The sequence below is a fragment of the Solanum lycopersicum genome, chromosome 10 (assembly GCF_036512215.1).
Source record: "Solanum lycopersicum chromosome 10, SLM_r2.1".
NCBI classification, from domain to species: domain Eukaryota; kingdom Viridiplantae; phylum Streptophyta; class Magnoliopsida; order Solanales; family Solanaceae; genus Solanum; species Solanum lycopersicum.
In genome coordinates this window covers 57,480,779-57,550,349 of record NC_090809.1, presented here as the reverse complement: position 1 = coordinate 57,550,349, position 69,571 = coordinate 57,480,779, and the positions used below count along the sequence as shown (strand labels likewise).

General features: G+C 31.6%; 4 protein-coding genes and 2 long non-coding RNA genes across 7 annotated transcripts; 1 reads left to right on the top strand and 5 right to left on the bottom strand.

The window, feature by feature from the left end:
* The first annotated feature begins 2,295 nt into the window (after positions 1 to 2,295).
* LOC101263655 (uncharacterized) lies at positions 2,296 to 4,227 on the top strand. The gene is made up of 3 exons (XR_003244102.2): positions 2,296 to 3,297; positions 3,475 to 3,560; positions 3,723 to 4,227. It is a non-coding gene; the product is annotated as an uncharacterized lncRNA (long non-coding RNA).
* A 5,403-nt stretch (positions 4,228 to 9,630) lies between these two features.
* LOC101259093 (uncharacterized) lies at positions 9,631 to 11,802 on the bottom strand. Its single transcript, XM_010314076.4, has one exon. The coding sequence runs from the start codon at positions 10,892 to 10,894 to the stop codon at positions 9,944 to 9,946; it is 951 nt and encodes a 316-aa protein (XP_010312378.2). The 5' UTR covers positions 10,895 to 11,802; the 3' UTR covers positions 9,631 to 9,943.
* Positions 11,803 to 12,375: 573 nt separating this feature from the next.
* Positions 12,376 to 19,845, bottom strand: LOC101258505 (uncharacterized). Its single transcript, XM_004248975.5, has 9 exons — positions 19,465 to 19,845; positions 18,700 to 19,367; positions 17,841 to 17,917; positions 17,515 to 17,683; positions 17,306 to 17,394; positions 17,002 to 17,166; positions 16,754 to 16,831; positions 13,759 to 13,862; positions 12,376 to 12,920 (listed from the first exon to the last, which is right to left on the bottom strand). Exons 2-9 carry the CDS (start codon positions 19,343 to 19,345, stop codon positions 12,815 to 12,817), a joined length of 1,434 nt encoding a protein of 477 aa, XP_004249023.1. The 5' UTR covers positions 19,346 to 19,367; positions 19,465 to 19,845; the 3' UTR covers positions 12,376 to 12,814.
* Positions 19,846 to 22,789: 2,944 nt separating this feature from the next.
* LOC101258800 (uncharacterized) lies at positions 22,790 to 25,651 on the bottom strand. The gene is made up of 5 exons (XM_004248976.5): positions 25,322 to 25,651; positions 25,072 to 25,164; positions 24,419 to 24,544; positions 23,963 to 24,127; positions 22,790 to 23,319 (listed from the first exon to the last, which is right to left on the bottom strand). The coding sequence occupies exons 1-5, from the start codon at positions 25,556 to 25,558 to the stop codon at positions 22,960 to 22,962; spliced, it is 981 nt and encodes a 326-aa protein (XP_004249024.1). The 5' UTR covers positions 25,559 to 25,651; the 3' UTR covers positions 22,790 to 22,959.
* Positions 25,652 to 26,376: 725 nt separating this feature from the next.
* On the bottom strand, positions 26,377 to 31,738 carry LOC101257817 (protein PIN-LIKES 6). The gene is made up of 11 exons (XM_004248972.5): positions 31,490 to 31,738; positions 30,508 to 30,920; positions 30,149 to 30,228; positions 29,939 to 30,063; positions 29,402 to 29,523; positions 28,825 to 29,034; positions 28,621 to 28,695; positions 27,875 to 27,975; positions 27,261 to 27,313; positions 26,934 to 27,128; positions 26,377 to 26,796 (listed from the first exon to the last, which is right to left on the bottom strand). The coding sequence occupies exons 2-11, from the start codon at positions 30,697 to 30,699 to the stop codon at positions 26,675 to 26,677; spliced, it is 1,275 nt and encodes a 424-aa protein (XP_004249020.1). The 5' UTR covers positions 30,700 to 30,920; positions 31,490 to 31,738; the 3' UTR covers positions 26,377 to 26,674.
* Positions 31,739 to 53,967: 22,229 nt separating this feature from the next.
* On the bottom strand, positions 53,968 to 55,671 carry LOC104649825 (uncharacterized). 2 transcript variants are annotated; one of them, XR_743653.4, is made up of 3 exons: positions 55,190 to 55,671; positions 54,769 to 54,852; positions 53,968 to 54,212 (listed from the first exon to the last, which is right to left on the bottom strand). It is a non-coding gene; the product is annotated as an uncharacterized lncRNA (long non-coding RNA). The 2 variants fall into 2 exon arrangements; XR_743652.4 differs by having other exon boundaries at positions 54,778 to 54,852.
* Between the last annotated feature and the right edge of the window lie 13,900 nt (positions 55,672 to 69,571).

Below are 69,571 nucleotides of genomic sequence, written 5' to 3'. Positions count from 1 at the left end.
TGTATGTTTAGCTAGAGGACATACAGTACAATGTGAATGACTAGTGCTTCTGAGATTCTTAAGAGATTCATGCTTCCTTATAATATCAATAGGAGCATGACCTAAACGTTTGTGCCAAACATCAAGACCAACAGATTGAGACACAGAATTAACAACAGTTTTATTGAACTTGGACTGATCAAGACCTCTATTACTATTGACCAGCTCCTTTGGAATAGAATGGCTTGGTCCTTCCTGAAGTATGTAGAGTCCATTTTCTTATTTACCCATCCCCTTCACCTGACCAGTGGAGAGGTCCTGAAATATACAAAAATCAGGAAAGAAGCCAACCATACAATGTAACTCTTTAGTGATCTTGGATACTGACAGTAGATTAAACTTGAAGTCAGGCAAGAACAATACATTGGATATAGAATGATTGTCTAACACACTGGTTGTTCCAACATGAGACACAGGAATCACTTTACCATCAGGTAGATGAACACTACTATCTGTATGAGTATGCACTTGCTTAGCATTAATAAGAGTTTGCAACTTAGAAGTGATATGATGAGTGGCTCCAGTGTCAATTATCCACCTATTACCTTCATATGCACATAGAAATGCTTTAAGAGAACTACCTGCATCATTAACAGCAGCTACATTGACTGAAGACTGAGCTGTAGAATCATGACCATGAGTAGTTAACATCTTCAAAATTTGCTTATACTGATCTGGAGTAAAGAAGGCTCCTGATTGTGAATTTGCATTTGTAACTCCTGCACTTTGAGTAGTACTTCCTCTAACTTCAGAATCATTTGAATATACATGTTCAGCTTGGTTTGCAAACACTCCAGACTTAAGAGGTTTTCTTTTAGACTTAAAATCAGCAGGGTAACCAACAATTTTGTAGCACTGATCCTTTATGTGACCTCTGCAACCACAATGTTCACACTGCAAGAGAAATTTCTTACTCTTGTTACCAAAAGATGAAGAACTTGCACCACCACTATAACCTTCACTTTGTGAACTATATCCATGTGTAGCATTGCCTGAATAGGAATTGCTTGTAGAACCTGAATACAAGCTGCCTGTAGAACTTTTAGATGTACTTGCTCCATTTCTGTTAGAGTACAATGTTGTTCCTTCGATTACACCAGATGAGCTAGAACCTACACTCAGATTTCTTTGAATTTCCTGATCAACTAAGAGTGCATAAGCTTTATTAAGTGTAGGATTAGGGCTCATCATTAGAATCTGACTTCTAGGTTGAGAATAGGACTCATTTAATCCCATCAGAAACTGCAATAATCTCTGATATTTACAATGCTCTCCAAATTTCTTAGACTCAGGACAAGGACAACTAGGACATGGCATTAGAGAGTCATACTCATCCCAAAGATCCCTTAACCTAGAATGATAGTCAGCAATAGACAAAGTGCCTTGAATCAGAGTGTGAATTTCTCTATGTAAGTGAAAAATCCTAGATCCATTAACAGTATCAAAGCGTTCCTTCAAATCCATCCATACTTTCCTTGCATCTGATGCATATACGGCAGAACTAATCAAACCAGGTCTGACAGCATTCATTATCCAGCTTAGTACTACTGCATTACATTTCTCCCACAAATCATGTAATTCAGGTTCAAATCTAGATTTAGGAAATCTTCCATCAACAAATCCTAACTTGCTTCCACCTATCAGCCCAATTCTGAAGGATCTACTCCATAAGGCATAATTTTCAGAACCAGTGAGCTGTAAGGAAATTAAAGAATTACCTGCAGTATCAGTATGTTGAAGATAGAGTGGATGATTATGATCAATTGCTGGGAATGAAGCTGTATTTGTAGTACCACTACCAGCTCCACCATTACCGGCTATTTCTCTTTCACTTGAGCTATTAACTGCCATTTTTTTTTTACCAAAAAACGACTTTGAATGTTGTTCTTCTTCGAAATCACCTGGATCTGTTGGTGAATCTAAACATCTGAAGTTGATTTTAGCAGAAGCTAGCTACGATCATAGCTTTGATACCATGATAACTCCATTGATGGAGTTTGAATTATGGAAGTTTTACAGAGAAAAGGAAGAAGAAGTATATTCAAAGAGAAGAGTTTTTGTTACATTGAATCTGGACTACATTCTAATTATATTTATACAATTACTAATCTATTGATTTATTTGTAACTAACTAACTAACTCACACTAAACTTGTTTCTAACTAACTTTTAACAGATTCTTCACACCATAAGTTTGTTGATATCATTCACTGATCAACATTTCCTCTTATAAACATCAAATGGGCTTTGGTGAGTCTCTCTCTTTTCCATCTATTGCCATTATTGAAGTTGTATTTTCTACTTCCAATTTTATTGACATGGTATTGGAATGAAATCATATAACCCCAATTAGTATGAATTAAGGGCATAGTTGATTGATATTGATTGGAATTAGAATTGAAATTTTATTTAAATAGAAGTGAGTTCATAAAGCTAATATTTTGGAAAAATTTGAACTTTCTTATTCAGCAACCTTACTCCTTGAATGATGTTCAGTTTCCTCCACTCCTAAAGCTAAGTAATGAGCGAGAAAAACGAATGCTAAAAGAAACTACTTACGTAGTAATAGTAAGTAGTAGCGAGAAAATGAAAGGTATAATTGCATCAGTCCTTCCAATCAAGCAAGCGACCAATCATTGCCATAAAAGCAAGTTGTATAGACTGTAGACTTGCAGGATCAGGTGATATATATATATATATATATATATATATATATATATGTTTGTGTGAACACAATTTTGATATAACAAGGTTTGAAAATGTTCCAGTAATAAAATATGTTATCCTGTTCATTAGGGTTCTTCTAAAGCTTAAATTCCATTCATTTCTAATTTATGTATTCGACAATTTTTGATTTCACATTCTTCCTGAACAACTGGGTGCCTGTGGACTTGACCTATTTTCCTTTAGCTGAATGTTAGACACAATAGGGGCTTTGGTGAAAAAGTCCTTTAAACAAATTTGATGAGTTCTTTTTAAAACTTGTTTTTTTTTTGCTTTTTGCCTATTGCTTCTGTTTTTCTGTTTGTACGCATGTACATATTTGTTGTGGAAGCAAGTGTTTTCTTTTGTTTTCTCATCTTGCTTCTTTGAGTAGTGCAGCAATTCTGGGGAGAAGTTCCAGTACCGACTGATATTTCATGAGTTGATTGAACAATAAAATCAAACCCATTAAGCTGCATCCGTATGAAGATATATCACTTGATTTGCTAGTATCAACTGTGAGGTTGATACAGTTGCTGCGTCCTGATTTGACCATGTGAGTGAGAGAGTTAGGAATGATCTACTATCGCTAACTTGTATATCTCTGGTCTTCACCAGTTTTTTTTTTTCATTTTCGCTCCGCTTCCGCTTGTTCAGGTTAAGCGTGCGCTGTCAGGTAGCTAAGAATTTGATTTGCAGTTTAATTTTTAGTAGTTCTGGTCCTTTGTTGCAGGCTTACATGTTGGTATAGCAATGTTCACTGGCTATCTGATGGGATATTTTGCATTCAGGGCCTTATTTTATCATAGTCCAGCAATGGTAAGTTCTTAATTTGATTTCCTCGTGATTCTATTCGATACAACATCTATACATGGAGCAACAACAACTATATAACCGACCTCTTCTCCTTTGCTTTTGTCTACTGTATCTACTTCCTCTGGTTCACTACTCTGTATTGAAGTTTCGTTACCCTTTCTTCAGAGCGCTGCTGGAGGCATTCTTGGATTGGTCATTATCATGCTTGTCGAGACACTTCGAGTCTAGATAAAAAACCTGCTAGAAAATCTACTTCGTTCACAACAACGCAGAAGAAGAATCAGTAGGTTGATTCTTTCTATGTTTCGTTAGAATAGGAATAAATATTTTGATATTGAGCATCTTATTTATTTCTCCTCCTGTAAATTTTTATGCTGTAAAAATATGTGTTCTTTGATTGGTATAGCTCACCATAGGTTCATTATAAGAGAACTATTGCTCTGGCAATGCAACATTATTTCTAATGGGGAAGTTTGTCTTTGGCACTTGCAATACAAGTTAATTTTATTGTTTTCACAGAAGACCATGGGTTTGTTTAGTACTCTCCGCTCACTTTTATCTGTTTACTATTAAAAATAAATGTTCGCTTTTACTTGTTCGAAAATTAAGATATAATTTGTCACTTAGTTTCTCCTTCCTCTATTTCAGATTTACTGAATTTTTTAGGCTTTTTCATTGTTCAAAAATAATTGAATAGTTCCCAGTTCAAGAATTTTATCCATACTTGTTCTTTCATTTATTGAAGTCTACTTATATAAAATTGTATTTATGATTTCATAAAAAAAGGGAATAGTTAAAATTATAGTTAAACGTATGCCCTTGAATGTTTTTCTGAATATGTGTGCACTGCTTCACAAGTTCACTTAAAAGGAAGTAATTTACTTTTATTATTATATTTAAGAGTTATTAGATGTGGACAAGTAAAATCGAACGCTTAAGTTCACTCAAAGAAAGTAATTTACTCTTATTATATTTAAGAGGTGATATTACTTATTAGACGTGAACAAGTAAAATCGAACGCTTAAATGCAAAGGTAAAATAAATCCAACATGCACATGGAATGCTTGAATTACTACTTAATTATGCCTTCAAATTGTGTGAAAGGTAACTCGAATCTTAATTAAAGTTTGTTACATTTGAATTTGGTGATATGACTTTTACCTTAGTAGAGAGCAAAGGTAAGTCAAATTGAGAAACCAAGAAGGAGAAAAAAAAGAATTCAATTTGAGCAACGATGAAAGCTGTAAAATCAAAGCACAACGCAGAAATTTGAATGAAAAATCAACAGAAGCTGAGAACTTGGTTAAAAGTTGACATGCAAATATTATTAAAAATTTATTACATCTGTATTTGTCAAATACACAATCCCCCGTCCATACATTCTCTAAAATCAAATCAATTATTGCATCTAGTTATTTAAACAAAGGAGAAAGAAAGGAGAACAACTCACCAAAAACAAAGAAAATCTAACCACAAAACTTATCAAAGTAAAACAAGAAGTAAAAGAGATAGGAAAAAGGAGGGGAAAAACTGCTAGAGTCTAAAGATATAGTATCCGGCTCCTCTGCATTTCTCTTCTCTTTTTCTTTTTTTCCAAGTTCTAGGTTGGAGGAGATTTATTTGGGATTTAGTATGAAAATTTGTAGGAAAACTCATTTTTCTGCGAATTTTTATACTAATTCTCAAATAAATCTCCATATAATTCACAGTTTTCTTGTAGTGTAAGAGACACATGTATATTTACTTCAATATATTTGCTTCTTAAATATTTTTACGTAAAATGATTACAATAAAATATATTAAATTGCAAAAATATTTAAAAGCAAATATATGGAAGTAAATAACTATAGTTTGAACTTAACTTTAAAAATTACATCCCAACCATTAATTCTAAACTATGACACGTTGTACGCATTGACATATTATTGATAAATTCGTATTAAATTTGAATTAAATCTTAAATCATCATACGTTAACCAAGTCAAATTACTGGTTGATAAAGTTGGATTAATATCTAAGTCAAAATTGTATGACTTAAATCAAGTCCAAATCACTTGGGCCAGTCCATTAAATTGACAAACTCATATTCGGTACAGCGATAAAAAATTGCTCAGACTAAAATACCCCTAAAATCCTAAATTATGCATATATAAAAAGGTTTTCTTCTGATCAAAAGACACACAAATACATACATACAAAAATATATAGTTACTTTTCAGCGGTGATCTGCAAGTCTTTCGCATAGAAAGAAGTTTTCTCTAAGTATTGAGCCGCAAGTATTCCATCAAATCATTGTGAAGAGAAAAATCAGAGGATTACATCTTTTATTAAAGATTTCATAAAGATTGTAACCTCGCATGAATTCAAATTCAAATATTATTGTTTGCTTGCTATTTTTTCTTTCCTATTTGCTGTTTTTCATGAACGAAATTTTAAACGCATACACACTTGTTTCCAATTCAAGCTAGAACTTATGAAAAATGAAGAGAAGAGAAATATAAAAGAAACGATCCGAAATACAGATTCTTGAAAGAATTGAGAAGAGCTTGGTGTGAGTGCACTTCCACGTAGTTAATAGGCAATCAAATAGCAACATTGAGAGTTATAAATTGAAAAGCTTTATCTATATTTTGTGTTGCATTCCGTATAAACAGTTGATGTTAGGTTCGTTCAATACAAGTCCCACTACTAAATAAGGGTAAATATATATACCGTAGGATAATGGTACTCAAGAATCTCTTTTCGACATATATGTATCATTTACTCCATTAGATTACTTTTCATAAAATTATATATAAAAATATATTCATTTTACTAATAAAAAATATTTAGATCTAGTTGATAGGGAAATTATGTTGTGTGGAGCAGAAAGTTGACAAGTCATGAATTCACATGTTCAGGAAATGGAAGTTATGAAAATGAGAATGTTGGTGTGGGAATACCAAGACAAATAGAATAAAAAATACAGATATTCGAGACAAGATTGAAATTGTATTAGTGAAGAACAAGAAGGCAGAAGCGGAATGTTAAGTTGGAATAGTTCCTACATATGAGTAGGACATATGCATAATGTCATAAATATAAAGGCAAATACCGATAAATGTGGAAAATATATTAAAGGGAGATCAGGATTTTTACATACAGTATCGATGGCTAGTTCTAACGGAGAAATCAAAATTTTTATTGAGAAATTTAAAATAAGAAAAAGTCATAAAAGAGATTATCAAATTTATCGATTTAAAGTGAAAAAGTGATGAATTTCTAAATTTATAAATTGCGTAAAAAAAAATGATGAAATAATCATAGTAATCTCAGCTATCAAAGGACTTCTGCTATCATTTCTAGAATGGAGTGAGTCAATCATCCATATCATATTGAAAAAAAAATGGTAATATTCTCTCTATTAATAAAAATTTTTAATTTTTAAGAGAAAATCTCATTTAAGAAGATTTCAGTAATCTCCGAATTTTACTTAGCTCCGCCCCGAGTAGTCCTCAATCCCCATAAGGAAACCACTTGAAAATCAGTGTTTCTTTTTTTTTTTTTAAACAATGGGGGCATTTATATGTTTGGAATTTTCCTTTATTAAATTCCTGAGTTGAAATGTTTGATTCTTTGACTATATAGATACCAAAGTCAATTCCAATTTGAATTAATTACCCTTTGATTTCATTAAATCCTGCATTCTGCAGCAATACAGTTGTAAGTAATATGTCCACAGCCATACTGAAAGAAGTTTGTCTCTGACTCTCTGTATGTATACAAAAAATCCTAAAAAAAAAATGAGCTGGTTCATCGGAAGCGAAGTCAGAATCTCTAACTTGAAAATTTTTAAAATGATTAATTTTCAAGAATTAATAACTGGATTTTAAGTTAAAAGGTATAAAAACTATTAAGTTTAATCGAGTTTCTGATTCTATCAACTATATAAAAGTCTATTACACAACCTTATCACGTATACAGTTTTAACCTGTGACCTCCCGATAACGTGAACACCAGAGTGCAGTACAGATGTAGTGGGAAGTAAGTCCACAGTCCACACTATATATTTACCATCATCACTCATCAGCATTCAGCCAATTATGATAAATAATGAGTGGTTCATGGCTTTCACTCTTATCTGTCTATTCCACCTTCTTCCACTTGGCCCTTTCCTTTAAAAGTTTGTTATTAATAACATATACAACAAGTCCCTAGTCAATTAATCATAACTGTTTAATTTTATGCAAAATAAATAAATATATCATTTAATTTAATTTTAATTTATATTTATGTTTTTTAATTTTAGGTATGATGCATAAATAGACATACACGTCCTACCGAATATTTTACATGACAATTTACATCTTATGTGGTGTCCTACATATATTATATCACGTAGAAATCATGTGTCTATTTATTTAATTTTGTACATGTTCAAAAATATCCTTGTGCAGAGCCAAAATTGAAGAAAGATAAAGTTAAATAACACATTTATGTATCGATTTATGTAGGTCTTATATTCCATTGAATATATGCTACTTTACAAGTTTTGATGAATCAAATAAAATCACCTAATATTTTTTTTTTATAACCCTCATCTTCGAGGTTCGTCTCATCTCATTGATCATTAGACCAACCTTAAATTTTATTTTAGTGGCACTACTAGTTAAACAAGACATGTGCAAACTTGGTTCCTTTCCATTAGAAACTTTTATTTTGATGATATTTTATTATTAGTAGTGTTTTGTATCTATGTTAATAATCATCAAAGAGCAAAATAGACTGCTAAATCTGTCCAGTTGTGAATTGGATTCTTTTGCTTTTACCCATAAGAGTGTTTGGTGTCTCAATAATTCTGCATGTGTACCAATAATAGTTATGGAAGAATGATGAGTAGTCTATCATCCTTAATCAAGTTGTCTCGAATTTAAATTTTTTTGGATATGAAATCGCGGAAACACATTATCGCCCAATGTGGAACCTATAAATAATGACTATAATGGAGCAGTAAGTACTCTTTCATCCTCAATCAAGATATCTCGAATTCAAGTCCCCTTGAATACGAAATCGCAGAAGCACTTTATCGCTCAATGTGGATACCTATCAATAATGATTGTGGTGCAGCAATAAGTATTCTTTCATCCTCAATCAAGATGTCTCGAATTCAAGTCCCCTTGAATACGAAATCGCAGAAGCACTTTATCGCTCAATGTGGGTACCTATCAATAATGATTGTGGTGCAGCAATAAGTATTCTTTCATCCTCAATCAAGATGTCTCGAATTAAAGTCCCATTGATACGAATTTACAGAAGCACTTTATTGCCCAATGTGGGTACCTATAATAATGATTGTGGTGGAGTAGTAAATACTCTTTCATCCTTAATTAAGACGTCTCGAATTCAAATCCCCTTGGATACGAAATCACAGAAGCACTTTATCGCCAAATGCGAGTACCTATCAATAGTAGTTATGGTGAATTAGTAAATACTCTTTCATCCTTAATCAAGATATCTCAAATTCAAGTCTCCTTGGATACGAAATCACAAAAGCACTTTATCGCCCAATGGGGGTACCTGTCAATAATGATTATGGTGGAGCAATAAATATTCTTTCATCCTGAATCAAGATGTCTCAAATTCAAGTCCCCTTGATACGAAATTACAGAAGCACTTTATTGCCCAATGTGGGTACCTACAATAATGATTGTGGTGGAGTAGTAAGTACTCTTTCATCCTTAATTAAGATGTCTCGAATTCAAATCCCCTTGAATACGAAATCACAGAAGCACTTTATCGCCGAATGCGAGTACCTATCAATAATAGTTGTGATGAAGTAACAAGTACTCTTTCATCCTTAATCAAGATATCTCGAATTCAAGTCCCCTTCGATACGAAATCACAAGAGCACTTTATCCCCCAATGTAGATACCGGACACCAGGTGAGAAATAAAGCACTATGCAATTGTACTTTTTAACCTGAAACTTCCATGGACAGCTTAAAACCAACAAAAAGCAAATGACATTTACTGAAACACAATCATCTTACTTTAGATGTGATATCTTTGGTGTCAGCAAAGAATTCATAATAAGCTAAAAAAGAAAAAACTATCAAAATATTTTATTTCTTGTCAATGAATTGTACAAACTTTGATCACAATGAACTCTAACAAATGCTAAAAGAATAAATGCACACCCATAACAAACCACCACAAATATGAATGGCTAATGTGAAAGCTAAAAGATTATTGTGTTTATACAATAACCATGTTACTATTCACATTGCTATCATAAACCTCTACTAAATAATTGAATAAAGCAACACCAAGAAAAAGCAGTGTGGTTGGAAGAATATATAACATCAACAAAACAAGAATGTGAACCAGAGCTTGTGCAGATTGGAAAAATTAGGGTCTGTACTCAGTTTCTAGTGTAGGTTGCGTTCGTGTTACCGTAGCAGCCGGTGCTTTTGTGCTTCCGACTTTCGTCATTTGTAACGATTCTCCAACCTCTGTAGCCCTCTCCATTTGTTGCATTTTCTTCTTCTGTTTGTACTTGCTTGCACACACTATCAAAAGACCTAAAAGAAACATCAATAATAGTCCTCCTACTATCGAACCAACAATTATCCACACTTTCGACTTGTTCTTCTTTCCGTTATGATGAATTGTGGGCGTCTCTGTTGGAGGAGATGGAGCAGGAGCAATTGACTCGGTCACAATAGAGAAATGTCCTTGTTGAAAGGTTGTGCATGTGTTATCCGACAGAACATTGCTGAAATTCAGAGACCCTTGTAAGTCAATTGAAACGCACTTTGGAGATGATCCGACAGGCAATGGCTTGACATCTGAAAATCTTATAGAAATGGGCTGACCGGAAGCGTTGATATCCAACTCAGGCAAGTTGGTTGCGGCCAAGTTTGATGCATCATAAGCAAGAAGACCCAATACAGGAGCTAAGTACATGTAGCCAGATAAGTTGTAATAGGTTGAAGAAAAATTGCCTAAATTTTGGTAGACCAGAACAAGCCTCTCAACGAAAGGCTGTTCAACAACACCAACAGGTATATCGAACTCTTTATACATTGCAAATCCTCGATTCCTTAAGCTCCCACTCCTAAGCCTCAATCCAGACACCTTAATCCCTGTCAAATTGGAGGGGACATTTCCATCATAGATAACACCTGTTCTAATTCTCGGGCTATCAAATGCACGGTAAGCATAATCCTGGAGGAGTGCATCTAGTGCTCGCGCAGCCCCCGTAGAAATCTCAGTTAACTGAGAGCTACCTAATCGCGGCAACCAAAACAGCCACATTATAAGGTGAAGCATCGTGAGACTTCCAAGAAGTCTCATCATGCTTCACAACTTCGTTAACTCACACTGCAGATCCACAAGTCACAACAATGTCAATCCGCAAACAACACCTTCTTATTCTCGACAACAATATTGACTATTGCTTGCTTCCAAGCACCAAAACTAACCAACTAAACCTTACAATAATCCCCAAAAATTGTCACAATTTATACACTGATAGAGTTCTCAGATCCAAAATGAACCCAGAAAACGAAAAAACGAAAAAACGAAAACTCTAGCACTTTATTATCTCAATCAAACTTGAGGTTCACACTTTATGTACTTTAAATTCATTGAAGAATCTGATAACGGTAACAGTATGAAAAAAGCAAAGTAGACTTGATACTTTTAAACCCGTTGAAAAGGTCGATAATTGCAAACACTTTCTGTGGTAATTCTTGCTCAAAAGTTGACTGGAGTCAAATAATGAACTTAATCCCCCTTAAACCAACTCAGATCCATCAATTTACTAACCAATTCCTAAACCCTTAAAAACAATTTTTAGCAATTTTGAATGATTTTTCACAGGAAAAAAATAATGCAAACTCCTTATTCCGTTTCAATGATAAAATGAAAGTTTACCAGGATTGAAATTGACATCAAACACTTCAGTTGATACCAGAGAAGAATATAGCTCAGACAGCACAAGTTGGCATTGTACAAAAAATGGGGTTTACAAAAATATGAGGAATTACTTCAAATCCAAGTTGGCATTGTTTGAAAAAGTTGGTATTTAGAAGAAAAAAAACAAGAAAAGGATGAATGAGTTAGGTATGAAAGAGCATGAAAAACAAAGGAAAATGGAGAAGATGAAGAAGTGGTGTGAGAGGAGGAGAGAGAGAGGAGAAGTAGTAAAGTGAATGCCAAGAGACAAAAAGGAGAAGAAACAGTGGGATGAAATGTGGAAAAGGGTTAGTAGTCCCCATGTAGTCTATTTAATATCATTAAAATTAAATTAATTTAGAATACTATATAAATCATAATCTTTCTTATATTAATATGATAAAAAAATTATATTTTAAAATATCAATAATAATTGAACATTAATAAATAAAGCGTGATAAGTAAAAAGTAAAATAAAATTATGGTATACTCCATGATTGAGCTGTGAATTCCACAAAAAAAAAATGATACTCCATATCTGTTTTTTGCAAAAAATAAACTCGGTACTAAATTTTCTAATGATTGAGAAGAGTAATATTATATTTCCAATTAAATATGAGATACTCTATACAATTAATGTGTGTGCTGTATACCTATATACTTTATTGTTACTACTTCTATGTAGACATTTGGTTTAATTATATAATATTTGCGGTGGTGACAAAAGGAGAACAGAATTTCATGCGACAAATTTAGAGATTTTTGGAAGAATAAATCATAGGTTGAACAAACTTCAATCATATGAAACCCGAAAATAAAAATTGAACTTAACCGAATGTTTATGCACTGCGGATATGACTTAAATGATGGTCCCAAAAATCTTCGAGCCAACCAAGACTATGCTTTTTTCCAAAAGATGCCAGCTTGTTTTTACATATAGGCACAAATAAGCATTTTTCTGTATAGGTTTGTTTAGGGGATGAAACCTAACTGGCCATGGGGATAAAAAGATATATATATATCTGACTACAACACTATTTTCATACATTGTACACTTGACAATTCTGTGGATTAATAGACTGATACAAACATTTTCTCCGAGCAAACGTATGAACAATAGCCTGCTCCATGTGTGGAACTGTGTATAAACAATGGCCTGCGTTGAGCCAATTAGACAACTTTCAGGAGCAAACAGATCAGGATTCTGAAATAAGTGTGTCAATAGGCTTTCTTTCCATGGATGGGGGGGGTTCAGCTATAGCTGCTTTTAGTGAAGTTGGCAGCTTTTGAAGAGACTCGCTCTCATCGACAATTATTTCTTCAGAATAACTGGAAAAAGAGACTAGTTGAACCGTCACCAAATGATTTTAGATCGGCAGGTTTTACTAAAGACCTGCACAGAGGGCACGTCCTTTCCCTCTCGAACCTGGCAGTACAAATAAAAGCCATCAAGCAACCAAAGAATCACATTTTACGTAAGCCTACTGTGATGAAGAATAAATTAACCAAAAAAGGCAATGTTCCTAATTCTCTTTCAAGAGAACTATTCCATGCTTGTTCTTTAGGCATGAAATAGGACAAAGAGGAAACAAGAAGTTATTCAGAATAAGCAGAAAGCACAATTGCGATATGTTAATTTGCAACATGAAAAGTCAACAGAAAATGGGTCAACCAAAAACAACGGCAAGGAAGATGCCATCCTATTTCATTCCATAATAGATAAGATCATTTCACAGTCAATCTAACTTTGATATAGAAGTATAACAATATAGCCTCTATTAAAGACCCCCCCCCCCTCTCTTCCGACAGTAAGGTTGAGGGTTCGAGCCACTGAAGGATCTAATCCGGAAAGGGCAATTGTTGGCTCCAGGGATGAAGGATGAAGTTTATCATATCAAAGAAGAAACACATCATACATCTACTTTTGCTGGAGTATTTCTATCCAGTAAAAATTGATAAAACTAAATCATCCTTTTGCTTGGGTCAGAGGAAAGATCCTAGCCTTAGGCATAATAAAGTCCATTACCAATTCAAGGTTGAATAACCTCAATGAAACTGAAGAAAGGGATATCAAATACTGCTTGTCTATGGTTCATATGCTATTTGCAATCTTATGTTATTCATGTTGTCTCATTACTACTGTAGGTGAGAAACGAGAGAAGGGAGATAACTTCATTTTAACAAAAGGTTACTTCCAGAACACATGGCTCATGCTTAAAGTGAGTCAAAGCACAAATGGCTGAAGAGAAGTGCAGATAACTTACCATTCAGACACACAGTCTTCACAGAATATATGTTTACAACGTAGTAAGATTGGTGTATGCATTTTCTCCTGGCAAATAGCACAGAGATCCCCAGCAGCATTGACCTGAAATTAATGATATTGTCCTAGAGCTTCAGTAAGCACTTAAAGAAAACAATTCAGTTAATAAGTCCAATATTTGCTGAAAACTTTTTACAAGGATTATTATTGATTTCTCATCTTAAAAAGACCGTTACAGCTCTGGTAGCTCTTTTTTCTTTTAATGACAAGGGAAACCAGCAGCTGCTACCCTTTGGGTGCACACAGAAAAAAACCCCGCTCCTATGCAATTGCTCGCAAACAACACAAGAGAGGTACCCCACACTAGGCAAGCCTGATGCGATGAGCTCGACCCAGAAGGCAAACCCCTTGCTTTCGCTGGCAAGGGGTTTCAAACTTGAAACCTCCAACATGGAAGTCCCATACCCAAACCACTGGGCCACCCTAAAGGACACAACTCTAGCTTTTGCCCAACTCAATTCAAGTGCACTTGAATTATTCCAACACCACATCATGTACTAAACAGTATACTCTTTCTTAAAAAAATAGCTTCTACGATACAAAAGTTACTCCAAATTTCACATTCGAGGTATTTTCTTTTTCTTTTGTTTCTTAATTTTTCTTTTCAATAAGCTAACACTTAAAGTCCTCCGTGGAGCTTCCCAAACATGTAAATATCAGTGTTTGCACAGAACTCTAACCAATTTGCAAGGCACCAAAAGGTTAGGATGAATAAGGACTTGCTCCTCCCAACCAAGCCCGAGAATTGGTAAGGATGTACGCAGGTGAACATGCTTTCTTCTTTTTGTGTGAGAGAGTAGACAACTAACCAATCAAAATATAGGTAAGAAGATAAACCTGCTGCTGTAACTTGTTATAGGCAGCGAAATCCACAACATGAATGATAAAAGCTAATCCCAGTTAAGAGGCATATCTTGTTTAACACAATCAGATCACGTGAATTGGCACGAAGACCACACTATATCCCATATAAGAGAAAGAATACCATGACGTTATAATATTTTACTGAACAGGGGGAGAGCTTCAAGGATTTGACCAAATGATCTGACCAGATTATCAACCAGCTGTAAAAACCTGAACTTCCAATCAAAATTATTTAAAACGTGTACAGCTCAATGGCTAGTACAGTTTCAAGTGTGAAAATTGAAAATTCGCATCAATAAATAATTTATTTTTTAGAAATTTGCATCAATGTTTTCTATTAAGTATCTAAGCATATAGAGAGATGATGTCCTAAATTCAATAAATAATTCAAATAAGTAAATGTCTCACACAGATGTGTACAGCCTAATTCTACTCCTACATGTAATATTAATAAGGTGTGTCCTCTTCATACAAATATAAAACTAAGATGTAAAGATCAGTATTATAATGATATCACGTTTCCCAACCTTCACAGGGATGATAAAGGAAATTACCATCCGAGGTAGGAGAAGATTGGTTAAGCTATAGCTGGTCATGGGAAGTATAGAGAAACTAAAATCCAATTCTCAACACTACATTACCAGCAATTAAAATGTAAAGATTATAGATTGTTTTATAACTTGTATACTCATAGACTATAAAATTCTGATAATTTTGTAAGTGACAATATTTATTCAAAATATGTCAATACTTTTTAGAAATATTTGTTATTACTATTATTATTATCTAAGATGAGCTTAACGGAGCAGCACGGTCATTGAGGATTCAAATAGCGACCACAACTTGCTTGGGATTGAAGCATAAATGCAGTTGCTAATGTCGGTGTCAGAGTCGACTTATCTGCAGAGATGTCAGGTAAACCTATTCGCTATAGCTAGATTTGATGGGCCCATACAGAGTGACTAAGTGTCGTAGCTCAGATTTGACCATGAGATCTCCAAGTAATTATTTCTATACATTAACCATTCAGCCATCCTCTTATGGACACAATAATTGCCTATTGATAATCTTTCTTTTATTCATTTTTTTTTAGAAGGTAAAATTCCAATTGATAATCTTTCTTTTCATGATAAACATCGAGCACGCTCCTAATCTAAGAACGACCACCATAAAATAAATTATTTTAAGTGTTTGACCATCTCATACTCATCTAAAAGTGTGCACCAGCAAAATAAAAAATAATATATATATATATAAATACACACACACACATTATATATGGGCGACTGCACCAGCAAAAATAAAATAGAATGGGTGTGTGCACCAGCAATAGAGTATGTTTCTGCAATCATTGGGATGTATAATGCATTTATGAGCAGTAGTGAGTATATACTTCATCACTTTTCCTTCAAAGGGAAAATATCAACACACTCTCCAAGGAAATTCTCAAAAATACATAATTAAAGCAAATGGCTTCCAATAAAATGACGAGGAGCAAGGGATGAACTGCATTTATTTTCATTCTGGTACAGTAGGGAATCTCACAAGCACCCAATATACTAATTAAAAACAACCATACTAGAGTAAGATTTTCTTCCCCATACACTCAAAATGAAACTTGTCCAGTAAACAACACAGGAAATCTCTCAAACACCCAATATGCTAATTAAAAACAACCATACTATAATTAGATTTTCAGCATATACTCAAAATGAAACTTGTCCAGTAAACAACGCAGCAATCTGGAACTTTCCCACAGAGAAGAAATTAATATGTGGATCAGAGTTAGATATTCAAACTGTGATTCCTCAAAGGCAGAAAAATACACCAAATCACCATATGATAGGTTTCTAAGTTTGAAATTATTGTGTTTGAGAACAAAAAAATCGGACTTTGGATAATCGAGTTCTATGTTGCCTTATGAGCTTCTCTTATATAATTTGTCTTTGCCATGAGCAGTAGAAGAGGAAAATTGTGTTACTTATCAAAAAGCAGATGAAGCCCATCTTAAGCAACTTAGAAAAAAGTACTTTTTACTATTTTTGTTTATTAAAAGAACAAACCCATATTACCTGTTCAGAAGTCGCATATACTCCATAATGAATCTCCTTACGTGACAACGCCTTTAAAGCTGTGAAGAAGGATTGGACCTACAGAATATGAAGGTAGGATCAAATGAAAAAATAGGTTAGAACAATGACAATGTTGACCCTCAAAATTTAGAAAGATCAGGATACTGCATTCTCGAAAACAGAACGATTAAGATACCGAAGGACAACGAATACATGGAAGAAAATACAGATTTATTGGAAAAATATACCTTCTCGACAACAGAAGTGAGCTTGAAAGTTAGATACAGCCCGGTCATTAATGATGAAAAGAGGCTTCCGTACTCCTTGTTCAAAAAGAAACGATACCAAACTGGAGCTGGCAGCAAAGCACGATACAGCAGTAAAAGATACTCAACCAAAGTTAACAATTGACCCTGTACAGAAAATGACTTATCAGAAAGCTTCTTTTTTACCTATTTATACACATCAATAGCAGTATTGCCCAGAGCAAGAAAGAGATAATGCCTATTGAGTAAACGACAGGGTGATTAAATCTATCTAAACTGCTATCACCTGCCTACGGTAGTTCCGGCCCCTGCTATTCTTGTAATACATCAGAAGAAAACATTTGAAAACCATTGCCGCCTGGCGGACCAAAGTATCTATCAAGGAAAACAAAGCGAAAGAAGTCAACTCCGTGACATCTTTTCAAACTATTCACACATGAGAATCCAGATGCTGAGCAAGAGATATCTAATTAGGACAACTTCACAAGAACACACCGTTCACCATGATCATGAAGATGGCATGCCAAAAAGGAGGTATGGCCTTTGGTGGAAGCATCAACAACGGAGACAAAAGATCGTCATTTCGGTACCACCAATAAAACCCAAATAAATAACTGCTGAACAGAATACATATGCCGATCAGAATAGAGATTTTCCTCTCACCCTGCAAGGAAGAAGAAGATCAATAATTTCATTGCTAATTAGTATGAGAAAAGTATCAAGAGGAAAAGGCTGGAAGAATAATCAGCATATCAGTTCCTTCTATTCTTTTTTGTTTTTCGCTTGTAGAGGATTGGTGCTGTGAGGGCATTTTACATCACCTTAAGTGCAGTCTGCTTCTTTACAATATCATTTGACTTGAACATGACAGCAGCAATCAAAATTGTAACAAAAAAACCTGTGGGTTCATGCACAAACCAAAGAGCAATCTTGAGAAATACTAACTTATAAAATTTATGGTAAAGCACAGTAACCCTCAAAGATGCAAAACAAGAAAAATCTATAGCCATCATAACTTCCAATAGGAAAAAGGAACAGTACGTAGATACCATCACTGTCCCCCCCCCCCCTCCTCCCCAATAAACACGGACGGAGGGAAAAAAGGACACATGATGAGAGGACAAGGATGGACAGAGGGGAGAGAAGTGATTTGCATAGTCATTCCACTTGAATGTAAAAGAAAAAACAAAGAAGACAACCAGTACTAAAACAAATTATCAATACAATACAACTCATGTTAGTATAAATTGGTCAAAAATACTAAAAAGTCGCATTAACTATCCAAGATAAGTAGCAGTCTAACGGATAAAGTATTCATGCGGCCATATATGTATCGTTTCTTAGTAAAGTACAAGCGTTCAATCCGCAAACCGTACGACTTTAATGTTGTCAAATGTGAAATGCATAGAAAAAACACCTGATCCTCTTCAGCATTAACTGCAGAGACAATATTGTGGCAACACAATAGCAATGAAAAGGCTCTAGCTACTTGAGAGTCAAAAGAATAATGGAAAACCCAAGCAAGCATCATTAATTACATGAAACAGTCAAAAGTACAAGCAAGAACTATGATGAACAGTTTCAAGTGAAAATCTCTTAGTTACCACGGAGATTACCTTGCAAGCAAGAACTATGATGAACAGTTTCAAGTGAAAATCTCTTAGTTACCACGGAGATTACCTTGCAAATGTTGCCGAATGAAAACAATCAACAAAAGCAAAGAGAACGGAATAATTTGCTCAATCCACCTGGCCGCTTGCTGTATATCATATCTTTGGTAAGAAGACTCCCTATTATTAACACCAGCACCATCCGTAGTCCCTGTCTCCGTATTTCCATTCACCTGCTGAGTAACTCCATCTCCCGCCCCTCTATCACTCAATTGACTCTCCAATGCTCCAACTGAAGCTGCAGACGCCGACCTCGAAATCGTCCTCCCAAAAACTTCATTTTCTCCATCCCCTTCCCTCAGAGTTCCACCAACAGCTGGTGATGGCACTACATTCCCAACTCTATCATGTTCCTGCTCACCGGCACCAATAATCCTAATTGAAACTTCCCCAGAGCCACCCGGAGAAGCTGGAGATGTCCCAGCATCATCCAAACGAGGCTGAAATTGACTATTTATCAAACTATCCGTTTCTGTATGACTTGATCTTGTCCTTAAAATTCCAGAATATTCCAACAACGTCGATAACGGAGAACGAAACAAATTGGCAGCCGATAATTGTACTCCATGCCTTCTAGAATTACTACCAATATTATTACTCGTTGATGAAATACCTCTCTGAGCGTCCGAATTTGCACCGGACGCTTCCATCCGCATCGCCCTAACCCTAGACCCAACCCTAAAAAACCAAAAAAAATTAAAAATAAATCAAAAAACTTAAAAAAAAAAAACAAAACGAAATGAACCATATAATCATAAAAAACAAAAAAACTCACCTTCGATATGGAAACGCCGTGGAAGAATTTACACGATCAAACGGAGAACGATTCCTTCAGGAAATGCGAATCAACAAAACCAAATCAAACACTTAATCCATACTATTTGAGGGAAGAAAATGAAGAACAATCAGTCAACGCGGCGAATCAACAGTGCTTCACAAGAAAAAAACGAAAGATGAAGAAATCAATGAAATTGAAAATGCAATGTAGGGATGATAATGAAGACGACAGGAGGGGTGGGTGAAATTTGCGGTAATGGTGGTGGGGTGGGTGAGGGTGTGGGTAGCGGTAGGGTGGGGGTGGGGGGTGGGGGGTGGGGGGCTATGTGACCTTTTGGGCTCTCTTCGTTTCTGGTTGTCTGAAAAAGTGATGCGTGCCGAAAGAAGAAGAGAGAGCTAAGACAATCAACCGTCAAAAACACTTTCGCCAACAGTTTCGGGTTCGAGTCCTATAAAATTAATATTAAATATTTTATTTGTAATATGTTATCTTTTTGTTTAAATTTAAATTAATAGTATATTTGATATTGCTGAAAATAATTTATTTTTAAAAATAATTTTTAAGAAAAATATATTTTTTTAAAATAAACTTATATTTGATTATTCGTTTGAAAAATATTTTTGATAAAATTGCATTTGATTAATTTTATAAAAAAGTAGTTTTGAAAGTAAAATTACAAAATCGGATAACTATTAATGTACTTTAATATTAAGACTATTTTATAGGAAGAAATTATTTTAAATATTTATTATAAAAAAATAATTGAACTTTTATTTTTATCATGTTAAAATATGTACAAATTCAAATTTATACTATAGTACTTTTTCGGGAGGGATTGAAATCTTTAATTGTTAACTTTTTTAACCTTGCAAAAAAAATTGTTATTGTTTTTGTTCAAATTCTATAAAATTAAACGTAAAATAATATGTAAATATAAAATAATAATATATAAATGTAAAATAAAATATAAAATTTATTATATAAAATAAAAATAAAAATTCTTATATATATATATATATATATGTACAAAAGAGAGATATTTTAGTCTTGAGAGAAATATTTTTTTTTATTCTACTTTTTTTTAAGAAGTAAAAATTTTTAGTTTCTTTCTACCAACAAAAACTTGATTTTACCTCCGGTTAAAAGCACTTTATTGAATTGTCAAACACGTAATTATCAAATAAAGTGCTTCCTTTTTTTCTTCAAAATGAGTGATTATGACCTCCCAACAACGATGTTAATTCATAAATCAAATTTAGTTGGTCTATAATGAGGATATTGATATTGAATGGAAAAACGAATTTAAAATATCTTCACAAAAGTTTTTTTTTTATTTGAACTTTTACGATCATTGTGAACGAATTAATTTATGCACACCTTGATATGGTATGAAGTTTAAGAAACTAAAAAAAAAAATTCAATGTTAAGATCATAAATTAAAGTTATGTCAAAATATATTAAATATCATTTAATCTAATGATCATGTGAAAAGTTAAAATTTAAATGCTAATTAAAAAAAATATTATTTTTTTTAAAATAAAAAAACTAAAATGAACAGAAAGACTTTTTTTTATACATTACTAGATAACTTTATTCATCAATATTAAAACAGATAAGAACAATCATATAATTTTTTTATCTTTGCATAATATAAATAAAAATGAAAGTCATCATGGCTAAATATAAGTTATAGTTCCATCTTTACAAGTTGGTCTAAAGTGTAAAATATTTAAAAAAAAATATTCATGTGGTTGGTGGAAAATTAATGGGTTTATTAGTTTTTTTGTAACGACATAAGTTAATAGTTGGTGGAAAATGAATTATAAGTTAGGCATTTCCATTTGAGTAATGTTAGGTTATTTAATTCCTTATATAGTTAAAAAGATTTTCAATATCTTAGATGGATTGCCTAGTCTTAATTAAAGCCTAAACCTAAAATTGATCTTAGATGTTTGATAGGAGAACAACATGTTGCATTTCGACTTTATCACTATTTTTAAAAAAAAATTAAACTTAAATAACATACATCAAAGAAGCTAATAAAATAATACTAAAGAGTATATAAAAAAATAAGAAAGAAACTTAATATAACATATCAAAAAGAGGAACAATAACCATAACCAACTAATGTGCCAATAACGAGGAATAACAAAGGTTGTATAATAGGTCAATTACCATACAAATTTTACTATCATCGGTAAAATATGAGAATCGGGCAACAGATACAATGCATCAACATATCTTACTGAAAGATAAGACATCACTCACTTGCCTACTAACATTCTCATAGTTACTAAGAGATATAACATAGGTAGGAGCTTTCGAATAATACAAATAAGTGTAATACATAAACATGATCCTTAACATGACGTTAATTGACTATTATGATTTTTCATTTTAGGTGTGCACAAGTAGGCACTTAAACTTGTATAAACTTGAACAAATAGACACATTTGTTCTACATGACACCCTACATGAAACTTTTGTGTCCTATTTTATTATGTCATGTAGAACATGAGCGTGTACTTATTCAATTTTATACAAATTTAAGGGTCTAATTATGCATACTCAAAATTGAAAGACATAGTTATCCGTTGAAACCAAGTTAAGGGTCATGTTTATTCATTATATTATACAAAATACAATAAAACTAATGAGCATATGAAATAAATAGTAAATTACTATTCTATTGTACAACAAGTGGGGCATTGGCCTTCGCAGAATTAATGTTTGTGCTCGTTGGTTTCATTATTATTAAATTATGTCAAATTAATTTGATTTCACGATATAAAATTTAGGTATAATACAGAAATATGTCTTTTAACTTAACTTTATAATATTTATGTCCTTCTAATTTTGAGTGTACACAAGTAAACACTTAAATTTGTATAAAATTGAAGAAGTAGACATACACGTCCTACATGACATTAAACACAAGTTTTCATGTAGGATGCAACATAAGACAAATGTGTTAAATTTATTTAATTTTATATTAAATTTAAGTGTCTATTTATACACAGTCAAAAAAGATAGATACAAACTGAAACCAAATTAAATAACATATTTATATATTGACTATTTGACAAATATAGCCAAGTAACAACCCATTATATCCTTGTATATTATTAAAAAAATTCATTATATTTTACCAACCAATAATGAGAAACCAATAATGAGAATTAGAAAAATCATCAAGGGACATTAAATATATAATTTTCTTAAATTTTTTTTAAAGAAGTTTTACCTAACAGATTCTTTCAACGTATCATTTCTAGATCCAAGGGTATGAAGATGCCCTATCAACAGAAGATATGTATCACACTTTTGATAGTGAAATATCGGTTGCTTTAGTATTAAATGATTTTCTTAATAGATGTGTCAAAAATCGACCAAATACAAAGGACAAGAAAGAAATAATACTTGGACAAAATATTAAGGATGAAAGAGAAAAAAAACATGATTGGCACTTGGAGGAGCAACATAGTTAGATCATCATTTTCTTGTCAAATCTTTCCCCTTTGAAGAAGTAGTTGTTGATATTTCTTCATTTGTATTTACTTGTTGTGAACCAAGAGTTGTTAAATTTGTGAATGATGAGTTTCTTGATGGTGATGAATGATGAATTGATTTAGGTGATAATGGAGGTGAAACAGAGAGCATTCTTGAAACAGCAGGTATTGGTGAAACTTCTGTTACTTCTTCAAATCCTTCATCTAAATACACAACATCTTGCATTGTTAGTTGATGGTACTCAACAATCTCCCTTAAGATGAGATTCTCACGAGCGTATACTGAATTCTCGTGTGCTAGACGAGCCTTCTCTGCTAATAGTGTCTCGAGTTGTAGCCGTATCTGAAATATTGCACCAAAACAAAGAAACATGATTAATTGATCGGAATGTATGTACAGTAGATAACGAACCCCCTTGATGCAAGTCCTACTTTATGTTGTTTGTTCACATAATGTACCTAAACAAGTCCCTAACTTAATCTCTATTATGTTCTTGTTTTTGACATGATGGTCAGAAACACACCTAAAAAATATCACTTTTTTGCGAGTCTCATACTTCAACTATTCATTGTTTTCTAAACCTACGTAAACTAGCACTCTTTTTGTATTAAAACACACATTGATGTTGAGTTGGCCAAATATTTGTTCTCTATAAACAACAGGCACGGGTAGACCAACTCTACATCTAGGTGAGTTTTAATACAAAGAGAGTGATAGTTGAGGTATGAACCTCGTGAAAAAGATGAAACTCACGGAAGGGTATGAAGTCTGCATTCAGGTGAGTTTTAATACAAAGGGAGTGATAGTTGAGGTATGAAATTCGCGGAAAGGTGATAGTTTTACGTGCGTCTAACTCTATGTTTTAACAGGCTGAATTCAAGATTGCTAGTGCAGTTATCACAGTAGAGAACTTGTACGATAAAATGGAGGTTTACGAAGATGAAATCAGAACAAAATTAGTAGTAATAGTTGAAAAAAGAAGTACCATGTCATCATCTGCAGGGTTGTCTCCCTTCTCACGAGCCTCTCGAAGCATTTTATTTTCTTCTTCCAGCTGAGAGCTACGTTGCTTCGCGAAAGCAAGATCAGCTTTAACTGTCTTTAACTCTCGTAGTAGCAGTTTCGCTTTTGCTGCAGTTGCCATTGCCACCTGAAACCAAAAAAACAGGACAACAATGCATTTGATCACCAGCAAGGAAATATTACCAACAAAATTTCAATCTTTCGTTGTACATATAATATTTTCACATCCTTAATGTCAGTGACAAAGCTAGAAATTACGCTAAGGATATTCAAAACTTTAGTATATATCTCTAATAAGTTGTTTTTAACTTTTTCAACGAAGGGTCTTCAAGTGACCATCATTGGGTAAATGTAGCTATGCCACTGATTAATGTTACAAGGACGACATCATATATCATCACACAAGTTGCCACCTTACGTCGCGAGAAGCTTTTAATTGATCTTCATGAACAGTTTGTGTTTGTGGCCGAGTTGTTTGCATCTGCCATGGGTTACGTCCGTTGGAGACATGATCTTGCGACGTCTCAAGAATTGTACGTCCTTCCTGAAATTCAAGAAAAAATAATTATGTTGATGCAGAGCATGTATCTGATAAGAGAAAAACAGAGAAACCATATACTATTCTGGTGAAAATCAACTTCAATACTCATAACCTAAAATCTATATTGCTCTGACTCTTCATGAATGATATTGTTTTCGTGTCTCATCCTCCAAAAATGCTTGTATTAGTGCGGTAAATCTTTTTGAGAATCCGAGCAATAGAACATGATGATTTTGAAGAGGATGATTAGATAGGAAGCTCATGAACCAAAACACTAAGTTTCATATATGCTTTTCCTTGCATATTCTCACGAAAGGAGTCGAAGCCAGAAATTCTGAGTATTCGTTCTTTTTGAAGAAGCAAGAATGTCACACCTAACACTTATGTCAAGGGAATTTAACAATTTGTATATATACATAAAAGAGTTTATATTTACACAATTTAATTTCGGAGATTCAATTGAACCCCTTCACACCACGTAGCTCCGCCCCTCGAAAGGGGGAAGAAAAAAGTAGGGCTAAAATAATCACCTGACTTTCTTCAAGAATGTCTTTGCCTTTCCTTGCTAAAACTCCCCAAAATCCATTTGCCTCATTTTCACTATATCCATTCGAAAGAGCATCCTGATTTTGATCCATCAATATACAATTAATCAATTGCTACCTCAAAATTTATCAAACACGATTTCAAAAAATCAGGCAAATTTGCTTCAATTGTTAAACATTATTCGTGAATCGTATCAAACATTTTGAAAAAAAAAAAAAAGTGATTATGAAGGACCTGAGAAGCACGACGATTATGAGCGACTGAGGCTCTAATGGCTTGAGCAGCGAGAGACGAAGAGGAAGAAGAGGAAGAGGAAGAAAAAGGATCTCCGGGGGAACGGGAAGTAGCAGTTTCATGATGAAATGTGGAGGATCTAGAGATCCCCTGTTTCGGTTCCGCCGGTGAACGGAAAATGCTTTCTTCCTGAAAAGTGGAGGATCGGCTGATCCCCTGCTTCCTTCTGTAAGCCATTTCTTCAAATTTGTCAAAAAACTTGAAGAAATATTTGGAAGAAAAAAAAAGTCAAAAATGGGATTTGGATCAAATAGTGAAGAAAAAGAATGTGCGTATAACGTCTCTAACTAACTTTCCTCCTTTTAAGTTGACACTATGAAGCATTTTAAAGTTATTAATTACGTAATCTTAACTATTCCATTAAAAAAGAGATTTTCTTTTTAATTATGCATATTAAAGTTTTAGATAGTTAATTAACTTTGAAAAAAATTGTTTTTATTGCTCATTACAACTCCTAAAAAAAAGTTTTATGTCAAATCTACCGATAGGTTTATTATAATATATGTAAGAGATTTTTGAAAATAAAGTAGAGATTTTTGTAGGATTATTTTATTCGTTTCAAATAATAAGAAGTTAGTGTTTGAACCATTAAACAGTTCACTATCTCATTAATCACCTATGTGAAATTTTTGTCGTCCCGTATTTAGCACTTGATGTGTGAACAATATAATTTTTAGAGACCCCAACTTTGAGTAAGCTCGGTGCTTGATTTTTCGGGACCCAACATTGAATGAACCCTGTACTTAAGAATCTAATGCGTGGACAATTTAATTTTTGGAGAACCCAACATTGAGTAAGATGAGTCCTCTGATACCATGTCAAATTAGATCTTAGGCCTAACTCACATTTCAAAAGATAGCTCAAGAGAAGAAGAATTATCTAAATCTTATATGAAATTCACCCATCTCATCAATCATCAACGTGATTTTTGACATTCTTTTAAGGAGGTATTGATTTTTCTGATAACTCAGAAGAAGTTGTATTCTGCTTAAAAGTGCCACAAACAATCCCATTTACTTATTCTTATTCACATGAACATAAAGCCTCTCATCTTTTGTCTTTCACCAAATGCTCCTTTGACATAAGCCAGTTTCAAAGTAGCATAAGCTTGGTATATAATAGAAGAAACCAAGAACAGATAGATGTAGTAGATATACAATTCCTACGTATAATCGATACATCTCCTCTCCCTCTGATTACAAACAATGATCAGCTTTTCGACAAGAATAAAAAGCTTCCCATCCGATATCTCGTTTTTACCTTCTCTGTAGCAACAGTATTGATCCTAACAACTTAAAAGAGTATGTTGAGGTAGAGGATGATCCATCCAGCCATAGAGATCACAGCAAATATATGAACCCAAAACAAGATTGAAGCTGCCTCCTTCCCACACCCTCTCAAGTTGGCAACCGCACCTGTCCAGCGTAAAATTTTTATCAAAACAGCACATTTCAAATACAGAGAGGATAAAGTAAAAGATGAAAATGTGTCTATGGCAGAGTCATTTCCCATTGGAAGTCGTATGTCTGACATGTTATGGAAGGTATTTTACCAGCAAGTATGGATGTGGGCATTGAATACTGAAGAAGAAGAACGAATCTGAACATTTTATCATCAGCAGGAAGGAAGCCAAGCTTATCAGCTAACATGACAATACTGAGTCCAGTTGGAGGAACCAAACACAACCGTGCAAACACAATCGCAACAGTTGTCTTAAGACCAATTTTTGAACTTCCAGGTCCTGGCCCTGCAGAGATTCAAATATCAAGGCAGTAAATGGGAGCACCTACGAATTAAACATACTCAGTGAATAACAAGATTTACCACAAAAAAATGACGAAAAATAAAGTTCAAAGGAAGACAAAGAATTGTTACTTACCGTCAACGAGATTGCCTCCTAAGGCCAACAATATGCAGGGAATCATGGCATCCCTGATAACAAGAAATAGGACAACATTTAATCAACATTTACATATGAAAACATTTCCACCAGTAGACTGGAAGAATAGTATTATTGCATATGTCAATTCAGCCAAGTCAAAATATTCTATTACAACAGAAATAAATAAAAGCAGATACGCGAATCCAATTCTTTAGCAATAAATGCTGATGTACGCTATCACAAAAGGAATATGTATCATGTACTGACATAAGAAATCTAAAGGCAGACTCTTAAGCAGGGTGGAGCCAGCCTGTAGTCAGGAGTTCAGATGAACCCCCTTCGCAAAAATTATACCATTTATTCATGATTAAAATCATTTTTTATATAGTAGATATCAAACCCTCTTCGACTAGTTCGTATATTTACTTCTTCAGATTCTGAACCCCCGAGTAAAAATCCTGGCTCCACCACTGCAATTTAAGGCGGCGTGCTGCAGGACCATTAGGTGACATGTCTCATCTATTTCAGTAACTGGAAAGGATAATATTTTACATATGCTGAATGGCATTTATGTTGATCTTTAACTTATTCCACAATGGAATAAAACTTACCCAAGAATTAAACAGCTGTCAGTGAAGAAGTAAAGTGGAGCATCAGAAGTAAAGATGAGGCGTTTCAGGACCGGCACACATCCTATGATAATCGCTATGATCTGTTGAGAGAACACACAATTTAGCAACTGTCACAATAGTTGTTCTAATTGACAATCTACTAAAAAAAGTGCTCTAATAGACAGCTATATAAGTGAACTATGCATGCCACCTTCTCCTTGGCCCCCAAAAATATCCCACAACTCAAGTCTTTTAATCAGAAGAACAGTTTTTTTTAATAGGTTGAAGAACAGTTGAAACATTTATGCAGAGTATTTTGCTCTTGATATCTCAAAATTACTCGAATAAATGTCCACAGCAACCGTATACACGTACGCGATTAACACATCAGCAGGTTGGCAATTCAAAGGAAAGTCTTAATATATCAACTCGGGAAAGACATATGTAATGAGTTTGATTGACAAAGGAGTAAGAATCATAGTTCAGATAAGGTCATAATATCTCTTATATTCCTTAAAATCCCGCGAGAAAGCATTGCCTAAAATGAAATATAAAGCCTTCTCAAGCACGTGACATAACATCAGTTGACAAAATAGTCTGAATGGAAGTTTGCGTACTAAAAAACCACAGGATAAAGGAGAGAGATGATTCATTATATAATTTATCTCAGTGTAGCATTTATAAGATAGAGCACGCAGGTCAATGAAACTGCATATATGGATCCATCCCAAGATTATTGAACTTACAGAAGCTATAATGGGAGGTTGAATAAGTTGCTTGAGCTTCAGTGTCTCATAGAGAAATTTAAAGAACTGTTTAACCTGTAAGCAAAGTGATGAACAGTCAAACACCAGTATTAGAATACTATTAAAGGGATTACTATTTCTACCTCATGACACCTCAAACTATGAGTAAAGACGCAAATAATCTAAGCATAGAACGTCTCTCACCTTTTCTTTATTTGAACTACTAGAGTCGGCTGGTGCAACATTTGTTGCAAGTAATGGAACTTGCTCTGCAGAACTACCTGATGGATGACTCGGTAATCTTTCTTTGTTAGGAACCTTGATAGGAAGGTTTGCATCTTCAACATCGAAGGAACCTTCAGGAGGAGGTGAGAGCATTTGGAATACAAAGGTGTAGAGGATAATTGCACCAACCTACACACATTTATCAAATAGTACTTTTATTAGCTAAAGCAATTTTTGAAGTTCAAAGAGGTTAGCAGATACCTCTCTACATTTTCAAGTTTCATGTAAAATTCTGTATTAGGTGCCGGATTTCCATGCAAAGGTGCGCTTTTTATTTTTTTAGTCAGGAGGCGAGAGGATGGGGGTTTAAAACAGAAAAACCAGAGTGGAAAGGAATTACCATTGGCTGGTCAAGCAGTAAGGCAAAATCAGAATTTTAAGTTGGGCCAATGCAAAAACAAACAGTAGCGGTAAAACATACAAAGTGCTAAAAAATTATATTAATCTAAACGGTTGACATTGAATACGAAAACATTAACTCTGAACTCTTACATACCCACTGTCCAAAAGAGATGTATGCATTTCCATCTCGCGCACATATCTCAGAGTCACCAAAAGGATTTGATGGGTCACGACATAACGCAGCTATCAGAACAAGTGGAACATTTCCTATGTTCCCTGCATAACACAGAAATGGAAAAAACATGAGCTAACGAATCTGGCAGTGGACTCCAGATGCCAAGTCATTAAATAGAATAAATATTTAAGAGTTAAAATGCGCTTTCATGTAGAATTCAAAGTGATAAATAAGCTATCAGTCGTGCTAAACACAATAAGATACTCCATGTTTGGCATGTTTTAACAATGCCACGTGTGATGTGTAGCAGCCACAGTTGTTGTAATAAGGAAACATTCAAGAACTAACTGAATAATTCAACTTATATTCCACCTATCAAGTTAAGTCAACTCATACCGCTACATAGAGAAGTTTCACTGTTTAAGATACTGTAATTTGCATTGTATAGAAAATCAAACAGACTTCAGAAAATAAGTGATTCATAACTATGAAGCTAGCTATAAATGGAACACTTACCAATGCCAATCTGTATAATGGTAAACTTGAAATAAGGGTATGGCGGACGGACTATCGTAGCAACAATTAAACCAATAATAGAACCAAATATGGTGGCCAAAACAATGTTAACAGGGATGAACCACCTGATACAGTGAAGAACATCAGTTGAAAATAGTATAGAATGGGCACTGCAGTACAAAATAAGCACAAATCAAATGTAATCCTTACCACTGAAGCAATTTCTCATACGTAATGGCTTGTCCAAGTTGAGAGAATATCAAGCATGGCAGCAAAAGTGAAAACACCAACTGCATGAAACCATGTCATAGTATCTATTAGAGATACACAAAAGCTAAATCTTACTACTTTTGCCATTAGGGACTGCAAACATGTCGCATCTCACGTAAAACTGAATTGATGATTATGTTACAATCCATATTAAGAAAAATTGAAATTGATAACTTCATAACATCTATCAGAAAGATATTTGAGGACTCCATCAAGCTAATTCCTATTTCAGGATTGAACAATGAACAGTCAGTGGAGATTATTCTTAAACAAGACTTATCATATAAAAAAGTACTGACCCCATTTAAAAGCTTCCGTCCATTTGCTGGAAGAATATTGACATACTTGGAGGCCATCAAAAATCCCAAGAAGCATAGTGTAAACACTTTCGCAATCGGTAAAACAGCAATCTTAATCGACGTGATGAAAGACTGTCCTCCTCGTTGCGGTTCTGTCAGAACACTAAAAAGAATCCTCGACACCCTATCCATCTTTTCTACCTACTAACAGCTTCCCTCAGGCGAAACTCTATCAATCCAAAGTCGCGAAAACTTTCCCTTTTCAGTCTTGAAGGTCCTGATGTTCTTGTTCAGAAAGATCCCAGAAACCAAACAATTCCAAAAGATTGCACTTTTATCTAGCTTACAGTTCAAAAATTCAAAAAAGTTCAAATCTTTGACAAGCAGCACTCAACTTCTCCTTAGCTCCCTTTCTGCACGATTACGAAAGGAAGCTCCAATTATTATCAAATCCAAAATGCTATATTCAAGTTAGTTGACACAGCAATAAAAGACAACTTATAACAATTTTCTACAAGAACTGTGAATATAAGGTATTGCAGGTATAAAAGGGGTTTTCAGATTCACAAAGTACAACAACAACAAACCCAGCGTAATCCCACAGATGGGGTCTAAAACAACCTAGAAAGACCTCCTCCCAAACAAACTTCAGATACACAAAGAAAACAACAAAGCTCAAAACTTCAAACTCATTTCAGAAATCCCATAACTGCCAAAAAAAAAAGCAGCTACTCCCAAGAACCAAAAGATTCCTTTTTTTTCACCCCCAAACTCCAAGAACCAGAAATTTTCAACAAAATAAACTTGATGGTATCCAGCAAAACAACAAAAATATGGTAAGTCATTAACCAGATAATCAAGAAACCTCACAAAATGTCTAAAATGCAAATACACAACGTATACGTTTAGAATATGTAAACGTGAGTTTATTCATCATAACAACTTGAACCCAAAAAGAAACAGAAAAAGACTAAGAACTAACCAATAACTGTCTCTCAGAGAGCTAAAATCTGAGTAAAGTTTATTACTTTTTTGCTTTTTTCCCACTTCTCTTTTCACTTTAATATGAACAAAACCCAGGTTTAGAAGAACCTGAAAAATATTTAATAATGATAGTTTTCAGGAAAATAATTGTTATTTTGTATCTATTTATATTATACTACCCCATAGCCCCCCCACACCCTACCCCCACCCAAGATTGGATCTTTCCCGAAAACTACTCTGTTTTGCTGTCCCAATACAGAGTAGAAATTTCACAACATGTTGGAAACTTCCCCATCTCCCCCCACCCACCCCCACCCCCACAAAAACCCCCACACCCAAGATTGGATCTTTTTTAGCTATTCTTTGGACACGAATAAGTATTTTTGTAATATTTTGCGGGATTAGATTTTGAAATTTATATTTTGGCATAAATTTTTGTTAAAAATTGTGTTGGAGATTTAATTTTTATGTTTTATAAAAATAAAATAGTTGAGATTGATACCTAAATATATAACTTCACTTTCCATATAAAAAAAATCATTTTGGAAACAAAACTTAGTACTAGTATATATTTATTTATTTTTTCAAATTTTATATTTTTTTATGACCAAATGGTCCTTGGTTATGTGAATGTACCATATTAACCCTATGCATTTGCACGTTTTTTTGGTACTTACAAAATAAACGCTTTGGCTTGCGTCTACAAGATTTACCTTTTTCTTACCTTTTTACGTGGCACTAAAATACAATATTTTAAAAAAGAAAATGAAAATTGAGACAAAATTCCAAAACGGCAAAAGAATTTGGAATTTATAAAAAAAAAAAAGGCTAAATGACCAAGAAATTTGGTCATAATTTGATTAAAAAATTAAAAATTATAATTTTTAATTTTAAAATAAAATAATTTGTTTTCTATTTTTTAGTTAAAAGATATATAAATTAAAAGAATAAAAATATTTTTTAGAATAAAATTACATTAAAAATTATCTTTAGTCAAATTTTGACCAAATTTTCTGGTTAAAATAATTATTTTTAAAAAAAAAGTAAGGTTCACAAAATGAGAGGAACCCAAGTAATAAGAAGGTTTCTGTGCCTTCATCTAAAATAAAGTGGACACCTTATTACATATTTTTTTCGTAAACATCAAAATAATGATAAGTAAAATATTAAGAAAGTGTTTAATTATGAGATATTATATCACAGTATAAAACTATGAGATGTAATTAATATTTGAATATATGATTTTAAGTTGATTTCATATCATGTGATGTGATTTTATATTCTCTAAAAATCATGATATGAGAATTTTATATCATGATTTGAGATACTTTTAATACGAAAATTGATCCACACGTTTATATTTTGTTAATTAAATAACTTCATATTTATATCTACTAATAATTTATTTCATATGTAAATAAAATTTATAATGACATCATTACTTTTGTAAATTTATTATTCTCACTGACATAAAATTTATTACTCTCACCAACATATAGTTTCTTTAACTCAATTAACCGATTATTGACTAATAAATTTGTTCTCTTTATTTACTCTAACACCTAATTTATTACTTCTACCATTTTGTATTTATTACAACTCAAAGTAACATTGTTGGTTCGTCTTTTCGGTCATATGATCGAGAAATATCAATTCAATGTGAAGGAATTGTGCGTACTATGTGGGAGGATGTATTAAAGACTAGTATACTACAGTTTATATTTAATTTATATTTTTATTGAATTAAAGGTTGATGCATTAAAGTTAAACGAAATAGTTACTTAAATGGATAACAAATAGTTGTGTAGTAATTTATTATGTGATTTTGTAAATTTTTATCTATTTGGTAAGATTGGATAAACAATTGAGACTATTTTAATAGTTTTACAACTTATGTGATTCTTATGCTTATGAAAAAGTATACAACACAAAAATTTAATATCGCATGTCTAAACATAACTTCAATTTCATCTAATTATTCCATATTATGATGCCATATCATGACACCATATCGCATGGTCAAACGAGCCCTATGTAAATATAAAAGTGATGATAAGGTTGTTGATGAAAGGATGAACAATTAGTTTAGGATAATAAAGTCATGTATTTCGTCTACTTTACGAAGTATGAAATGATGCTTGTTGCACTCACTCCGAACTATCACATTGTCCCAGTGTCATGGACACTACTTGTTATTTGTTACAAAGAATATTCATTCGACTTGTTGCGGAAGTCATGAATCTTGTTACGTCGACGTTTCTATTTTTGCTATGTAATACAAACCTACGATTAATTTTCATAATTTTTAAAACTTATGAGCATATTTATTTTTAAAAAAAGTAAAATATATTTTCTAAATATTATGACCAAACACATAATAAAATTTTACTCAAATTTTCATCAAAATAATATTTACCAAAAATATTTAAATATCTATAATTAAACACTAGCCTTTTTTATTTTATCCCTAATTTTTTGTCATTTTGAAATTTCGAATTCAATCTTTTCTGTCATTTTGGATCCAGCCTCAGCATAGACTATGGGCAATAGACTAGGTAGAATGGAACATATATATTGGTACCAGATTTATGTGAATCAAGTACCTAAAATTAGTGTTTTAAAAGTAAAACTCAAAACATATAGTTGGATTTTATCTCTTCAATTAATATAGATTATGTGTAAATTATATTAATTTTTAATAGTTTTAATATGATATTATAATATATTTTTAATAAGTTATAATTATATTAATTCCTTAAAAATTAAAAAATTGAATACAATAATTGAAGCTCATATACATTAATATGTAGCTCATAATATATTAAATATTGTCTCGCACACATTAATATGTAGTTCAAATACAATAAAAACTAGTTATGATACATAATATGTAGGTCAGATACATTAAATATTGGCTCGGATACATCAAATACTAACTCGGTTACATTAATATGCAGCTCGAATACATCAAAGAAAATAAGAGATTTATAAAGTAATAGAATTAATGGAAACAAGTGAAACAAAAAATGTGTATTTTCTTGAATTGATTATTATGTTTTTGAATATAATATTTTATTATTTTGCTATGTAAAAGTATTTTTATTCATGAAGAAGCAATGTTACTAACAATGTTTATGGATTATTTTCTTTTGAGGAGGTAGGTTGCATAGTTAAATAGTGATATAATTTAAGAACTATGATTCTTTTTATTATATTGAAGTTAAAAGATGTTAGAATTGATGTAATTTAAAATGGGAAAATTTCATATATAGCAAACGAATGTTATGAAATTACATTCCATGGGTATAGTTTAGTTTGTTAGGTGATTCTAAATTTGTATAAAACGTTTTTTTTAATTAAATATAAAAAAAATTATTTTTCAATAAATGGTAACAGTAGCACAAAGAGATGATAACAATAAATTCACATAATCCCATGATTGAAGCAAAACATTCAAAATCAAATATTTCTCCGAAAAAAGAATTCTAAAGCTATAGAAAGACAATATCAGTTCAAAATCAAATATTTTTTATTTTTTTTAGATAAATCTATGAAACACATAAACACACACATAGATATATTTATAGGCCTAAGTCATCTCCAGCCACTCAAAGTTGTCCGCATAATTCATTTAGACACCTCAACTAATCCTTGTGTCAATTGAACACTTTATTTGTTCAAAAGTCATTCCTATTAGACACAAAATGCTGACATGGCAAAAAACGTGTAATTCACTTTCCTTGAGCGCGTTAATTTATTAAAAATAATATTTTTCTTTTCTTTTTCTCTTAATTTATACCCCTAAGTTAATTTTTAAAAAAAATTAATAAAAGAGAAGAAGAATAGTTGTCTTCTTCTTCTTCCCTATTTCTATCAACTCCACCACCCCACCCCATCCCCCATACCCATACACCAGTGGTTATCTTCTTCCCCCATCATTCTAATGATTTCAAAATTCTTAGTATCAATGGTTATCTTCTTCCCCCACCATTCTAGTGGTTTCATCTTAGCATTTTGTTTCATTTATAAATTTTTCGAAGAGATTCTTTTCCCCATCTTTCTCTACCTAAAAAACGAGATGGAGTAAAAAGTTATAATTAATAAAAAAGCTGATGAAAAAAAATTGTCGAGTTAAAGATAACTGTACAGGGAGGGGGGGGGGTCACCATTAATGGAGTTAGAGGAAATGTATGTTTTGTTCCAGTTGAAGGCAGGGAAGTGGGTGTTTAGGTTTTTCTCTCTTTTCTTTTTTTCATTTTTTTTACTTTAAAATAATTTTTATTTTTTTTACTTTATAATATAATGTTTAAATAATTTTTTGGATTAAAAAATAACACATGTCAATATTTGATTGGTCAAATTGACATGTCAGCGCGAGTGTATTTCACACATTCTCTATTTTTTGTTTATTCTCAAAAAAATGTTCAAATGGTTCAAATTCAGAATGGTTGAAGTGTTCAATAGGTAGTACGTCTAGTTGAGGTGTCTAAATGAATAATCGGAACAAGTTTGAGTAGCCGCATATGACTTTGGCCTATATTTATATATAAATTGATTATATTGTATATATTTGCGAAATTGTATATAATTTTTATACAATATTTGTGTGTAATTGATTTTGTGTTTTAAACTGTATATGACCATCATATATTCTTTTAATTTTTTTTGGTAATCTGTTTGTATACAATATTTTATTATGTTCCTATTTTTTCTTTTGTATAATTCTAGGAATTTGTATAATGTACAATAATTTTGATATATATATTATAGTTATATATGTGCATCTGTGATTTCATGTTTTTGTTTTTTTAAAAAAAATATATTAATGATTAAACTGATTGTATATAATATTGATTTGTTAATTGTATATATAGTAAGTTTGAAATATGTTTCTATATTTGAGGGCGTAAAGTTTATATATACAATATTTTATTATGTTCATAATTTTTTGTATATATCGACGAATTTGTATAATGTATTATAATATTATAGAGTGATTTTAACAAATTTATATAAAATTAAATAATTGTATACAAATAGCTATTGCCTCATAAGACTTTGTATATGTTACCTTAATATACAACCCATTATATATACCTAACTTTAGTAATTGGTATACAACTAATAGAATATACAATTAAGAACTGTTTCATAATACTTTGTATATATTAACTTAATATGCAAACCACTATATACATAACTTCGTAATTTGTATATAAATTACACTACCTAATGTTCCCGATATTCTTCAGATTTGTCCAATTCTGATGAGACAGATTCAATCTTTTCTGAATCAATTGTTTATGACTTTTCTCTTACTTCCTTCCACCTTCAACAATCTTAATGCCGCTAGATTTCTCGTTGTTGATGACTTTATGAATTGCCAATGGATCATTTTTTTTCATGGATCTCAATTCTTCAATAGATTGTTCAACTTAAACTTGTTTATGTTTTGCCATAGACCCGATATTAACCCAGAATCCTGAGTTAACCCAATTGAAACGAAGGTGGATTATCAACAACATTGACATGCAATGACATACCTCTCGTAATCCTCATACATGGATAGAAATCATCTATTCTAATTTTGAAAGACTTGTAATCTGATAAGTAATAAAGATTTTTTAAAAAAATATGAAAAAACTAACAATCATACTACATATACAATTGTTGTAGAAGAAATCAAGAAAAAAAAATATTAAAAGCCATGAATTTGGCGGTTACCTAAGAAAAGTGGAAGAACATCGGAGGGAGAAGGTCAAAATTTTTCCAATGCAAATTCAAATTAGAAGGGAAGAGTAATTTTAGGAAAAGATATGGAATGAGAATAAGAGAGATAAATTTGATTTTGAATAAAATTATATAAAAATCTTTAATTGACTATTTTTATTCTATATACAAATAGATAGTGGGTCCCATTAATTATGGCAAAAAAATTAAAACTGTATTTATTGACAGTAAATAAATTAAACTATACCCTTATTAACTAATTACATAGGAATGTTTGCCATCCTATGTAATTTTTTTGATAATTTTATGCTATTGTATTATTTTATTATATTAAAATATCATTTTGAACCTATTCCTCATTTTGTGTTTAAGTAAACGCCTCATTTTATATCCCTAATTTTAAAATACTTATCTATAGTTCAACTCTTTAATTTGGTGCTTTGAGAAACATATACTCACTTGTAGACATTAATCAAAGCTACCCAAATATAAAAATTTTGCTTCATTTGTTAGATTATTTGTGAATTTAAATTAATGAGATTAATTGGTACTAGATACCAAATTGTTATAAATGATTTATAACGAAAAAAATAATTAAATATAATATTCATAAAATGTAAATCAAATCGTAAAATCACTTTAAGAAAACTTTGACTTTAGGTAAAACGGTGCAAATTATTACTATGAAACTCCTATTTGTTTTAAAAAACGTGATGTAGAAATTTTAAAAGAATTATTAATAAATTAATATGAATATTCTTTTGAGAGGAAATATATATTAGTTTGGTGCATCTTAAAATATTAATTAAAATAAGAAAAAAGAGAAAAAAAAGGTTGTCCTGGATTCTATTAGTTGGTGAATCTTTTTCTTTATTTGATTTAATATTTTATACTCAATTGTTAATTATAATTTGATTGCTTTGATTCCATCATGATATAATTATTGCTTAATTTAATAAAGAAAAGGAAGGTTACCACATAAAATAATACTAATGATGATAATTAAGTAATGGACTAAACATGGAGAATAAAATAAAAATATGCGATAAAAGACTCAAGTGGGACATTGTGTTTGAACATAGCTTAGAATAAAAAAAAAAGATGTCATAATAAAGAAAGAAAAAAAGATGCCAAAGAATAATAAAGTAATGATCATAGTTTTTCAAGGTAATTTATTATTCGAAAATGAGAGAACACATAAGGTGGAAAAACGTTTAATTTGACAAAAATAAGTGAGTTTTTTTATTAATTATTTATTTTCTTATTTTTTTTATATGTGTTTAACATGGAGTGATTGAGATCGAGATGTCAAGATGAATTGTATCAAAAGATCGGAAAATTACGAGAATCTTAAATTCAAATTTATTATTAAATTTTTACTTTTTACACATGTTTAACTCAATTAAAAAAAACATTATCTTCCAAGCATTTTGAAAATATAAATGTGGGTCCAACCATTAACGAAGAAGTATTTTACAACGTTCGATAATGGAATTTTTGACAAAAAAAACATCTAATTAATATCATTATTTGTCATAATTCAAAAAGAAAAAGAAAAAGATTCCCACGCTAGAATAATTTTGTCCTTTTATTATGCATTTAGACAAAGGAAATGTTAATAATTCACAACTTAATTTTTAAATTTTTTCATAGAAATTAATAAACCAAAAACTAATAGTCTAAAATTTTGCAAGATTTGATTTTACAGTTATTACAAACTTATTTTTAATTTATGTACAGATTTTCATTTTTACATATATGAGATTTAAAAATATTATTTTCTTTTATTAAATTGATAAAAAATAATAAAAAACCTTTAGCTTAAAATTATCTCTGATTGATAACAACCTCACTTAATTTTTTTAAAAAGGACAAAATAAATGTAATAAGCAAATTTGGGAATATTTAAATCATTCATCAACAATCAATCAAATCATTAATTAAAATCCACAAAGTAATAATACATCAATAAATTATTCATCTTTGGACATTTAGTGGTGATTCTCTTATAATAAAAAGGCATTATTAATTACTCCTATCCTTCCAAAATAAATGTATTCTCTTAGGAATTTAAGATTAAAAAAAAAGATTAATATAATTTTTAAATCTCATCTTTTTAAATATAAAATAAAATTTACTATTAAGTTTGAATAATTATTAATACATTTAATCAGGAAAATTAATAGGTGTATTAGTTTAAGCTTCATGTAGTTAATTGATTACAAGCTTGTAAAGTCGTATAAAGCTTGGTTTCTTTTTTAAAAGTCTGATTATTAATAGTATACGCAAAACTAATCACAAAATTATTTTATACTTAAATTCACTTAATTACAAAAATTATTATATGTTGACAGAACATTAATTTTATATAAAATTTCTCAATTAATTACGAATTATTACATCACGACGAAAATTTGATTTCACACAATTTTTCCCCTAGTTTTGAAAAAGAAGCCAAACTTAATATTATTTCAAAACGAACATGAAGCTTAGATCTTGTTTAAACATGAGATAAACAATGATTAGAACTTATAGCGTAGCTAGTTTGTTTAAACACACTACGAGCATAGATAAATTTAGAATTTCAATTTTATGGATTTAATATTTTGCATTTTAACTTATTTGTTTGATATTGACTTGTTATAAATTTTTAAAAAATAAAAGAATTTTTAAAATTATAATCTTAAATTAAAAGCGCATAGATTGAACTAAAATATTATATACTCTTATGGTTATAATAGCACGTGATATATCAGAATTAAAGAGACATTAAAATATGAAAAAAATTATTATTTTTTCAAACAATTTTTTTTTTTGAAAAAAAGAAAACAAACAAATTATAATATTGTAATTTTTTAAATATTTTTCTCAAAATTCATTAATATTTTGCGTTAAAAATATCGATTTTAATTGAATTCGTAGCCATAAGGCGACACCTGGACACTGACCACAAAATTTTTTAAATCATTCATATACACTTTTAATTTATTTTTTATATATTATTAATTAAATTTCTTGCTCAATTAAATTAAGACACGTAAAACAAAATGAACGGACAATAGCAATTTGATAAGTGGACTTAAAAAAGTACTTATTGAGTCCATGTGTAGCCATTCATAATATATACTCCATTATTTGAGAGTGTGCTCATTAGACAGTTTTTGGCAGCTGGATTCTTTGATTCGGTGTCTAAAGTTTATATTAAAATTTTGATCAAATTTAAATTATACATGGCATGATTTCAGGGGCAAAGATATATTATATTGAGCACCTTTCGTTAAAAAATTACATCATATATATGAATTAATATATATTTTAAATAATAAAATAAGATATTTTGAACACTCTCAAAGTACACTAAAGATTCTCAGCCCAGCGGTATCTTAGTCCAACGAGAAGTGTTACAAGTGTGCACACGCACGAATTTAAATCCCAGTTGCTGTATTTATTTTTACATTTTTAAAAAGCTCCTAATTAATTTCTAATTATAGTTACATTTAGTTAATAAATTACTTGTGTTTTTAATAATTTAAAATTAATATTATCTATTAAAAAATCTTAATTAGAGACCTAATAATAGTTACTAAATATTTTATTTTTTCAACAATTCAAATCTCATATTATCCATTAGAATTTAGAATAACAAAAAAAAAAGCATGGAAAACAATAAATTTTGATCATTTTTTCTTTTCACTAAAATTTTAAATAAAATTAAAAAGTAATTATTTAATTTAAATTTAAGAAGCAAATTCTATTTTTTTTATAAAGATGTTAAAAGTGAAAAAGGCTCTATATAGAATTTCATTTTAGAAAAATCTCGTTTACTTTTGCTCTTTATTTCTCATATCTTGTTGTTAAGTCACCAAAGATTGGTGAAATCTTGAAGTATAAAAGTGATTTTATTATAAACTGAATTTTCTCTTTTTTCTTTTTCATTCACTTCTTATTAAATAAATATAAAAATTCAAGCTAAATTTTATGTGGATTGATTTTAAAAAATTTAGTATATTTTTAATTAAAAAAATAATTGTTAATGTCAAGTAGTTTGTTTTCAAAATTTTACTCCATCCATCGTCAATTTTTTTTTCTACCTATACGGTTCTTAGATATTCTTTGTGAAATTTCTAGCTACGCCACTGCATGATTCATATGGAAATGATGCTTTCAGCAGAACTTTTTTTTACATTAAAAATTTAAATCTGACCCTTCTAATTAAAATATAATAGTCCGCTACTTTATCACAACTCATATTGGCGATTTTATTCTTATAATATAAGTTACTATAGATATAAAAAATAAATGAAAGTTGTCAGTGATCGATAAAAATATATTAATATTTACTATAAATAAAATATTTGATTGAAATAATTGATAGTTGAAAGCTACTCTTTCTTTTTCTGATCTGACAGTGTTGCCCCACGACCATTGACAGAGCAATGTAAGTCCAATCGATTTTTTAAAAAAAATTTAAAAAATATTTATATAATCAAATTATAATTCTTTATTTACGTAACTAATAAAACTTACTCTAAGTTAATTGTTATTTTAAACCTTTATATCAAAAAGGATAACTGTTACCTAAAAACAAAAACGGATTTCAACCATACAAAAAAAATACATTAAAATATAACAAAGTCAACAGAAAAAAAATGTAAAGAATTTAACATTTTTTTTGAAAATTTTGATCCTTGAGAGTGACATTATGATAAGAGGGTGTCCTTTACGACAGTGATTCCGAAGAACACTTGCTTCTGCGTCCCTTTCTTATCGCGATTACTATTATGGAGTAAGCCATAGCTTCTTTCTCGAATTCTATTATATTTATGCTTTTTATGAAAAAACTTTACAAACAATATTAACTTTCTTACTCTACCAAACATCTGTAGGACAGTTAATCTTATATCTTTTGGCTTCTAAAATGATTTCAAAATACAAACTTCACTTTAGAAATTTCATAAGTATTATGTTTTGATTGTAATATGTAATTGTAGTCTTTATATTATATTTGCTCTTATTGATGCAATTTTTTCATTATCTTTCTTATTTGACTATATCATAACAATCTTTTATATATCGTGCCAAATTGTTAGAGAATAGATACTTTATATGTTTAGATTATGAGCATTTTCTTAATGGATAAATCGAAAACTGAACTATTAACGATTAAAAAATCAAAAAATTGAAAATCACAAGTCTAATGACCTTTCATACCATTTTGATAATAAAAATTGCCTTCACATTTTGAAGGACTATTTGAAGAACTCTTCCTTTTATCATTACCATAATGATGACTATTATAATTCTGTCCCTCCACGCCCTTATTCATATCATTAATTATTTGTCATCTTTCAGACTAATCATTCCCTGCTACCACATTCATATGATTGAATGAAGCAAGTCAACAGACAGATTTCAGAGTTATCACATGTTGCTACCACATTATTTTCAAGGAATGGAGCAAATTCAATATGATGAATTTCAAGATATTTCATCAAAAATATATTATTTTTCTTAGTCATCATTTTATCATTGCTATGGTGCATTGCCTCAAACTCAATGTCTTACCCATATAAGGCGTGTTATGCCATAATTCTATGGGACTTGAACCAATCACGGTGCATCAAAACTCTAATTGATGTCTTACCTTTTTGGTGCAATAGAACTTGAATCTATCGTCTTATCCTCAAATATTTTTCATTATGGTGCATCCGGACTTTAACCTGATGTCTTACCCTTTTGGTGCGATGAAACTTGAATCCGTCGTCTTACCCTTAACCAACGGTATAATAAATTGAAGTACAACATGATTTATTCTTTGAGTCTTTCAGAACAATTAAAATAATATTCAAACTCATGCTATTAAAATTTTATACCTTCTTCCATTTAAGAAGTTTTGTATAGCATGTCATATTCAACCAATAATAGTATATGTCTTCGGTTCCTGATAATTGTTAGTGATTCAACACTATTTTATTCTAAATCATAGAATATTTTAGAAAATACATACCTGGTTTTATGCATATAATACTTTGATCTTCATAACGAGATCAACCAAAATATGAGCTAAAGAAAAATAAGAACTCACTCTCAATTAGATAGAGACTCGTGCTGATAACGTGTTATAAAATCAAGCTCATAAGAATATAATTATAAAGAGACACAAGAGAAGTAGATAGAAGAAGATGATTTTTATTCATATTCAAGTCTATACAATGTTGAATGATATATCTATTTATAGTGTTGAAATATCATAGTCAAAGATCACCTTGGAATTATACATAGTTATCATCAAGGTTCATATCACCTTGGAATCTTATCACATTGAAAACACTAATACATGAATCCAATTAATTGTTGGATAACTCTAATGAATCATCCACATAACACAATAAATTTATAACAAATAATAATAATAATAATTAAAAAAAAAGTTATAGAACCAAATAACATAAGACAGGTGTGCAAATTAAAAGACAAATGGGGCTGGATCTGATAAGTACTTAACACGAGGACACGTATTCTCCCTCACGTTATTTTTATTTATTCTTTTTGAATTTTGTACATTTTTAAAGAAATAATAATTAATATAAATATTTATTATAATCCATTGTTTAGTTTCAAATTGCAAAAAATAATTGAAATAAGAAATAATTAATATTAAGAGTAACTCAACTAGTGATTGGTTTGAAGAGGGAAATAACTTGTATTATGGACATCAATTAAGAGTGTGTTTGGTATGAAGGAAAACATTTTCTGGAAAATGTTTTCAAATTTTCTCATGTTTGGTTGGGGCAAAAGTTTTGGAAAATGTTTTCCAAATCAACTTATTTTCCTCAAAATTAAGGAAAATGACTTCCCTTACAAAATTAAAGAAAACATTTTTCAAAGCTTCCTCCAATTTCAAATTACATTCTTTTTTTGAAAATACATCAAATTTTTTTTAAAAAAATATTTTCAATTTCAAAATTTTATTTTTTCACCGATCCCTGACCACCCTCCTCCTTAACCTCCCTCTCCAAAAAATTAATTTTGCTTTTTAAAAATATTTTCAACTTCAAATTTTTATTTTTAAACTCCTACCTCCCCCTGGCCAGCCCCCCTACCCACCCCTACCAGCCCCCACCCCCCAACCCCCAAAAAAATTAATTTTATTTTTTTAAAAATACTATCAGCTTCAAATTTTTATTTTTTCACTCCTATCCCCTCCCCCTGCTCCCACCCCACTACCCTTCCACCTCCCACCACCACCCCTCAAAAAAATTATTTTTAAAAAAATATTTTCAATTTCATAAATTATTTTATACTCTAGTAAAAATAAAAGATGTTCCTCGAAAACATTTTTCATTCATTAATTAAACACAAAAAATCATTTTTCGGAAAATATTTTCTACTCACCAACCAAACATGGGAAAATAAGTCCAAAATCTACTTGTTTTCCATGAAAACATTTTCATGGAAAACATTTTCCATGAAAACATTTTCATGGAAAACATTTTCCATGAAAAACATTTTCCTTCATACCAAACACACCCTAAGAGAAGAAATTTCAAACCTTATCATTAGTCTCAATCCAAATTTTTTTATAATTTTGAACACTAAAAATAAAATCGAAGAGCACTAGAGAGGATTACGAATCCCACAACATCATACTTTCAAATGGAAGATACCATCGAAAGCTTTTAAATGGAAGATGATAAACTCAAGCATTGAAAATGCTAGAAAAGAGGAAGAAGAAACAAGATGATTTCAAGAAAATAGGCAAAAAAATGCAATTTACAGCTGGCAGCCTTAATTTTAGGTTGATTTCATCTTACAAGCGGATTTAAAACGCACATTATATGTTATAGATAAGTTCTTACGCGTCTAACGAAAGTGTATTCACCTTTTTGGACATGTCAACATTTGAGGGCTACAAAATATCAAAGTATTGGTGTATAGTTGAGAATTGACTAATAGGTTAGGAGGTTATTTGACCATTTTCTCTTTAATATACTATTTCAAGTTTGAAACTTAAAATTTTGGATGGTTCCATAAAGATTATAGCCCACATGTGTTAGTAATTATAATAAAACTTAAATCAAAATCAAATTAATACTAATACAAAAGGAAAATTAATTTTAACACTAAGAATGACAATAATATTAAAGATTTATTCTTTGATTTTACATTGATTTAGACAATTGAAACACATAATATTTAGTAATGTAATTAATATTTACTAAATTTATTTTACTATCATTTTATACTTTTAAATTATCATCATTTTCATTATGACTCGTTAATTTGCAATATTTTTTTTTATGCAATTTTACAAAAAGTAAACTTCCAATATTTCTATTGATATTTGGGGTCAAATCCACTATTGTTGTGGAAAGCATTTCCTCAGTCCCTTTTATATTACTGAGTCAGTCAATCAATTTTGTTAGAAAGTTCACGAGTTAATATATATATTTATTTATTTAATTACTTTTTTAATATAAATATAAATCTACATAAAAAAAAATTACTGAATTAGTTTAAATCCACGAATCTTTTACTTAGCTCCACCTCTGAAAATGCTTGTCCTTCTCAAGCTGCAGTACTTTGGTCCTACCAATATAGTGACTTTTTACCCATATATATATATATATATATTTTTTTTTTTTTTTATTTTTTATGTCTGGCCATAAAAATTTAATTTATTTTTTATAGGCTAATGAATTCTTTAAGCCTCGAGTCACGAACAACTATTTATTAAAAAAAATAACAATGAGATAAACTATTTGTTGAAAGAAAATATTTTTTATCAAGTTTATTCACTTGATTAAAGCTTATAGATATTAAGAGAATTTCTCCATAATCTAAGAATGATATAGCCATCAAAATAAAGGATTAGAAGTTGGACAAATGATGAAAAAAGAATACTTCTCTAATTGTAAGGAAAATATAAAAGGAAAAAAAATATCACTATAGATTATATAAGTGGTTTGATTTGATTTTGTGATAATGTTGAAATCAATTAAACTGATTTGAGATTGATTTAACCCAACACCAAATCATTTACACTCTCCAAATTATTTATTGTATTTTTCTTTTTAAATAACACACTCCTTGAAAAGTGCATTTATTAGTTATGTCCTAAGATGTAATATTTCTTCATTGAATATTTAAGCTATTTATGTGACATCTTGATTTGAGAATAATTACTATCATGGACAAACTACAAAAAGTAGTAATTAAATAATTATTTTTTAAATTTACAATCAATTCAACTTTAAACTACCTATATCATTGAATAGCTCATGTTATAATATCTTTCACCTTGATTTTACATTTTTTATCATCATAAATTAATGTAAAAATAATCTAAATACACAATTTATTTTATTATAATCTCAAAAATTTCTTACAATTTGAAGAATTAAAAAAGTTTCTATCCTTTCCTATTCTCAGATACATCACTTTAAGCAATGTATCAGAATGTACGTGATATATGAAGACGTTGAATATTGTATTCGAAATCGAAACGTAATGTATCAGACACAAAGGTATGTATACGAAACTGGAATGTAATGTATCAAGACATTTTAGAATGTATCCACCATAGTTAAGAATTTTTTGCAACTTTAAAGAAAAAAAGAATAAAATTTAATTAGCTCTTAAACTATAAAGTTTGTGAAAAATTCATACACTTTTTTTACCAGCTAACTCCTCCCAAATTTCAAATAATTTATTTTCATAAACAAAAGCAAACAAGCTTCATATATTGCCACTACCCAATCCACCAAACTGTGCATGCACCTACTCTAACACCTAAGTAGGAGAACCCTTGATACTCAAACTGTTAAAAATCTGCAGAAGGTTAAGAAAGTGCGGATAAAATAACATTCAAGAGATTTTTATAAAATAAGGAGTTTTCAAACGATTTAAGCTAAAACTTGTAAAGTAATTAATACCCCAGAGATCTAGTCTGAACAAGTACAAGAACTTCTATGATTTAAGGGCATATAACATAATAACAAATTGCGCAACTTCCACTACATGGAAGGAAAATAGGAGCCATTGAAGGTTGTTTTTCGGCTTCACCTATGAAATATCACTGATCCAACAATCAAAATATATCAAAAAGACATAGCAAGAGTAGTATCAATACAAACCATACGTACTGGTAGGCCTCATCGGTCAACACGATACTCACTGCATAATATAAGAAATCGACTAGTACAAAACATGCAATAAGATTGTTCACTCCTCAACCTATATATTTTCCTGCTCTTACCATTCCCGGATACTTTAACATATATATACTACATTTGACTTTAACATCTTAACTCGCTCTGCTCTTGATCATAACTTAACCATTCTACTTTTTAGAGGAGGTTTCGAATGTAACCACCACCTACCCGACCAACCACTCATGATACACCCTTACTTCTTCCACATCACCACTCAACCCTTGACTCTATACTACAAACTATCAAGGCTTGTTAGCCGTTTTAATACTGATCCCCTTCCAGGATAATACCGAACTATTTAATATTTACGACATAACCCCTCTCCCACAACTCTCAACTTTTAGACCTCAGACCATCTCACTAAAGTAACACGGTAACCCCGAGACCCTTAGTCTTTACTTACCATACCACATCCCGATTGGACTTGACCATTCACAGTTCATTCATTAACGAGATATATAACAAGTAAACATGACATGGTAAACACACATATACATAATGCATAATTTGATTATCATTCACAACATCAGTGACAAATATACATAAACATAACAATCACAAGTAGTTTTCTCATGGAACCCCCCCTCCCAAACTGTTAGTGTGTAACATGACATTCAATCCAATATTCATGAGTGGAAACGTGACACCCAATTTAATATGTGTGTTGAAATATTACAGTCGATCCAGTCAGCACAACCACCATTGCTATGACACCCAGAATGAATAATACTCATAATCATACGATCAAGTATTTAGGTTCATGGCATGCAATTTAGTCTTTCCCTAATGTTCAATTAATAAATCTCTAATCACATACATGTATGCATATGGTTTATTTCACACAATCAGGAAAACAAATCATCACCTAACCCTAGTTCGCAGGATGAGGCTTCCTCCTACAGTATATGTCTGATATAACAACTAGGAACACATGTACGACTGTCCCTTTTTTGGTGCACGAAGATATACACATGAATTCTAGATTAACAACATACTACACAGTGAACACGGATTTTAGACTACTCAATAAAATAAACCTAGCCTACTTGGACGCCAAGTAGCGGCACAAAATTATGGTTCCAAATCCTAGTTTACGGACCGCGAGACAGTGGATTTGGCCGAGAATTCGCGAGCTATCATCATCCTTGGCGCTATAAATCTGTTCCTTCTTCTTTTCCAAGCCGAGAGTAGTCTTTTGAGGATTTTAGGGGTGATTCTCGGCTTTTTTGGTATTTGAGAAAAAGGAAAAAATAGGGTTTCACGTCATTTAAGTTTTGCCCTGACCATCCCGCTCTGATGCTAGCTCCCAATCCCGCTGGAGCATCGCCGTCCTAGCTACATTTGTTCCGCTCTGTCCGGGTGATGTGCCTGTTGGGCTATTTCCCATATTCCAGCCAAATGTCCATGGCGTAATCCTAATTGGAAAAGGATTGGAATTATTCTCTTATTTGGTTTTTAATTCTATTAGGAAAATGATTGGAATTGTAATCCTATTTGTAGTTGGTTTTGACTTTGTAAGCAAAAGCACAACTCTATAAATAGAGGATTGTATTGAGATAATAATTAATTGTCATTAGTATTGTCTTTGAAAGACATTAGAACATAAGAGAGGTTTTTTGAAAGAGCTTTCAAAAGAGAAAAGAGAGAAAGAAGAGGGTTCTTTTGCTGCAGTCTTTTTCTCCGACCAACAACGTTCAGATCGTGTTTCGCGATTAACTAATCGTTGGATCGGGCTGAAATTTGGACTGAGTGTTCCTGACATTTGGTGGTTGATATGAACGGTGAAGATCGGATTAGGAGGTCAGAAAGATCCTATTTTAGGTCCCGAACAGAAGCTGAGTTTGGGTGGTGTTTCTTTCTATTTATCTTTTGTTGGTGTAGCTATTGTTTGTTCTCTTTTGGCATTTGTTGTGTAGCCATTAGAACAATATTTGTAACCCTTTTATTGGTATAGTGAAGCAACTCAGATCTTGTTGATCCTGTGGTGTTTACCTACGGTTTGAAGTATTTTTCCACGTTAAACTTGGTGTTCTTTATTGTTAGATTTTCGATTTCATCTTTTTGTCACAACAATGCCTAGTTCTCCCGACATTTTTCCTTTCCTAAATAATGATAGTTCGAATCGTTACATATGTACCCTCCTATTTCATTTTAAAGAACCAACACCTCTTTTGTTCTTTCTTCCCAAATAAAACAAAAGGATAGATCAATACCTCTTTTATCTACTTGTTTATCTTTCCACCTTTCCATTTGATTGGTGGAATAATGAATAATGATCTAAGATATTTGTAGAATCATTTTATTTTTATATTTAATTGTAAGTATTAATTAATGTTAAGAATCGCTTTATATAAAAGTGATGGTATTAGTTATTATTAATCCATAAACCTCAAATAAGTTCTAATTGATAATAACATGTATAATTAAAATATATGATATTTCAATTTTATGTTATTAATTTAGTTATTTAATAATCGTAGAATCTCTATCGTGAATTTACGGCAATAGAGATTGCATTTTTTCGAACTGCTGTTGCACTATACCGCTCTAATTGATCAACCATATGAATTTATATAGAAGAAATTGTTAAAAAATAAAATAATTTATTTTCAATAAATTTAAAGTAATTATTAAATTATAATCATAAATAAATATGAAGAAACAAAGATTTTAATTATTGATTAATATTTGTGATAAGTTAGTTCCTCTTTTGATTTTTTTTTTTTTAAATCTTTTTGTGATTTGGTTGTTGTTATTAGTTAGTATCTAATTTTCGGATGCAGGATGATTAGGACCTCCTTCAAATGTATATGACTACAAGGAATATCTGCCAATAATTCCAAGGAAGTATCTGATAGTTTGATATATTATAAATATTCTAGGAGTTTATGAGATTTTCATAAGTCCTTTGATAAAATATTTTACTTTTTTATAATAAGCGTGAGAAATTTTTTGGGGTAGATTAACCTCCAAATGGAGATTGAATTTTTCTCGTAAAATTTTACAAAATTTCAAAGTCTACGAGAATTAATAGAGTGTACGTAGATTTAATGAAACTCAAAAATATGTCTTGAAGTATTCATAAAACTGGAGAAGAAATATACAAATGCGCCAACATGAGCATGTGATAAGTTGACTATAGCTGGAGTTAGGACAAGTAGAGGCAGGATAAAAAAAAAAGAACTAAGAGACGTGATCGATTAGACAGAGCCTGACACAATTTTAGTTTATTAGAAGATTGATGATTTGGATAGAAGGTTAGTTGGTATCTCAGTGTAGTCGTCCCTTATGCAGCAGTAGTAAGCCCCTCTAGACCTCTACTCATTACTAGTAGTCATGTAGTTTTTTATTCTTCAAGATATATTATTATCTGTTACTTTATTTACTCTATATCTTATTATTTTACTCTTATTTATTAAAGATCTATCAAAAATAACCTCCCAAGTTCTTTATCTCACGAAGATAAAAATAATATCTACATAGTACGTACATTCATTCAGATATTAAAACATGAAACATCCGCAACATTAATATACAGATTCATCCCACGTAATTATATAGATGTATCCTACTTACATAATTTGCCTGTTTCAAAAAGATTATTCTATCATTCTATATTTTATAAGTTTATAGGTTCAGTTTTCTCTGATATTCCTTAATATATATATAAATGACATAGTCACATTTGGTACAGTGATATAGAAAATAGTAAGAATTCGATAATTACTATACACAAATAAAATAATATTTTAATCATATATAAATAATACTTAATTTTCCATAAAAAAAAATCGAATGAACTCCTATGATTCCACCCCTGAATTCGTACTATAAAATTTAATAATATATATTTATAATATGATATACAGATTTCTAATTTAAAAATCATAAAATTTAAAAAATTCTTTTTTATCATTGAATTTGTGTCCAATCGAATAAACACACACAATATAAAATTGATAGATAAGTGACAATTTTTGATAAGTGGGCTTAAAATACATACTTATTACTTATTTTAGTTCAAAATATAATAATAGTGGTACATAATATTATGTAATACTAGTTTTTATTACTTATTTAAATGATTATATGTTCTATATTATTCAATTTTTGAAATTTTCATTTATTCTTAATGATTTTTAAAAAATAATTAGTAGAAATAGTATGATTTGTTTAAGATTACAAATAAGTACTCCTGAATCATTTGAAATAAGCTATTTTACCTCTTTAAGCTACATTTAATATTAACTTAGAGCCCTTATTAAATTTTAATTTTAGATCACTAATTAAGTTATACCACTACAAATATACTTTTGAACTATTCTAAACTGAACACTTGTACCCACCATTATATATCAATTAGCTGGCTAATACCATGAGCAGTGTTGGAGCCACATGTAGTTGAGGGTGTCGATCGGCATCTCTTTGTCAAAAAATTACGTTATGTAATTAGATTGAAAATATCTTTTATGTATATATATCACATATTGACACTCCTTAATTTCTACGTGATTTTACTTCTTTATATTTTAACATTCCTTAATTGAAGTTTTGATTCCGCCACCGATTATGAGTTGCCATAAACCATTTAGATATTTTGATTGAAATAAGTTTGAAACTAATATTTCAAAACAGATTAAGATGTATGAAGACAAACAAGAATGTCAAATTAAGGATTAAATAATGGGGCACTAAAGATGTTGGATTGATAAGTACTGAAGTTATCATTTTAGTAGTTGTCATTTCAATTATCGTAATTTTTGAATTTTTAATCATCTTTAAAAAGAAAGTAATTTATTTTTAAATTTAAATTAGTCAGATATTAAAGTGGTATTAAACGCCAAATGAGAAAATATCACACTTATTAGTTTACCATCATCAATCATCACAGTCGATTACCATTACAAATAGATATTACTCACTACACACTATTAGCCAACACCAGCCCCTATCGACAACTATAACCACTGTATTGTTTTGAAATATTTAACAATACTTGTTTATTTTATAAAATCAATAGATAATGCTTCACATTTAATTTTTAATTTATTTTATCATTAATAATAGTTATTTCCCTATTACATTTTTAAGGCATTATATTTATTACATCAAATTAAAAAGGTAATATAGTAAAATTATCCTTCTATTTATAGTTTCGTAAGAAGTGTGCAAAGTCAATCATGAACAAATATTATTGGACAAAAGAAAATAATAATGATCACCACCAAATTTCCATATAAATTTTTAAAAATATTTTGTTCATAAACTGTTAGATTAATTTAATATTCATTTTTTTTCTATTAAAGAAAAAATTAATACATTCTAGAGGTCAAATAGCGAACAATTTTAATTGCGTCGAATTCAAATTTTCATGTAATATTTTAATATACAAATTTGTCATCATATATTGATATATGGTTAAAATACAACTTATTAGAATTTAAATATCTTAATTTTAATAAAATAAGTGAAGCCAGTAATGTGTATATTACTCATTAATTTTAAGAAAGTAATTTGCTGACAAATATTCTTTCAAAATGACCTAGATTTATAAAAATTCACATATACTAATAATGTATAAAGTTTTAATGCATTTAGTAATTAAAAAACGATATGCGAAAGTGAAAATCACACGATGAAATGTTCAAATTAAACTTACCAGTAAATTTAAGTTTGGTGAAGTACATTGTCAGTCCTCAAACAACTGATAAATTTAATTTAGACGCTTAAATTATGATGATATTTTAACTAAATATTTGAATACATAATAAAATATTCAAATTAAATACCTCATATTCAAAATATTGAAAATACTCTTGTGCATGTTGTTAAGCAATCATAACATAAAATATACATTAATCATTTAAACTAAGATATGTCTTCTATTTTTTAACATCAATAACCAGTAAAACCGTATGCATATTTCAACTGATATTATGTACTATATGATTAAAGAAGTAGACATATTTACTTTATGTGAATAACTTTCGGAGTTAATTGTTAAAAATCTCTTTAAACTTGACATATTTTGTTAAAGAGAAAAGACAAACTCACCACTGAAGTTGTCCCGTATTTTCATAAAGACACCTTAATTTTTGAAGTGTCTTATCACCCCATAAAACTTTTTAATATCTTTATAAATGGGGCATTTTGACCCATTCTCTATTCTGTGTTGTGACCACGCACATGAGGAGCGTGATGTAATGTTTTAAATGTCATTAACCAGTTTAGAAGTGCCACGTGTCACTTTATTTCTCTATCATTAAATATTTTATTAATTTACATCATCTTCCCCAAATTAAAACTCAAAAGAGCCATTGATAACCCACTTTTGATGATCTCATCTTCTTTATTTTTTCCAAAACAAGATCAACATTGGTACTCTCTTTAACGAATTCATCATCTTCCCGAAACGCAATATGATAAGAATTCTTTTTCTCTTTTAATTTTCAGTGAAACGATTTTTTTTCTTCAAGATCACTTAAAGTTTCAGATTTAATTTCGTTTAAGAAAATAATGAAGGACAAAAGAGTCGGAGAAACAATGCTAAACTGAAAATACACCACTCAGAAAGACAATGTAACAAAGAAAAAGGTCGAGATTTAGATGATTTATCAATCTTCTTTCTCCTATCGTATGCTACCTGAGCTCTCTCCTTCCTCTTGTTCTCGAGTTCCTTGATTTTATAAAAAATGGCTCCATCCAACCTCTGATGAAAGCTTCCCCAAGAGAAGATTGGCTCTCTTCTTACTTTTACTTTTGTGCAGAAACAAGAATCTTGAGAGAGAGAGAAGAAAATATCAAGAACTTGGAAAGTTAAAAAATAACAAAGACAAAAAGATTTTTCTACTTTATTAAAGAATCGGATCGGGCTAAACGTGTTGAAAAGAGTGAGCATCACGCGCGTCAACCCGGATGAAGGAATGAGTTAAAATGACCCACTTATGAAGATATTAAAAAGTTATGTGGGGTGATAGAACACTTTCAAAGTTAAGGTGTCTTTATAAAAATACGTAACAACTTCAGTAGTGACTTTATGTCTTTTCTCTTTGTTAAATGCACACTTAAATTATTTTAAGTGAGAAGTCCTAATTATCCCCCCTTAAACATTAATTTTTGAAACTATTTAATTATGAGGAGTCTTTAATTGTCCTTATAAATATGGATTTTTGAAACTATTTACTCCCTAATATGCCACATGGTACAAAAGAAATTACTCTGTCAAATTAATATTACTCACATTCCTCTTAGTAAATTTCAAAAGAAATGACACATTTCTGTATTGGTAAGAGTTTAGTTTCCGTTTCTATTTATATGATGAATTTTAACTTACCTCACTTACCTTAAGTCAAGCCTCTTTAAAACTTTAACAAAACCCGAGCTTTTCCATTGTTCAATGTCTTGACTTATTCTTGATCTAAAACAATAAATACATACAACAATCAACAAAAGATGACCAAGTAATATTTGAATTATACTAAATTCCAACCCATGCCAATTCATGAGCATTCTATCCGATCCAGGGACTTTTCTATCATTTAATCAAGTCAAAATCCTCCCCGAAGAGTAATATCTTAGATTATAAGGCTTAAGAATCAATTTAAAAGATGGGGAGTAATTAACTTACCTTTATCGATGAATTTGGTGGAAAATTAAGTAAAAACAACTGTCCTAATTTTCTCCCTCGAACCCAAACATAATGTAGCAAAACATAGGAGGTTTTGAGACTTTCTCTGCATAAAATTTCGACTTACCCTGCTATAATGATTTGACCCGTTATAACTTTCTCCCTCGAACCCAAACATAATGTCGCAAACATAGGAGGTTTTGAGACTTTCTCTGCATAAAATTTTGACTTACCCAGCTATAACAATTTGACCCGTTATAACGACACCCGCTATAGGTTCCTTAATGTCTTGGCTATTAGAAAATATAATCACCTTGACATATCACCACCACCCATTCCTTGATGGCCTAGACTTCACCTCACTCAGATTTTGTCTTAAACTGACGCCCTAACCTAAATTTTTAAAGTCTTTTTGGCCCAATTTCTTTCACTATTGGCCTACTCATAATGATCTCGACATATTGTTACCATAATAGTCTTTACATAAATAAGACATGCCTTTTTACCTACAGATCATGTGATAGTGAGAGGATTATTGGAGATTTTAAAAAAAAAAAACTTATAAAGATGGAGTTGTTAACAAAAATGGTATATTATAAAGTTAATTAGAATGTTATATTCCTGAACTTGTAGTATATATAGAAAAACCAAATACGTACGTAAAGTAATGATAATATTCAGAAGTGAGGGTGACAGTTACCCTTTGTAGAAATAAAAGAAGTTTCAAGGAAACATCATATTTGGAAGCTTCAAATTAAATATCTCTTTTGTTTTTCTTGTTTCAAGAATATATATATATATATGCGTGTTATAATCTTTTAGTAAAAAAGATTAATATATGTATGAATTATCAATAAATAATTTCTATTGAAGAAGTCTATCAATAATAATCTAATTGAATGATGAATAAGTAATTGATTTTAAAAAATATTTATTTCGAATATTTAGCGATCGATTAATCACGAGTTTTATATTTTTCTTTTGTTTTTAGTGCTAACATAGTTTTGAATAAGAGATCAGTTTGTTTTTGCTTGAACAGATCACACAAGTTAATCAAATTTCAGTATTATCAAATATACAAAGTAATTTATTTTTATCCATCTCATCATTCTTATTTTAATACATATAGTTATTCAATTTTTATGTTGATGAACTGTAATATCTATTCGGTGAATTAGATGATAGTGATATGAATAATTTTATCGTATTATTAACTAATGAGTAATTTCTGAATAAGAAATTTTAACAATACCATAACAATATACATATACTCTTATAGTATCATTGAATAATTTTGCTAAATTTATACTAAATCAGTATATATATATGCTGATTTAGTATCAATTAAGCAAAATTATCAGTCGTAATAATACAATACAATATATGATACTAATTGAACATCAGTTAAATCGAAATTATCAGCCTTAATGAATGACGGTATGAACTATCTATATTTTTTATTTTTAGAGAATGCATATTTTTTGAATTACTTTGGGTTGAGGTATGCACATGTAATTATTTTGAGTTTTATGACCCATTTATGTAGTTTTTCCGAGATGATACTCTTATTTGAGCCAAACTTATTTAAAACCAAAGTAAACTTAATTTTTTTCGTTTTTTAACATATTTGTGCCCAAAGTAAGCTTGACCCAATTTCTTTTTAGGAAAAATTAGTAAACTAGTCAAAATAAATAACATATTTAGTAAAAATATCCATACTTTATAAATATTAGCAATAATGTCAAAAATGTCATTATTTTAAAAAATTTATGTGTCCCAATTTTCTTCCTATTTTATCTCTCTTTTTCAATTAATTCTATATATCCTTTTTTTAGAAAAAAAAAATTATTCTCTCTCATATTTATCTTTTCAAATTGTTAATTCTCTCTCCCATTTAATTTTTTTTCTCTCTCATGGTTATCTTTTCTGATTTTCCTCTAACATTCAAGTTGCAAGTATTTTTTTGCCATATATTTTGGTTGTTTTTTTAATCCAAAATTGAATCAACAAGAAACCCTTTGATTAAGGTATCTCTAATCTTTATCCTATTTTCAGATTTCTTTTCTAATTTTATTTTTGTTTAAATCTTAAAAATATATTGTTTGTATTTTTCAATTTCCGTTATGATTTACTCTCCAATGGCTGAATCCAAGAGGCTTACTAGAGGTATTCATCTTAATCAACCAATTTCTGGTGACTTTTCATCCTTTAATTTATTTATTATTTAACAAATAGTGTATAATGTATGATCCGCTGCTAAAATGAGGGAAGAAAGAGGGTAAGAACATTTGCAAGACTCATTGGTGTGCAAAACCTTCCTCAAATTCAGAACGCAAATGTAGAATCTTTGTCTACTCGTGAGGATCTTGAAAAAGACGACGAAGATCGGATAGTTGTCGAACAATTTTCTATTAGTTTGTTTTGTATTTACAGTTCTTTTTTAGAATTTGGTATGCTTTCTTTAATTTGTATTCAAATCACTTATGTATACTATCAATATTTATATTTATTAAAAATTTCATGTTGCATGGTTTATGAATCTTGTATTTGTCCCTAATTTGTATTCATCAAAATGTATGTCAACTAGTTATGTATTTTATTTATAAGAAGAACAACTTTCTATTAGTTTATTTGTATTCGAATACAAATACAAATAATAGACATATTGGAATGAATACGACTTAGAAAAGGAAACAAGATTTTGAAAAGAAAAATAAATACATAGTGAAAATATATATGAATACAAATATATTTCTTAAATAGCTACATTTTATTTGACATACATATTGGAATGAATACAAACTAACAAAGGTATGTCAACTGAATTTGATATTTTTTTCTAATTTGTATTTATTCTAAAGGTATGTCAACTAGTTATGTGTTTTATTTAAGATTGAGTACACCAAATATTCAATTATTTCTTTTCAATTTTATATTTCATTCACTTTTTCATCATACTAATTTTTTGTATTTTATATATTATTATACAAAATTCTAAATAAAAACTAGAATAAATAGAAATACAAATAAAATACATATTGAAATGAATACATACAAGATTTTTGAAGAAAAAATTAACTATATAGGGAAAAAATATATGAAAATACAAATATATTTCTTAAATGACTATATAGATAAATTCGACATACCTATTGAAATGAATACAAACTAATAAAAAACTATAATAAATATAAATAGAATATATTGTGGAATGAATATAATTTTAAAAAGATAAAATTCTGGAGAGAAAAAAAACAAAATTTAAATTTAATTTGAAAATGTAACTGATGAAAAAATTAAGGATGCTTGCCTTTTTTTGAAATATTCCCCCCTTAATTTCTCCTTTTTGTTATTAAATAATTATATTCTTTAAATAAAAATAAATAATAAAAATATACATAACAAACTAAAATGACATTTTTACTAAATATTGAAATTGTTGCTAATGAGTCCTCTTAAATGCTAAAATATTGACATTTTAAAAAATTTCCCTTGTTTTTAACATAATTGAGCCCAAAATAAATTTGGACAGGATATGACTCAATCCAATTATAATTCAATCCATATTGATATTTTTAATTTAAATCTAACACGTCCATTTGACATTCTAGGATTGGAACTACCAACCTTTAAAGGGCACGATCTTTAATTTCCCATGCTTCAACACCCGACTCAACAAAAAGGAGAAGGGTTTCAAATTATTTACAAAACCTAACACATAAGTGATCAACTCCTGTTTGCTCGAGATGGTGGTGGTGAAAGATGATGATATGAAAGAAACTGAAGATGACAAATTCCTAATTGACTTAACTCAATAATCGCTAAATATATTAAAGGGTATAATATACTTATTATTTCAAAGGAATCCTAAAAATTAAACACCTAACGAAATCATGTAGAGCCTCGTGTCAATATAGATACATGCAAGTTTGCTAGACAACATGAAGATGGAAAGAGTGTGGATAAATTAAGGGATGCAATGACCAACAACATTATATCCAAGGCTAGGGTGACAATTTCATCGCATGTTAATAAAATGAGTCCATTTTATTTATATTTAATGGCTTGAATCACTTACATTTTAGAAAAAATGACAGTAGAATATTAGTTTTACAAATCCCCAAAATTCCTCAGTTTTTGCGCATCAAATTAATGTATCTCGTACACCAGATTAATATATCTCGCACAATAGATTAATGTATCATTTATATAATGTATATCAGATTAATTTATCATGTATAAAATGTACATCGGATTAGTATATCATGTATAAAATTTAATTTATCTTACTTAACGATCAATATCAGAGGTTGTATTATTGTATCAGTTTGAGGAATTTCTGTAATTATAAACTTATAAGGGTCAAATGATAATTTTGCCTTAAAAATATGTGATTTTTGTCCTTTTCCCTATTAGATAAGTAAACTCCACTCTAACGTAACGTCTAAAACTTACTCAAAATTCGAATCTTTATACAAATAGTCAATAATATTTTAGTATTTATATTCGAATACATGTATTATACTTTAGTTAACAATTTTTTTAATTTTAACGATTGGAAAGACGATTATTTGATTAATTATTCGATAGTGCCAAATGCCTAAATATTGTTCACTCCCACAACTTTGGAGTTATTGAAAGTTTCTTTAAAAAAAGCAATATGATTTCAATTATTGAACATGGTTACTAATTATAGAAAACTTGTTTAAAATGATCAACATATATGCACAACATTGTTTCTCTTGAATAAGAGTGTTTATTTGGGTGGGGTGGGTGGCATGGTGTCACGATCCAAATCGGGTCGCGACTGGAACCCACACTTACCCTCCTGTGTGAGCGAACCAACCAAATCTAAACCTTAACATTTCAATATAATATCAACAAAAGTAATGCGGAAGACTTAAACTCATTAATAAAATCAATAACTATTATTATCCCCAAAATCTGGAAGTCATCACCACAAGAACATCTATGATCAAAGTACTAAACTAAGAGTATTTTAAAAGCTAAAATACAAGAAAGCTAGTCCATGCCGGAACTTCAAGACATCTAGACATGAAGAGGAAGATCCAGTCCAAGCTAGAAGCATTAGCTCACCCTGATATCCGGAATAATGAAGACTGGCTAAAGTTACTGTTGAGTCGAAGATGACGGCACGTTTGCTGCACTCACAATTAAACAAGAAGAAAACATAAAAGTAGGGGTCAGTACAAAACACGGGTATTGAGTAGATATCATCGGCCAACTCAAAATAGAAATCAATATATATCAAGTAATATCATAAATCAACTATGATACTTAACATGTAGCAACAACAAGTACTATATCATTAACAATTATCGTCAAGTTCACACATGAGGACTCAAGCCTCAATGCCATACTCATTTGGAAATTATGTTCATTAGATTGAGTATATTAACATCTTTCAAGATTCATTATCTTTATTTCTCTTGTGTCGGTACGTGACACTCCGCTCCCTCATATTTATTAATCCTCTTGTGTCGGTACGTGACACTTCGATCCCCTAAATCTACGTGTCGGTTCATGACACCCGATCCCCTAATACTACGTGTCGATTCGTGACACCCGATCCCCTAATTCTACATGTCGGTTCGTGACACCCGATCCCCTAATTCTACGTGTCGTTTCGTGACACCCGATCCCCTAATTCTACGTGTCGGTTCGTGACACCCGATCCCCTAATACTACGTGTCGGTTCGTGACACCCGATCCCCTAATCTCCTTCTATCAATTCATCACGCCTTCTTTCTTACCAAGGCAACATCAATCCCATTGTTTTAGCTCATCACGCCTTCTTTCTTACCAATGCAGCATCATTATTAACAAAGAGATTAGGATTTTGCAAGATTTGGGATTCAATAACTTCATCATGTTTATATAATCATAATTATATAATTACATTCATGCAAGCATACAATTAAGCATATAGAAGACTTACAATACACCCAACACATATCATTCGCTATTGAGAGTTAACTACGAATAGTATAAAAGCCATAACCTACCTCTACCGAAGACTAGTGATCAAGCAAGAATTTCCCAAAGCCTTGTGTTTTTCCTCTTTGTTCGTCTCTCTCTATCGATTCTCCTTCTCTCTCTTTCTGTTCTTTTCTTTTTCTTATTCAAACTCTCTTTCTTTTACCCTAATTAGTATATAATTAAGAATGAAAGATAACAATAATAACCCACTAATTAACTTAAGGTTACCTCTTTTAACCCCCAAGTAATTAGACTTATTAACCTTAACCCTTTAACTTTATAATTAAAGTAGGAATAGTCCAAAACATCCCTTAAAACGTTTAAAGAAATCCGACCTCGCCCGGAATTACGCAGCCTGTGACGGGCGGTCGTGCCTACGACGGTCCGTCCTGCTGCTCCGTCACAGAGTTTAGAGACTGAAATTCTCTGAAGAGTCTTTGACGGTCCGTCACGCCTGTGACGGTCCGTCCTACACTTTCTTCACGAAGTTCAGAGAGTCGATTTCAGTACCCAAATTTCAGAATTTCTAAGTGTTTTGAAACGAGACCCCTCGACGGTCCGTCGTGCCCATAACGGTCCGTCGTGGGTTCCGTCCTCTCAGCCTGTTTTTCCAGAAATAAAATCTGCTGCTCAAAACGACTAAACAGGTCGTTACACATGGTGAATTTAGAATTTTATGGTAATGGGTTCTTCCTTGACTATCGTCACAAAACATTTTTAAAAAATTGCTTAGAGTGAAGATTAAACCAAAGATTAATGCAACAATCAACCTTAAGCTACCTCAAATGACCATTGAACCAGAAGACTACTTGTGTACTGGGTGCTCACGGTTTAATTCTATATAATTAATTATTTTAAATTTTTATGTAAATTTATATAGTTCGATACAAAATTAATGTTCAATGTGGATCCGTCCCTATTGGTGGTGGGGGTTATTATTGGCTCAAGTTGAACGGTGTGCATGCATAGGATCAAATAACATCAAATAAGGTAGCTTGGACATGTAAAATTAGTATGTTGGTCGATATTTTTTAGTCTTTAATAAAAAAAGAAATTTCATTTTTTGAGGGCATCTTATTAGATTATATATAAGTAATAAGTCTTTATATGTGTGCCCTCAATTTGCCAAGAAAAGCGAGTAATTGAGTTAAATTTAACAAGTTATGTTCTTAACAAATCTATTTATTAATTTAATTTATTTTGATCAATTGAATTAAACCAACACATATTAAAGATTTTTTTTGGTGGGGAAGAGGAAATAGGGACGAGATTATGGCGGATGTAGAAATCAAATTCTCATAAAAAAGTGTAACGACCCGTTTAGTCGTTTTGAGCAGCAGACTATTTCTGGAAAAACTGGCAGAAGCGACGGACCGTCATGGGCACGACGGACCGTCGCAGGGTCTCGTTTCAAAACACTTAGAAAATCTGAAATTGGATACTAAAAATCGACTCTCTGAACTTTGTGACGGAATGGCAGGACGGACCGTCACAGACCCTTGGTGGAAATTTGGGTCTCTGAACTGTACGACGACCTGCAGGACGTACCGTCGCAGGCACGACGGCCCGTCACAGGTTGCGCAAATCCCAGGCAGAGTCGGATTTCTGGTTAAGTTTTAAGGGACGTTTTTGACTATTCTTGCCTTAATTATAAAGTTCGTGGGTTTATATTAATAACTCAAATTCTTGAGGGGTTAAAAGAGGTAACCCTAAGTTAATTAGTGGGGTATTATTGCCATCTTTTATTCTTAATTATATACTAATTAGGGTAAAAGAAAGAGGGTTTGAATAAAGAAAATAGAAAGAACAAGAGAGAGAGGGAGAATCGAACGAGAAGGGAGAAACAAAGCTTGGAGAAAAATTTGCTTGCTTGATCACTAATCTTCGGTGGAGGTAGGCTATGGTTTTCATGCTTTCATAGTAAACTCTTAATAGTGATTGATATGTATTGGTAGTATTGTAAACCCTACTATATGCTTAATGGTATGTTGCCTGAATATGATTATGTGATTGTGATAAAATAAGCATGATGAAAATATTGAATCCCAAATCTTGAAAAGAAACTTTAATATACATTATTAATGATGATGCCTTGGTATAGAAGAAGGCTTGATGAATTAAAGTAATGGGATTGATGATGCCTTGGTATAGAAGAAGGCTTGATGAATTAAAGTAATGGGATTGATGATGCCTTGGTATAGAGAAGGCTTGATGGTTTACAGAATGATATTAGTGGATCGGGTGTCACGAACCAGCACGTAGAATTAAGGGATCGGGTGTCACGAACCGACACGTAGAATTAAGGGATTGGGTGTCACGAACCGACACATAGAATTAGGGGATCGGGTGTCACGAACCGACACGTAGAATTAGGGGATCGGGTGTCACGAATCGACACGTAGAATTAGGGGATCGGGTGTCACGAACCGACACGTAGAATTAGGGGATCGGGTGTCACGAACCGACACGTAGATATAGGGGATCGGAGTGTCACGTACCGACACAAGAGGAATAATGAATATGAGGGATCGGAGTGTCACGTACCGACACAAGAGAATTAAAGATAATGAATCTTGAAAGATGTTAATATACTCAATCTAACGAACATGATTCCCAAACGAGTATGGTATTGGGGCTTGAGTCCTCATGTGTGAACTTGACGGTAATTGTTAATGATATAGTGCTTGTTGTTGCAACATGTTGAGTATCATAGTTGATTTTATGATATTACTCGGTATATATTGATTTCTATTTTGAGTTGGCCGATAATATCTACTCAGTACCCGTGTTTTGTACTGACCCCTACTTTTATGTTTTCTTCTTGTTTATTTGTGGAGTGCAGCAAACGTGCCATCGTCTTCAACTCAACAGTAATTCAAGCCAGTCTTACTACATCGGAAATTCAGGGTGAGCTAATGCTTCTAGCTTGGATTGGATCTTCTTCTTTAAGTCTTGATGCCTTGAACTTCCGGCATGGACTAGCTTCTTATGTATTTTTAGCTTCTTAGAAACTCTTAGAATTAGTAGTTTAAAGTAGATGTTCTTGTGATGATGACTTCCAGATTTTGGGGATGATAATAATAGTTTTGAATTGTTTTTTATTAATGAGTTTAAGTCTTCCGCATTACTTTATGTTGATTTTACCTTGAAATGTTAAGGTTTAGATTGGTTGGTTCGCTCACATAGGAGGGTAAGTGTGGGTGCCAGTCGCGGCCCGGATTTGGGTCGTGACAAAAAGTGAGATTTCAGATATTTAACCAACTTGATTAAGCTATTAAGATTCCTTATTTTTTAAGGGTAATTTGTGCAATTTCAACAATAAATATAGACTCATCAGTTGTCTTTTTAATACTTTCCAAAAGCTCTTTTGGCTCTTAGACTATAGCATCTTGCCTCTATATATACCTCAAGTTTCACCTTCGAAAAATATTTGATTTTCCCTTAGGAAATCAATGGCTCAACCAAAAATTATGTACACTTGTGCTTTTTTCCTAGCATTAATCTTCTTCTCTTATGGGATTTTGTTGAGTGAGGGAAGGGTATTTTTGAAAAAAGAAAAAAACAGCAACACAATATTTAGCCATCATGGAGAAAATAGCCATACAAAAGTAGTGAAGAATAACTACTTCAACAATATCGATCTAACAATATGCATGGAAATATTAATATTTCTGAAGGAGGAGGTCCTGACCATAGCCCTGGTGTTGGTCATGGAGGTGGACCCCCATATGATGGAATGCAGGGTCGAACATAGCAGCTCTGATTCAAACCTTATATACGTATCATGATATTCACAAATATGCATGAATATTAAGTTTAAATTTCATAAGTTCAAATTTTTAATATATCCCTCGTGAAATATATATATAAGCCTCGGGCCATGAATTGATTGATTATGATTATTATTGTACTTTAAATTTATAGGATAAGGAAGTTGGATATAGTAGTAGTATATATTTATTCGAAGATTACTAGCTAGTTTGAGTCGTATAGGGTCCTAAAGGGAGAAACGTTCTACTAAAATATGTTTTTACGTTTCTCTATAGAAGTGGTATGTAGATGAGTAGTAAAAAATTTGTTCAATATTTAAGAAATATTTTGATAATTTATCTTTACATTGAGAGTTTTTTTTTTTCATTTTTAATATAATACAATGCTTTACCACCAACCATTTTATTTTACTGACTCATTTTTTTTGTTTGTGTGTGCATGTGTGTTTTTGTAATTTTAGCATATATAATATGAGAGTAACGTGGGAACTCCGCCAAAAGATTACAATTTGTTGATTGATACTAGGAGTGAAGTCTCGCTAGTTCTTTAACATCAATTATTTTGGGTGAATAGTCTTTCTTATAAATTTTCTCATGTCATTTAGGGTATTATATAATTTTTTTAAAAAAAATGCATAACAGGGAGTTGACCATATAACTTACGATTACAACATAAAAATAAAAAAATGATATACTTCAGAAAGAGAAAACATGAAACTAGAACTATTGATATTCCATCTTTCGAAAAACTAAAGTACCTATACAATGAAACAACAAATAATTTGATCATAGGATAAAGGTAATTTAGTAACCATATATTTTTTATTTTTAATTTAATTTTTAAGGACATGTAAAAAAAAACATGATAATTAATATGCGATAGAGGGAGAATAAGTTTAAAGGAGAAAAAGGGAAGATAACAATATTTTAGTTTGATCTATATATTTTTTGAAGTTTGAATTACGTTCCTATCATTGCCTTCTTTTTTCTTATATATTATCATTATCTATTGTTGATAGTGTCCAAATTCACTTTTCAAATGAAAAGTATACACAATTGCATATAATAAAATTTGCTTGGGTCTCAAGTCAGGTTGGGGTCGGGTCTCAGATCAGAGTTGAAATTGGATCTCAGTTTAGGGTTGGATGTCGAGGTCAGAATTAGGATTGGGTCTGATCCCGGTTCAAAAGTAGGATCATGAATTGGATGTTAGGGTTGGAAGTCGAGGTCGAGTCAGAAGCTTGGCGGGGCCGGAGTGGGATTCCAATTCAAAAGTTGGATCTTGAGTCGAATGTTTGGGTCGAGTCTCGCATGGTCAAATTTGGTTGTCAGAATCATGTATCAGTTTGAATTTCGGGCCTTAAATCAGGAGTTAGAGTTAGGTCGTAGGATGGGTCTTGGGGTCATGTTCGGATTTGGGTTATGGTCAGGGTTGGATTCTAGTTCGAATGTCAGGTCCCATGTAGTGAGTAGGGGTTAGGTACCATATCAAGTATGCGGTGGTGTGTTGGTGTCATGACCCAAAACGGGTCGCGAGTGGCACCCACACTTATCCTACTATGTGGGCGAACCAACCAATCTAAAACCCAACATTTCAACCATAAATAACATAATATAAGGCGGAAGACTTAAACTCATTAATGAAAATCGATTAAATACTTCTAAAAACTCAATCCTTATTATCCCCAAAATCTGGAAGTCATCATCACAAGAACATCTATCCTCAAATTACTAAAGCTAAGAGTATCTAAGAAACTTAAAAAAAATACAAGAGATAGTCCATGTCCGAATTTCAAGGACATCAAGACATGAATGAGAGAGAATCCAGTCCGAGCTAGGAACAATAGCTCACCCTGAAAACTGACGCGGTGAAGACTGGCTAGAGTTGCTGTTGAGTTGAAGACGACGGCACGTTTGCTGCACTCCACCAATAACAAGAGAAAAACATACAAGTAGGGGTCAGTACAAAACACAGATACTGAGTAGATATCATCGGTCAACTCAAAAAAGAAAACAGTATATATAAGATAATATCATAGAATCAACTACAATACTCAACATGCGGCATTTATAATTACCATAACCCTTGGTCACAACACCAAGCACGTCAATGAGGACTCGCGCCTCCCATCATACTCATTTTGGAATTAGGTTCATTAGATTTGAGTATATTAAGATAATTCAAGATTCATTCTCTTTATTCCTTTTGTGTCGGAACGTGACACTCCGATCCCCTAATACTACGTGTCGGTTCGTGACACCCGATCCCCTAATACTACGTGTCAGTTCGTGACACCCAATCCCCTAATACTACGTGTCGGTTCGTGACACCCGATCCATTAATACTACGTGCCGGTTCGTGACACCCTATCCATTAATACTACGTGCCGGTTCGTGACACCCGATCCATTAATACTACGTGTCGGTCGTGACACCCGATCCCCTAACCTCATTCTTTTAGTTCGTCAAGCCTTCTTTTATACCAAGGCATCATCATTAACAAAGAGGTTTTTAAGATTCAAGATTCAACAGCCTCATCATGCTTACTTTGTCACAATTATATAATCACATTCATGCAAGCATACAATTAAGCATATAGAAGGGTTTACAACACTACCCAATATATATCATTCGCTATTAAAAGTTTACTACGAATAGCATAAACCATAACCTACCTCCACCGAAGAATTCGTGATCAGGCAATCTACTTTCCCAAACCTTTGCTTTCCTTGCGTTCTCCTCTCCTCTCGATCGTTTCTCTCTTTGCTCTCTGTTCTTTCTCTTTTTCTTATTCAAACCCTCTTTCTTTTACCCTAATTAGCATATAATTAAGTATAAAAGATGATAAAATACCCGACTACTTGTTTCAAAGTTCTCTCTTTTAACCCCCAAGTAATTAAATTATTAACATTAAACCACTAACTTTATAATTATAAGCAGGAATAGTCCAAAAAACCCCTTAAAATATTTAACAGAAATCCGACCGAGTCAGGGTCACGCAGCCTGTGACGGCCCATCGTGCTTGCGACGGTCCATCCTGCTGCTTCCGTCACAAAGTTCAGAGAGTCGATTTTATTTAAGACTCTGTGACGGTCCGTCGTGCCTATGACGGTTCGTCCTGCCATGTCATCGCGAAGTTCAGAGAGTTGTTCTCAGTACCCAATTTTTCAGAATTCTAAGTGTTTTGAAACGAGACACCCTCGACGGTACGTCGTGCCCATGACGGTCCGTCGTGGGATCCGTCGACTCAGACTGTAATTACCAGAAATAAACTCTACTACTCTAAACGACTAACAGGTCATTACAATAGATACCAGTTTACCCATCGTTCATCCCCGAACTATCACAAGAAGAAAAACAAGGGCGAAAAGGAGTACCTGAATCAGTAAACAGGTGTGGGTATCTTTCTCGCATATCAGCCTCCTTCTCCCAAGTGGACTCTTCAATTGGTCGATTCTTCCATTGAACTTTGACAGATGCAATTTCCCTTGATATCAACTTGCGAATTTCTCTATCTAGAATGACAACAGGCTCCTTCTCGTAAGTCAAATTCTCATCAAGTAGAACTGAATCCCATCGAATAATGTAGTTTCCATCCCCATGGTATCTTTTCAACATAGACACATGAAACACCGGATGCACTCCTGACAGTCCTGGGGGCAAGGCTAATTCATAAGCCACCTCCCCTACTCGCTTAAGTACTTCAAATGGTCCAATATACCTTGGGCTTAACTTACCTCTTTTCCCAAACCGCATCACCCCTTTCATGGGCGAAACCTTCAGCAAGACTTGCTCACCCTCCATGAACTCCAAGTCTCTAACCTTTCGATCTGCATATTCCCTTTGCCTGCTTTGAGCCGCTAAAAGCTTTTCTTGAATAGATTTCACCTTCTATAATGAATCCCTCAAAATATCAGTACCCCAATGTCTAACCTCAAATGCATCAAACCAACCAATGGGAGACCTACATCTCCTCCCATACAATGCTTCGAAAGGAGACATATCAATACTTGAGTGATAGCTATTATTGTATGAAAACTCCGCTAAGGGTAAGAAGTTATCCCAATGACCACCAAACTCTATCACACATGCACGAAGCATATCCTCCAAAACCTGAATTGTTCGCTCAGACTGACCATCGGTCTGAGGGTGGAATGCAGTACTAAGGTCCAACCTAGTACCTAATTCAGCATGCAATGTTCTCCAAATCTTAGAAGTAAACTGCGTACCTCTATCTGATATGATGGAAAGTGATTTTCCATGCAATCGAACAATTTCTGAGATGTAGAGCCTGGCTAACTTCTCTGCATTGTAGGTCACCTTGACCGGGATGAAGTGAGCAGACTTAGTTAATCTGTCCACGATTACCCAAATAGAGTCAATCTTCCCCAATGTCTTTGGAAGACCAACCACGAAGTCCATTGCAATTCTCTCCCACTTCCATTCAGGAATGGGCATTCTCTGAAGTGTTCCTCCGGGCCTCTGGTGTTCATACTTTACTTGCTGACAATTTGGACATTTGGCAACAAACTCAACAATGTCGCGCTTCATTCTACTCCACCAAAAGTGTTGCTTTAGGTCATGGTATATCTTGGTTGCACCAGGATGTATAGAATATCCGGAACTATGAGCCTCTGTAAGAATAGTGTGGATCAAATCATCAACACGGGGCACACATACCCTTCCCTTAATTCTCAAAACACCTTCCTCATCCATTATTGCTTCTTTAGCCTCTCCTC

Coding starts and splice junctions, on each gene's coding strand:
- LOC101259093 (XM_010314076.4), bottom strand. CDS start 10,894: ATGATGAGACTTCTTGGAAGTCTCACGATGCTTCACCTTATAATGTGG.
- LOC101258505 (XM_004248975.5), bottom strand. CDS start 19,345: ATGCGGATGGAAGCGTCCGGTGCAAATTCGGACGCTCAGAGAGGTATT. Junction 16,832..17,001: donor TCACTTCTGTTGTCGAGAAG/GTATATTTTTCC, acceptor CATATTCTGTAG/GTCCAATCCTTCTTCACAGC. Junction 12,921..13,758: donor GAAGACTGTGTGTCTGAATG/GTAAGTTATCTG, acceptor TTGTACTGCCAG/GTTCGAGAGGGAAAGGACGT.
- LOC101258800 (XM_004248976.5), bottom strand. CDS start 25,558: ATGGCTTACAGAAGGAAGCAGGGGATCAGCCGATCCTCCACTTTTCAG. Junction 25,165..25,321: donor ATAATCGTCGTGCTTCTCAG/GTCCTTCATAAT, acceptor GATCAAAATCAG/GATGCTCTTTCGAATGGATA. Junction 24,128..24,418: donor AATTAAAAGCTTCTCGCGAC/GTAAGGTGGCAA, acceptor TTTTGGTTTCAG/GTGGCAATGGCAACTGCAGC.
- LOC101257817 (XM_004248972.5), bottom strand. CDS start 30,699: ATGGATAGGGTGTCGAGGATTCTTTTTAGTGTTCTGACAGAACCGCAA. Junction 29,035..29,401: donor ACATCTCTTTTGGACAGTGG/GTATGTAAGAGT, acceptor AAATGTGTGTAG/GTTGGTGCAATTATCCTCTA. Junction 27,314..27,874: donor GACAGCTGTTTAATTCTTGG/GTAAGTTTTATT, acceptor TCTTGTTATCAG/GGATGCCATGATTCCCTGCA.